Below are 67,256 nucleotides of genomic sequence, written 5' to 3'. Positions count from 1 at the left end.
TCATGCTGAGTACATATGAGATAATTACTCTTTCAGTACTATTTTTAACTTTCTATCTAGTATATAAAATATATAATCGTTTACGATATTAAATTTATTTGATATTTAACTTTTTGTACAATACATTTTGTTTTCTCTAAAATAAATTGTAAACTTTTTTTTACCGCATCGATTTATTTTATTTTTCGGAAGCGCAAGTTGTATACCACTGGTATGGTAGATCGCGGTGCTCGATGGCGACCGTCGAGGGACATTTCGAGTGGTTTATGGGGTATATAGATGCGCGGACCGCACGACGGGGCCAACATAGATTGCACTGCGGAGAATATAGATGGGAGAATAACTTCTCTCCCTGGGAAAAGCAATGGCAAGAGAGAGAGAAAGAGAGGGAGAGAGAAAGATCGAGACGATGATCGCGGCCGCGAGGAAGAGAGAACAGGGAACCGTGATTCGACACGGTCCATTCCTGGTCTACGGGTGCGTTTAGTTAAGTCATTCGCGGGGATTATGAATCCGCCACGGGTCGTGATCCCGACGTTCGTCCTTGCCAATGTAACGACGCGGCGTCTTTTTGCCGCGATGAAAACAAAGGGCATCGGTGCATCGTGATCGTCGCGCGATGAGACGCGCCGACATGGAAGATAATCGCTAGACTTGATGAGCGATTTAAATGGCATCTCATTACAAAACTCGTCTTTAGGGTACTTATTCTCCTCGTATAGTTTCGCGAATAATTAAAAATCTCGAAGCAATCTTATACTTAATGAAGATTGAAAGCGTCGATGCAACGCCTCGGAAATTTATCCGGTGTGATGCGATCAGCTGCGATTTTTTTCTCGGTTTTTTGCGGCCTTAAAACTTAAATGTCACAAATAAAAAAATATTTACATACACTGTTACCTTTGAAACTTGGAAAATTATTTCGACTAGTTTGATAAATTATTTTAGCCAAATACAAAGCGATATAAATTTGAAATGAAAATATATAATTGAGAAAAAGTTAATTATTAAAACTGATTATGATAATAAGTGACAATATTTTACAATAATTGTTCTGTACATCATTTGGCACGTCGCGTAATTTACGCATTTTATCACCACGTGTAAGAAATGCAGTGTAATTAACGTCGCAGGTGTGCTGTAGACAATAAACTTCTCCCTCGCGATATTTGCTTTTATGACCGCGTATTATTTTCGCGAATGTATTCCCGACTTTTTCAACGATGCCGCTTACTCGTCACGTAATTTAAGTCGAGCGCAAACGCAACGAATACATCTCCCGTTCTGACACCCTGCAAAATTAAAAATTAAAATTTCATCGTTTACAAGAGCTGCAAATACTCTCGTAGCTTTTTTTACAATATGTAACCAACGTGGTGTTGGTTACACGTCACGAGGAATTAAGGGGAAACAAAAATATTACATAAAGTGTTGCCCAAGAATATTACGAGCGAGGGAATTATATTACAAAGTATGCTAAATAAACACGCGGCTTCTCAGTTTCTCGGTTTTAAAAAATGCGTTTTAACATATACGTACATTTGTGTGCAGAGATGTAATATTTAACAACATTGTTGGACGTATGAATTGCAAATTTTCATCAACTATATTTAAATTACGCACGAGCATAAGGGCGTATCTTTAAGACAACATTATAGTTTACGCGCACAACTATATAAGTCTTTTTATAAATATGTATATATTATTCCTTTTAACACTTTTGAAAATGCAATTTTTTTTTAGCGAAATGCAATACAATTCTTTTACGTCTAGTATCCGCGGTCGCGCTATTCGGATAGCGACGGCTTGTAATTTTTGAAAAATGTTCAAATTGAAAAATTACAGAGTCGATAAAGCCATCTCCGAGATCAATAGTAACGGTTGTAGGTGTGATAGTCGAATGCGGCGATAGTTGAATCGCGTCGACGGACAACGATTTTGAAAACGAAATCGGTGCCGGGCGGACTCGTCCATGAATAAGCGACAAAGTGTAACTGAAAAATGAAATCCGTGTATAAAAGCGGCTCACCGACGTGCCATATTCGCGCGCGCGAATCCTTGATGGACGCTCCGGTTACACGTGGGACACTTAACGCGGCCGGGAATAGCGGGCGTTTCACTGACGAAACGCGACGGTATGCGGCAGCATGCGCGTTACATTGACTGATTGAGTGGCATTGAATTGAATCGAGGGTGGACGACGGTGCTGGCGAGAGGGGGAAGAAGGGACTGGCAAATGCCTGCCGGTTGCAGTATTGCATCGAGCTGCGCGGGACCGAATCGCGCGTCACTCATTCTACTGCGCGTCCCTTTTCCTTTTTTTTTTTTACGCGCGCGTGTAAACGCGCACGGGGGGCCCAGAACGCAATTACACCTGAGTAATAGCGCGTACAAGCGAGAGAGATAGAGAGTGTATGCGAGGAGAGCTCGTGCGGTTGCAACAGCCGGACCCTGCCCGCGCGCGCGGTCGCGATTCGCGCGTAACTCGCGTTATAGGTGCAGGGTCGCACTTTTAACACATCGGATTTACACGCGTTCGCGTTGCCGTAGGATGAGTTGTGTAAAAACATTACCAGATATTAAACGCGCGCGAGATATTGGATTCGAGTACGAGTTGCTGACACAAGCGCGATGCGACCTTTTTCACTCTTGTCGCAAATTTTCCAAAATTGTAAACTCAGATCGTCATACATAATTACGGGCTGCACTTCCAAGAGAAGGGGAAAAATCAGTTAAAATGTAGAGCCGGATTATATTAGTTTCGAGCTTTAAATATATATAAAAGAAGCAAAGAAAAATAATATTTTTCTAATACATTTAAAATATTTTATCAATCTTTAGAATGCATCTCATTAATATCCCACGTGTTATTGCGCCAAAATTATATATACGTCATTTATTATTATGATTAAATTATTATTACGATTTAATCTTTCTTTTTTTATTAACGAAATGCAAAATATATAAGATGATTAAAAATAATATAATTATATAATATAATTATATATCATATATTGCAATATTTATATATTACTAAGCAAGATAGATACTAAGACGTATCTATATGAGAGACATTAACGCACGATTTATATACAATAGTATATCACCTTTAAGAGTCCATCGCCCGCGCTATGCACATATCGACAACGATAATGAGAAACAGAGAAAGAGATAGATAGAGCTAGAAAGACAGAGAGAAGTGCGTCCCTGAGTATGCACATACCGTTGATGGGCGCGAGGGCGAGCCTCCGCACAGTGGGAGCCTTCCAATCCATCTGTAAACTGTCCACTTTGATGGCACGACAATCGCACCCCGTTGTAACGAAGCATCGCGGCCGGCATTGTCTCGTTTGCGAGGAAATTGTAGTACCTGACCGGTTGAATTTATTCCGGCTCGGGTCGGTCCGCTTTCGTCGGGGCGCTACCGAAAATAAAGATCACTCGGCGTTGATTGCACCATCGCGAAGTAATCGAGGCTCGCGCCGAACTGCGACCACCCCTTCTCTCTCATCGTCCCGAGTATCCCGCCCCGTCCATTTTTCTCCTAGTTTTCCATTTACTTTCCCGTCTCCCGGCAGGACGGTTTGGTTTCGTCGATCGACCGCGATAAGCCACGCGAAAATAAAATACCCGTCCTCTACCAGTCGATTCGCGCAAATAACACTCTCGTCCACGATTCGCGAATAAATCCCGGCGCATTGTTATCGATATTTCCGGCAATTAGGGCGATTTGAAAACACAGTCGAAACCTAGGCCGACCAATACCAATAGAATCGGCTCCGTTATTTCGTTGCGCGCGGATTGTCGGTACTCTCGCCGGGACTCATTTAATTAAAGAGAGAATTAATGCGAGTCAGCTTTTCAGATGAAAAGCGGAAATAAACGATTCGTCGTTGATTGTGCGAATATCGCCGGCCCGATAATTGCATTGAATTTTTAATGAACAGGAAAATATATCATTTACCGATTATTCTGTCGCCGAGTGTCTCTCTCAATTTTAATGAAATCCGGAATATAACTAATGTCGGGCCGGCCGTCAATTTTGTATCTCGGGACACAAAGAGATTATGCAGGTGCATCGCTATAATGTGACAGACAGCGGCGGAAACGTTGCGAAATCGGTAAATCAGGATGATCGATATGGGCGATCAGACTCGGATAGGATTACGCGAAGGGGGACGCGATTTGTTCGGCAAATTATAGCGGCAATCACCGACTCTGTCCCGTTTAATCGAGTCGTTATGCCTTCCTATATAACGTTGAAAACTAATAAAATCGGAGCCATTTGTCCCAGAGAGTTTTATATATATATAAAACTAAAAAAAATTTTTATAAATATATTTAAATATATTTATATATATATATAAAACTAAAAAAAATATTTTTATTTATCGCGTATATCTTCTGAAGCACTCTTTATCGCATTTTTTCTCCAATATATATAAAATCAAAGGAGAAAAAACGCGATAAAATGCTTTAGAAGATATACGCGATGAATAAAAATATTTTTTTAAATTGTTACGTTCTATCTTGATAGTAGAGATTTAAATGGGCGCAAGTAGAGGCCAGTGATAACGTGGACAGAAGGGGAAAAATCGTTGGAAATGTTTTCATGCATTTTTAGTAGCGAAACAGATATTAATAGAGATTGACATTTATTGCCTTTTTTATAGCATTAGGTATAAATATCACAATACTGTGATTATCCAGAACGTATTTAATGCGCCGTTAATAAAACGTGGGCCTCTCTTATTTAAGTTTTGAACGTATATATACTCATAAAAATAAATATCCTGATCTCGAATAAGATTGAAACTTTGAAATTACGAATTATTATTTTCCCTTGAGCAGAGTATGATGTGTTAAGAATTTACACAAAGCAAAACGATGAAGGGTAGCAATACAGTCTATAATATAATCTATAGGTGTTTTTTTTACGAGAGAAGAATATGATTTAATATGTTAGGGTGCAGTGTCGAGTCGTGATGATGAGAGAGAGAGAAAGAGCAAGTGAAGGAGACTTTTTTGTAACTGGAGCAACAAGTGTTCGTATTCTTCTTATTTTTGCGCGTGTATAAGAATGCTTACGTATAGCCCGGTTGCTGCGGAGGCTAGTTGAAATTTAGTGGGCAGTAAAACTTTCGACGTATATCTCGCAAAGTGGCGGCATCCATCTTGGAAATGGCCCGTACGGCGTTCTGTCGCGGCAGGGAAATGCAAATTGTCGAATATTTATATGCGACGGTCCACGAGAATGATTTGCATGGCGCGAGGTCCCCCTTTCTCGGCCGTTTCTACTTCTTTCGGCTCTTGAATGCAAAGTGGAAGCCAATCAGATCGGATATATCCTCTCGCTATATCTTTCTTTATTATACATGGCTATATCGTCTCGCTTGAGAAACTCGCGAGAGTGGAAACGCGCGATATTGTACCATGAGATCTTTATTCGTATCATCGAGAAGAGCCTCGGCAGCATCTGCACTTTTCTAGAGAATTCTCATTTTATTCTCACTCTATTCTTCCGGATTGATTCGCATATTAAATTTTCCTACAATTATCCTCTTCAATAATCTTAATTAAATTACTATATCTTTGCGTGAAAAATAATTAAATAATTCGAACGGATTGGAAACTGGGATATAATAAATAAATAAATGTATATTTAGATAACTGTGAATATGAATGATGACCAATTAATTCTATAAATTTATTTATTATATATATTATGAATTACATTGTGCATTTTTCTATTTATAGCACGATTTCAAAGAGAAAATCTTATGCTATCGTACATTTGGATATTTGAATCGCGTCTGGTATCTCGTAAAGTATTTCGTAAACAACGCGTAGATTCAAACGTTGCGCTTCACGGACGTAAAAGGCAACGATACCGCCCACAGATTTATTCTCACGAGCCCGGCGTCTTATCGAGTCGGTGCGATTCCGCGGTAGACAGTCTGGCGTCGATCTCGTAGCGTCGGTCGACGCCGTTTCCTGCGTCTGCTTGCAGTTTCGCGCGCGAACTATCGTGGGGATCGCGAAGAGAACGCTCTCCTGGCAATGCATAAAAAATATAATAATGTATCGCACGCGTCTGGCAGACGGACGAGATAGCGCTGCGCGAATATAACGCAACAGTTGCGAGATGTTCCACGCGAAATCCCCTCTCGATTTTCGCACCAACGCACGCACGCGATGACGCATTACGCAACACGCCGCCGCGGCTTTTCCATTTTCCGCGGCGCTTATTTCCGCCGCAATATCGCGTATGCACACGCGCCTCTCATGTATTATGCGCGCGCGACAGATGTAACAGTCACGATATCACGCGGCAGATGTAACAGTCTGTCGCTCCGCGGGTCGAGACTCGTGTTTTCAACGACGTTGCTGGCGGTCTCTCTTTTTCGCTCGATTTGCCCCGAAATCTAATCTCATTTAAGATACAATCGTACTAGAATAAAATGATATAAAAATCATTTTCTCGAGCTGAGAAGGTAAACAAGGTTTAGATTTCGATTATCGATGTCATCCTGCATTATTTTAATTGTGATATATTCGAAATTAATTAGGGAATCAGATTTTAATATGATACATACACATAATGTGAAATCTAATCTAATTTAAGATACAATCGTACTAGAATAAAATGATATAAAAATCATTTTCTCGATACGAGCTGAGAAGGTAAACAAGGTTTAGATTTCGATTATCGATGTCATCCTGCATTATTTTAATTGTGATATATTCGAAATTAATTAGGGAATCAGATTTTAATATGATACATACACATAATATAATGTCTCAAAGCTTAATTAAGCTTACGTTTCATGAGACGCGATGTATATGACTGTACTAAATCCAGCAAAGTAAACCAATTTAGAGCTAAGAAGATCGATAGACCACACTATCTCATAGAGTAGAGTCAAAGCTTAAAGTGAACTTCATAGATATTTGCATTGGCTCACGAGATGACGTGCATCGGCTGGCACAAACATGTTTGCATTTGCAATCGTACCGTATGTCGCGTTATGCAGCTAGGTATACATACACATAGGCACATACATACATAGACGTATGTATACGCGAAATACACACGTACGTACACGGCATGTATGCCGGACATTATAGAGATGGCACAATGTACATGTGTGGTATAGCTATATACAATATAACTATATGTCTGTAGATATATAGTTGTATATATATATATATATATATATGTATGTATAATATGTATGTCACTACATATATGTATATGTATATATGTATATAAGTAAATATATAAATACATATACATGTGTGCAGCTATGCGTGTATGTCGCACGTATGGAGCTTCTGTACGTGTTCGTACACTGTATATGCATAACGATTATATGCCTATTAGAGGAGTACAGAGGGGCGTATACATATATACAATACGAACACATAGGCGGAGGAAGGAAGAGGGGCAAGATCGTGGGGGACGGCACCATTACTGGTATTGATGAGCAACCGGCCAGAGGAATTGGTTCAGCACGTGTGATCGATCTGGCTAATCTCCCTTTGCGGACAGCCAGATGCTAATCTTCGATCGATATCAGAGATAGGATGCGAAATTGCGTTAGCGGTCGCAAAAGCTTGCGAGAAACTATTACTGCCGAAATGCATCCGGCGACAGGCGATTGAGCCTCGGATTCATAGTTGATGAGGTATCGATCCACGTAAGGTTGCTCGTCTCGCATCGCAAGGACTCGACGCACCGCTTTGGGAATCGCGCACGGTGCGTATTGTTCGGGAAGCAATTCAAGTTCCCAGGAGATGAATCCGACATTGCGGAGGCAGCTCCCGTTACATACCGATTGTTACATTACTCCGAGTCACTTACGAAAATGCCGAAACAAGGGAGTCTTCTCCGAGAGTATGATAGCGTGCAGCCGGTCGATTTAAGCTTATCAATGTGAGATAGGAATTTGATAAGAATTTTCCAAAATTATACGCGTTGTTTAATTAAGATATTATTTATATTTGCATAATACGTTTAGCAATATCTTACATTGGACTAACGAAGCGGGTATTTTCATGCGTGTAGCAGGCGTGATTGCAATTTGCAAGAACTTTACATACCTATCGCACGTTATCCCCACATAACGGCTAATTTGTGAAACCTTAATGACGCATCTGGCGCACGCAAGAAGGCATGTGCGATTACTTTAATAAAGTGTAGATATTCTCGGTAGCCGCGGCTATCGTTACGAGTTATGATCTAACGAGCAAACATCGCAGCTAACGTACCTCGCAATTCGGAAGCTTACCCTCGACGTATCGCAGGACACCCCAGACCACCCGGTGGCACAGGGCACAGAGTGAAGGTCACGAGTGCGTGTAATGCGCAATTATCGTATCGCGATAATGTCAGCTCGACCGACAGAAGGCGAACGGAACGCGAAACGGACTTCTTGTTAATATTCTCCCGATGCTCGCTCCTCACTTCCGCCGTCGAGACGCGCTCATTAGCCTTGCGATCGTCCACGTGCTGATCCCTGTCTGCGACTTCTCACCTGCTGACCACACGCGTATTTATCGGGGTCGCGACGGTTGCGTAAAGGATCGTGTTCACGTTGGGTGCACTGCACTCAGGAGCGACGAAAGTTTTTTTGCAAAAGGAGAAAATGAGAAAAAAATAAAATTTTTAAATCGGCCTCCGCTTAAAATCTAAACAAAACATATACAATAATTATATTATATAATTTTATTATATAATTAATATAATAATTATATAATAATTAAAACTGTATAATAATAGTAGCCCAAATATATATAATAATTAAAAAATATCAAGAATATTTATATTTCCGATCGTGGAAATATTGCTAAAATCAAAATTGACAAAATCAATGTAAACACATATTTATTCTAATCTAAGTTTTAGCCACAAACTTGATTACATATATCAGCATTGATAATTAAGTCTTTCTGTCATCGATAACCTGAATTTTATTTTCTCGTCAGAATTCACAGTTGGTTGTCCGATAAATAAAAATCCCCGGGTCTTCGTTAGCTTCAGGTCCCGGGGAACAACGATCCGCTCCTGACGACGTCCCCGGCATCTTCGCGCGCCGGAACGAACGAGGCACTTTGCTGAATTAAAGCGCGAACAGCACGCGATTCGCGACCCCGCGCGCGAATGCGTGTACGCACGCGACACGGCAGACCGTAGCCGCTAGGTAGGTAGATAGGTGGAAGATATGCCGCATGCACGGCGAGCTCGCCTGCCGAGAGATTCGCCGTGGCTATCTGCTCCGCTCGTCACGTTGAATTAACGCCAACATTCTTTATCTCCTAATCGGAGGCCGCGGCAGGGTCGTGGTTATTAAGCATTATGCAGTCGTTTATGAAAATGATGCAGCGAGGTGCATAATAGGGTGAATCTGTCGGTGTCGGCAAATTTGCGTTTTCCCTTTTCAAAGTAGCTTATTAGATCATAACGTTGTTATATCGAATATTCAAAAAATATTCGCAGACATTAAAATTTTGATTATGACAATACTGAATGAATGTGCAAATAATTGCGTTAAACATGTAACACTTTGTGTGCTCGGAGTCAATGGAATTTAAATTCAAGCTCTCGATGAGTGAAAATACGAGAGTTTGCTATCTAACTGATATTACGGGTATGTTATCTAACTCTTTTCAATACGATCGATTTATGTAAATCGCGCCACGAGGGTCAACATTATTACAACCCAAATGCATTGTTTGCTGCTTGATGCATGCGAATACATATTCGCGTACGAGTACTTGTGTATATTATATGAAGTATCTACGGGGCAATTTATCGATAACAAAGCACGCTCCGCTCATTAGAAATTCATATATACGGCATATATACGTATCTTTACTGTATCATCGATCGTCGCTTTTATTGTCGGCTAATGCGATGTGTAATTGAGAAGCCCCGCGCGTGTAAAGGGAAGGCCGCGCGGGACAAAGCCGTGAAATGCGAAATTTACTTTATTGCACGCAGGTGATGTAATTCACGAGCTACTGTTGCGAATTAATAGCGATCGTCGCACCGGTGTCCCGTCGATGAAAATAAATAATCGAACGTGCTTATATTTCCAAAGTATACTGATTATCATAATTTTCTCTTTAAGTACTAGTCGTAATATTCGATGAGCTACGATCTTTTTCTATCTCTCTCTCTCTCTCAAATTTTTTCCTCTTAATGCATATATTATCTCGTCGTGCGATATTATCTGTTGTATATGTTATTAAATATTTGAAGAAGCTAATATCGAGATTCGTATATTCTATCTTTTTTTAGAATCTTGAAAAATTCGCGAAGAGAGATTGATTTGATATCGTTAAAATTGACGATATTTTTTTAGGCGCAGAGTGCCGTTAAAATTTCGATAGTCGATAGAGATACACACTTTGTAACGATAGGGGATGCATGCAATCATGCTTATACGAAGAGTGAAATGCGATTTCGACCCCATTGCGGGGCGTTTTAGTCAAATTTCCAGCGAATCGGGCGACTCCGGCAATCTCGTCACATCGATTAAAATATTTTCATTGAAGCGCTCGCGCACGCAGTTGGTCGCCGGATAACGAGTGATTCGAATCAGAGCTGATTGTAAATTGAGCGCGAAACCGTCGTTGATTGATTTAAAATCAGATCATCGCGACTTCGTTCGTCGGTCACTCGGCTGCATCCATCGTCCGTGTGTGCATCGTCGAGGAGAAAAACGAGAGGAAGGGATACGAAACGGGAGGAAGGGGGAGGCGGAAAGTGCACCCTCGGAGAGTCGAACGATGCAACAGAGGGTCGGTTATACGTAGTACCAACATGAATGCTCGCGTGGCTCCCTAAAATGAATTACGCGGACGTGGATCTGTTGCCAGGCAACATTATACGCACTCTGTCTCTTTCTCTCTCTTTCTCTCTCACTTTTTCTCTCTCCATTGCACCCGAAATGCATTCGCTGCAGGCCACGGTTTTTGTTTGTATTAGGAAATCACCCTGTCAAACGCGCATCTCTTTTGGATGCGCGGTTGTCGGAGAACTCGCAAATTTCGAGATACGCGTGGGAGATGCATGATCGATGCGCAAATTTTGGGGCACGTTCTTGGGGAAAGCCGCATGTTTGAAGCGCAAATTTTGGAATGCGTTTGGAGCCATATGATCGATGTGCGGATCGAACGGTCGTGTACCAAAGGGACGCAAAGATTTCCCCGGAGATAATGATGTAATTAACGAGTCAATAGTAAACATCCATAAATCTATCAAATTTCGTAAAACAGCTGATGCATTGATAATGTCTGTACTCGTTCTGATACGTATGAAATATCTTCATCGATAGAGTAAAATTTTATTTTGAAACGTTCTATTTATTATACCGATCTTTCTCGTGTTGTCATTATACGTTATATCGATTGTATATTTTTGGAATTTGCATGAATACGAAACGAGTTTTCTTTTATTTATTTTCGGGTACGTTCCCACAATATGCACCGTCGTCACCGCCTCCCTACCAGTTTCACGGTTGTAACTACGATTTGCTATCTTTCTTTCTCTCTCTCGCGTGCGCGGCCTTTAAAGTTTCAACCCTAAAAGTGTTTTACGCTTGGCATCACCCATTGATCAAATTTAAAACTGATGCATGCCCGGGCACCCGTTCGCGTGACATCGCTTTGACACCCGGATGTACTGATTTTACAAGCAGGCACACGGCGGAAACGGATTCTGGGAATGAAATTTAGGGTTGAAAAAAGGACAGATCGGCAGGAAGAGGGTGAGAGAGAGCGAATGCGAGAGTAAAAGCCGCGCGAAGGGCGAAAGGGTACGTGAGAGTGCTCTCGTGTGCATTCAACGTAGTTATCCGCCCACGTAGCATCGTTTCTGACAAGCGTAGCGAATTATCTACTTTCGTGCGATAGGCTATGCACCGAATCTAGGATTCTCTAATGCAAGAAGCTTGTTGCTCTTACAGAAGGCAATGTATGTTTGTCATAGTGCACTATGTGTGCAGTTAGTTATTATTATATAAATATTGAACATGTCTTTATAATTTTTGAAAGAGACATTTAATTCATTATTTAATTTGTTTAGAAAATTAAGACACTCCATATAATATAAGCTGCTCTTTTAAAATTAGCTGTATGCATAATACAACATTTATCACATGTAAAGTATATAGCTAATTATGTAAATTATGTAAATTATTATTTTTGAAGAGAAAATCATTATTTTTTTATGTTGAGTATGATTCTAGCTTTGAAATTGCCTATCACAATTTTGAGCAATGTTTGGAAATAATTATTCTCTTTCTCATAATTTTCATTTTTTATTTTACAGTGTGTAATTGAAACTAGTAAAAGTCAAAACTATGCACACAATTGAAATTTCAAGAATTAAATTTTTGAAAAGTATTCAAAAAATTTGAAAAATGGTACGGACTAATCTATATTTTTTAATCGCTCCTAATTATTACTTTATCAATCAGTTATCGAATTCAAGAAATATGAAATTAAAAATATTTAAAGCGTGTTTTTAATTTTAATTTATAAAAATTAGAGTAGCCTTGGTAGACTACTTGAAAATCAACGTTAAATCAATAATGCTCCTGTGCGATTCGCACGCGTTTTTATGCGTGCGACAGTGTCAACGAATGATTATTCACGCCCGAACCATTCTACTTCGCTAGATTAGCCGGCGGCGTATTGACAAACGGATTAACGTCAAGTTGACTTAGCGTCGCCGATAAGGAACCGATAACCGATATGTAATTGCGACGAAATGGCCGGCGAGAAGGCGAAGGGCGATCTTTTATCTTCGGCCGTCGTGGGGTGCGGGTTCTCGCGGTTTATATCGACTCTCGACGCGTCTCGAATCGTAAAAAGTGAGAACGGCGTTTTGCATACGGCACGACGAATCGCGAAATTGGATGTGTCACGACTTTATGCGCGTCGTCCAGACGACGATCCTTATCCCTTGGTCCGCGGTCGTTACTGAATTTTACTCGCCGCCTTTGCTACGTACACGTTTCACATAGAACTTCGCATCTTTGTGACGATCAGCGATGCATTCGCGCCTTTCGACAGGCGTGACGATCAAACGCGAGATATAGGCTACTTTGAATATTGCAAGACGAGAAAAACGTTGAAGGTAAAAGATAAAATTGTACCAAGGGTTTCGAATTTGCTATTTTTATACATGTATTTTTATATATTATTTTTATATACGTATTTTATATGTGTATTTTTATATAACTGTTATATATTATTTTTATATACTATTATTATATACTATTTTAAATACGATATAGTGAAGTTTTAATACATTCAGAAAATTCTATGGTATTTTAGATTTAAAATATTATATGGATTAAAAAAGATAATATTTTATTATCTATTTATATATATTAAACTTATTATAATGGCAATAATAGATTATTGGCCATTTGCATATTCAGAAAATATTTTAAATAGGTTAAAAAAGAAGTAAAAATAAGTAGGATCTAAAATTTGTACAAAAAGAATATTAAATATATAAAATATGAGGAGAGTTTGAGAAATAATATTTTTATTTATAGAAATTAAAATTACTGTAATAGATTGTCAATTGCATCACAGCAATAACTTGTTTTATAGGCGTAAGATAAACGTTTCCTTATACGAGAATTCATATTTGCTAAGAAAATTTGATCGTTCTTGCTTTGATCAACTATAAAGCTACGAAATTCGAAGAATGCTCCAGGGTCTTATCCGACTTGACCGAAAGTCATCCGCGTTTTATCTCCCGAATGTAAAGAAGCGCTCGGTCGGAGAGACGCAGAGTGCGCCGGACCGTATTTACAGAGAACTTTTCTCGAATAGTCGCACAAAGGGTCTTCCCGGTAGGCCAATGCGGGTTACTTTCGTGTAAACAGCAATCTCTTCTCCGGGCTAAGTTAGCGGGAGGGAGGCGGGTGGAACGTTATCGCGGGATTATTTCTTTCATTCATCTCTCCGCGACTTAAGGATTTTAAGAATAAAATATGCAGGCTGTGTGTCTTTAGAGGGGGCACCCGTTCTTCAGGGCTCACGGCCGTTTTCTGGTAATTACGTCGGTTAATTGCACAGGACGGCCTCGTTCGCGCCGCTTGTTACTTGTCGAGTATCCTGGATTCCGCTGCTGCTGTTGAGAGGTATTAAAAGAATGTTTACGGGTACCGGGGGATATCCTCTCCCCGAGTGTTAAAGTATAATAAGACGTATGCCTGTAGGCGTCTCTCTCTCTTAGGCTTCGAGGATTAACATCGCTAATTGTTAGTCTCAAAGGATGCGAGAGCCTCTAGGAAGCCGACGGTCCATTTCGGGGGCACTCTCCTGGAAAATTAAGGATTAGCAGTTCGTTCCGGAGAGAAAGAGAGAGACTGGAGTTCGAAGGCGTTATTACTTCATACCCACGTGACGGGCTTAATGCGCTGTTGTAAAATATGCCTTCTTAGAAGTCCCGCGAGCACAAAGGGTTTAGCCTTTAAGAGGCATAGTGAAATATTGGCGATGTAAGGATCTCGAAAGAGTGATCCGGTGTTTTGAAATTCAAAGGAAGAATTTCGTTCGCGCTTCATTTTCAACATTAGCTTTTGACATGTTACGCGATCAGGTTATAATAATAGACTTATTTATTTAAAAAATTATTCATGGTAGATGTAAAATGAGAGCTCGCGTTATCTATTTGCTGCGATAAATGCTGGGAATGTCGTTACGTTATGTCTATGAGATTTTTTTTTTTTTTTTAGAACAGTCTGATTATCGACGGGAACATTAAAGTCTGGATTCATTGTATTTTTAAGATTACGCGCCCGGAATATTGTTTTAAAACATCGCGCTATCATTCTCATGTTACTGTTTGCCTTTGGATTTACGGAGAGGGAGAGAGATTCTCGGATTTATACGATAAGAATACTCGTTCTTATTCATCTGCCTCCAAAATATCACGTTACTACGGTGTCAAGTTACGGTTTATCAAGTTTTCAAACGCACAAAAATATTTAAAAGCTAGTATCAAATTGCAAGTTACTAAGTTATCGTAAAATATTGACCTGTACGCTGCAAATAGGGAAAGAAAATTAAACCTTGACATATAGGATCGTAACATACTCAATAAGAGATGTGCGTAATGTGATACTTATATGAAAACAGCAATGAACGTTCTTGTCGTTTGCATATATTTGCAATTATTTCTGTTTTTTTTTTTTTTTGACTAAAAATTTAACAACATATTATAATGTTCTGTCTTTAATGTCTGATATACTTATGTACAGATATTTTTGTGACATGTGTAATAATTTTTAAGAAAGTAATTTGTAAAAAGTATATATAAGAATTTATCATAGATATTTATAAATTACTATCTTTATGTATACCTCAAAAGGATACTTTTATTTAAAAATTTTATATTTTCATATGCATACGAATAATGATATGACAATTGTCGAGTATATAATGTAACATAATGTAAATTACGACGTGTATAAAGCTTGCTCAGGGCGTAGTTTCGAGTTACCAACTGGTTTCACAACATGACTAAAGTAATTAAGAATATATCAGCACATAATGAATCGTAATATGCCGCATGAATCGATAGCCGACAAGAGTAAAATAATTTTGTCGCCCTCACTCTATTAAGTATATTCATACTGTCTCATATATCAAACGATGTGTCATACGTTGCAACGTATTCGAATAGTGCCTTAAGTATATACACGATTCTCCATCAGTTAGGTTATTGAACTTTCAAACTGCAATAATATTTCCATCACCAGAATTTATGCATTTTATTACACACATATGTCACGATGCTCCCAAAAAATTTAAGGCATTTTTACAGAGGGTCTAAAATAAATTTTAAAGTATTTTTACAGGAGATTTAAAAGATAAACTAATTTAATTATCTCCATAATAGAAAGATAAAAAAGGTAATGCAAGTGTTGGTGCTAATTTGAGGATTAATCAGAATCAAACATAAATTAAATGCTACTGAATGAATTAAAATGAGACAAAAATGTGAAGGATATTGCATGCATAAATTAATTATGATTTATTTTATTAATTGTGGATTATCATCTTATATTATTTATTTTGCCAAAATTCCTTAAAATCATTTTCATAGACATAATATTCTTTGTATAATATGTTTAATACATAATTGATACATTCTGCTTCTCTTGCAATTAAATAATCATATTTACATAATCGAGAAGTATTTTCTTTTTATAGATTATTTCCTGCATTTAAATGATACGTCAGATATGTCATTATTCAATATCGCGTCTTGTTGATTCGCGAGGTTTATGAATACGAATTAAACGGGACAGGCAATGTCTCGTGCGCGAGACATTTTATCGCGAGTCGGGAATCGTCGAATGAAACGGAAGAGACGAGAATGCGAGACAGAGTGCGAGTAGACAACACGCGCTAAGGAAAAAGTGCGCGTCGCGCATGAACGATAGATCTTCATTAGAATGCGACGATGCATAAGTCACGCGACGGGGGGTACGACTTTTAGCCACCCTCGTAATTCTCGAGCACGTATGCATTCCCCCCTACGAGTACAGGATAATGACTGCGCGATCGGTACGGATAACTTCTTCGCCATCACGTGCCACACGATCTGATCGTTTGTTATGTAATATAAAATATTCTTAAATTACTATCATTTGTGATATTAATTGATCGATTAAATATTTCTTCTTAATTGAAAATATGTATTATAATAAAATAAGGATAAGTGCAAAGATATAATAAATATGTTGATTTAGAGACAGATATTTAGTAATTAGATATTTTGTAATTTAGTAATAAAACACTTTACTAAATAGCGTTTTTTAAAAATATGATTATGCAAAGATTTATATAAAATAGAAGTTTAATTCGTATGAGGCTTATCTTTATTAAATACGGTGATGTACATAAGTCGGGGATGTAGCTCAGTGGTAGAGCGTTCGCTTTGCATGTGAAAGGTCCCGGGTTCGATCCCCGGCATCTCCAATCTTTTGCTTGCTTTCCTTTTTTTATATTTTTTATGTAATTAATAAATAGTAAATTTAATTTTTATGCTTATACTTATTTTATACTACATCCCCGATTTTTTGTTTATTATGTTTTTCATTTATATTTTAATATGAGTTGAGGACAGATAGTAATATAAATTATATTCATATATAACATTTATATTTTCTTTCTTTCCATATTTTTATATCGAATATATATAATATAAGAGTAACATATGGTATCACACACACACGGTATCTGTTATTTTTATTTAAAATATGTAAATTGAGGTATACAATATATTATGAGTAATATAAACCTTGTAAAAAGATAGAGAATCCGAGACACTTCTCTTCGATATTCTCGCTGGTTAATCGAACAAGCTTTTTTTTAAGAAACCTTACAACTGAAGTCCGTCATACCTACCTATCGTATCCTATGGTCCGGCTGTTTTACGTTTCGCGAAGCCGGAAAATCGTCAAGTTTGCGGAGTATTTGTTAAGGTTTCGACCGTTTAATTTCCCCACAATGTCAGTCGTCCACGACTGATTGTGAGATTTTTTTTACCACGTATGCGGAGCGCGCGCCTTGAGTAAATTGAAAGCGCGTTTCTATGTTTTCTACTTAAAAAAAGAGAAAAGAAAAACATATGGCAAATAGGAAACATTAAAAATATCGCGATATATATATTACAGCGGGATTAATATACCGTAAGACGGACGCAAATGAATAAAGCGCGAGATTTCGAGCAGGAAAAAGGGCGGCATTTATTTTCTCGAATATCTACGCGAGAAGCTAAATGCCGCGAGCGGAGGATTTAATAACCCGAGCCGGGCTCGGTACCGCGATGAAAAGCCTTTTGTCTCGCGAGAGTACCTTCGAAAACGAGGCAAACTAGCGAGCGCGCGGAAGAGGAGGAAGAGAGTGGCCGAAATATCGAGGCCGTGGATCACAAAACGGGTAACTAAAAAAAAAAAGAAGAGAAGGAGCATAAAGAGAGGGTGAGTTCGGTCGTTGATCGAGCGTGCGTAACTCGCCCCGAAGGGCTCGTGGCAGGCCTTCCTCGCCGCGTCCGAGGTGAGGGAGATGTATTACGGAAAAAAAAAGAGGGAAGAATGATCGTGCAGTCGCGTTGACTGCAGCGGAATAACGCGGTTTCGAGATCGCGGTCGCGTTCATAATCCACTCATGCCGGAAACTGCATTCGGGATTTTGCATGCAGTCATCGCCCGTAGCACTCGTTGCAAGCGCAAGCTATGCACTTCTGGCTGTGCGACGTGTTTAACGCTGATGCATTTATTGCAGATGCACCGTGGGTGGGAACACCGTTGGCGTCGTCGGCATTCGTTGTAGTCGTGAGGTGGTGACTGGGAAGCAAGGGGTTGACCGGTCGAGAAGGGACACGAGGGGAGATGGCATCCATTCCTACGGCATTACGTCATACATCGATTTTGTCGGGGATTCCCACAGAGTCAACTCGCCATGGGAAGCTCGTTGCATCATTATCGTTGTTACAGGTATGTATACCTTGCAGCTGTATATTACATAGTTGTCGTATGCGTAAAATGTGTAGAAAGACGTTTGTTTGTGATCTAGTTTTTATATTTCATCATGATTTTTACACAGAATATAATTAGTAAGACTTATAACTCATGAATATTATATCTTTTTAATTTGAAAACCGCAAAAATATAGATCGCGTTTGCTCGCAATGTCACAATTTTTTGCCTTAGGTTTTATCTACTTTGTTACTTGTCCATTATTCATTATTGAATCGTGCTATCTGATAATTGATTACTCGTCAAATCGAAAAAATCGTATATACTAAAAACTTTGTTTTCTATTTACAACGATGTGTGTAAAGCAAGGATAAAAAGATAATTAAAAACTAACAATGTTACATGCGCGCGACGCTTTTTCATGCTGCTAACGCTTGTTGTTTTACACACATTTCACATAATATCGGCCTGATGGAAGTACCGTAAATGAGAATGATTTGATTGGATTTAACTTCCGGGGCGGACAATCAAAAAAGCAATTTCAACGCGCGTCATTGACGGGGTCGAAATTCGCGCGACGACAGGCGAATTAAAAAAAAAAAAGAAGCAATCGGAACGTGTGGCGCGCCCCGATTCGACGGGGGTAATTGCCGTCGCGTGCCTAAAAATGAGACTGCCACGATTGATTAATCATTGCAATCTCGCGCGAGAGAACAGTGAAAGGACGCCGCCATTAACGGCAAATGACGAAAACTCCGTCACCGGGAGTATTCCGGCTGTGTTCGGGAAAAAACGTTATTTTCTCTTTCTTTCTCTTCTTTTCCTTCTTTCTCTTCGTCTCTCCTTCCGTCTCTCCAACGCGTGTAGAAGGAGAAGTGATACCGTGCACGGAAGGGATGAGTAATTTAATTGAAATTCCCCTCTGTGAAATTGTGGAAAAATCGAGTCATGCGATCGCCGGGACCTGCGCGAAAATGGAATTACAGGAGAAAACGAGATTTGTCCGATGATGCAGGTGAACACCAGTTTCATGGGAGACGAACGGAGATCGGGAGGTGGCGCAGAGAGGAAGTATCCGTAGATGGGTGGGCACACATGGGGTTAGCTTGTAGCCCCCTCCCCCCATGTCGACGGTTGTGCGCGGACAAATTTTTCGGTTTTGAATTTCCGCGCAAATTGGCCTCGCAAAAATTACCCTCAATTACCGCGTCGCAAGAGCTACCTCGAAAGCTCTCTACAGCTATGGCCCCGAGCTCGCGACTCTACTGGAAAATATCCTATTTCGCGAGAGTACTCGGGGAAAAGGGGGAGGGGACGCGCGTGTATCGTACACAAATTACTCGCAAAAATCGATCGATAATCCGGTCCGGTTATCGAATATACGGTTTCCTGTTCGACGCCGCATCGCGTATCGCGCGGAAATCAGGTGAGAATGAATCTCGAAATACGAGAGAGCTTTAGATTCCGCGAATAGTTTAATTCCCAAATGAAATTGCTTTTAATTAAACTATATGTTTTTTTAACCTACGTGCGACGCCGAGTTGATTTGTCAGAATAACTCTGGAAATTGAAAATTTCATTGACATTTTCATATTTAAAACTAGCCATACTGTGGCAATCAGAAATCTAATGTGCACGTTACATTTAAATATGTATGTAATACATCCATTTTGTGCAATAAATTCGTCGGTGTGTGAAACGTGTTTACTCTCGGCAAATAATTTTGCAGACAAAATTCGTTTTATTCTTTCCGAATGATACGTTGAACACTTTTATTAATCTTTCGCTACGAAACGCGGCGTTGATTATCATGATATATCTACATCCGTGATATAGCGCGCGCAAATATTTCTTGGCAAATGAAACTCGTTGTTAGGTATACAGAAAGCTTTCGCGAAACGCGTGCATAGTCATAGCCACGTTTTTAATTAAACTTCCGTCCACGGTGAAACGCTGCAATGCGGCGGCGGGTTGCAACGTTCGTTAACCGTAGTGCATAAACTTCGACGGTTGCGCCGAAAACTTGGGGTACATTTCCGCGCATGCCGCGAGGAATTATTCATCGCGGTGATATTTCGCGCGATTCCCCATTAAAAATGTATCGCCGAGCGAGAGGAGGCGCATATTTTAGTATGCGCACTTTAATTATCGGGGCTTCGCCAAAAGCAGCGAACGGTGTAAACAGAAGCGATGTAATTCGATTCGCCCGGCACAAATATTTGTGGCCGTGTAACGCGCCGTTACGCGACCCGAGGCGGCGGGTTGCGTTACCGGAACTGCGTAACACTGTGTATATATGCGTACGCGGAGGTTAACTTGGGACGCATCCCGGAAGCGACGCGGGTCAGTTACGTGAAAATGTTGGACGCGCCACGCCATACATCGTGTTTCGGCCGTATAGGGCTTTGCCGTAAGTACGGCATTGTGCAGTTACGCAAGAAGGATTATGCCATAGGCAGGAACGGATTAATCTATCATACGCGAACGAAAACAATGGCGCCGCGATTATCGATTATTTTATGTATCGCGCCGACAATCCCGCGGAATATGGTGGAAAATGTGCATACACGTAACGAAATTGCGAAATTAACATTTACATAATGCGTTTTCAGATTGAAATCTCTCTTTATAATGTTGCATTTGAAGATAATGAAGTGTACGAGATAATTATGATAAATGCTGCAATTATACGTAATTAATACATATGATTGTAGAGGCAATATAGAGTAATCGCGAATAACAAAGTGTATTATTAATTGATGGAAATTTCAACGATAATTTGCGAACATTTCCCCAGATGCAATAATAAAGATAGATTATACGCGGATGTATGTTACCGCGAGTGTGTATTTAACTGTATTTAATTTAATTTTGAGAGCAAACATGAGAGTAAACATTAAATTCTCTCGTTTGAAATAATGTTTTTTAAATCGTACTCATACATACGATAGTCCTTAAGTACAAAGTTTCGAAAATTAGAAAAGTCACTCCTTAGATAATTTTACGAAATTAAATTAAAATTATATAAAATTAAAATTTATGTTTTAGATAATTTTAGGAAATTAAATTTAAATTTTATATACACTTTTTTTTTAATTTTCGGAATTTCGTACTTAAGGATCATCCTTATAATAACGTCAGGGATTTCGATTCAAGTGTTATTACGACATATCGGACGCAAATTTTATTCACACTTCGATTCATACATCGATAGTAGCGGCCCTGCGTCTCGTGCGTGCGGATCGGATGCACGCAATTGCGGTGCAACTTGACGGTCGGCAGGGGGTCTATGTATGCACTCGAGTGCATCCCGAATCGCGTAGGTCAGTTACGAGAAAATATTGACTGATCGCGCGTAATGGCGCACATCCGATATTAACGATAGAACTATCTCTTGGATCTATCCGCTATCTGTGGCTCGTTATATGTGAGGCATACACGCGTATATTAATACGCGTACGGTTATAACATAGGGACAAACATAGGCGCGGATATTAAAGCGAGCGCATTTCCTGGCTCTCCGCATCAATTGTCATTAAACGACATGATTATTGCACACGTTGACGATTATTGCTGCGATAGACCATTACCGAAATATCCGAGCGAGAAGAGCCGCGGCCTCATAATGATCGATAACCGATATATATATTCATCGGTTATTTCGTTAATGGCGCATTGTGCCAGCTATAGTGGTACACAGTCGCTCGCGAAAATTGCGACGTTTTGTTAACGAGGCGCTTGGAGAACCGCTGTTAGCCAAAGTGTTGTTGTCTCCTTGTTTTGCGCGAAACATCGCGTACGATAGATAGGATTGGTAAATGAAGAGATATATGACGCAAAAATAATGGAGATTTTAACGCGATGATTTATAACTTGCGTTTTTAGGTTTCCATTCGGCCGAAATAAAAATGAAAATTTATTGCTGCCATTTTTCAAAAGCTAAAAGATTGCAGTTGTATTTATAAAGCAATACTGCATTTTTCATAGTAACACGAATTATATATATATATATTTTTTTTTCATTAATTTTTGCACGTATTTTCGTACAAAATTGTGTGTGTAAAATTTTGCCCAATCATAATTTGATAAAGTGCGTCGGTTCTTGTGATTTTTTTTACAATAAGCACGTTACGATATTGTAGCTTTTACGCTGGCCCTTTTGCGGAAAAGGGAAAGGAAAGTAGAAAATCGAAACAGCTACCTGTTGATCGTGTAATTGTAGCCATTTAACCAATTAACGGCGGATATCGACGATACATTGATATGCGTGCGCTTTACAAAGAGCCAAGACTTTATGTTAAATGATGAAAGGTTGTCAACTCTCTCGTTTATAACGTCGCTGGCATATATTACGGTTGTTACGTCAGCGACTTGATGGCGCGGAGAAGAGTACCTGTTTAGCATCGCGTTTAGCAGAATCACGCCACCACTTTGGCCCGATACTCGTAGCTGTCGTCACGAATGATCGATCATATCGTCCGTCCATGCGTGATCGAAACGAGGATGATCTCGATGACTTGCATCCACTGAATTACGTCTCGTATGTTGCATATCATATAGAGAAAATCCCTCATGAGCATATCATATATGCGAGAGGGAGAGAGAGAGAGAGAGAGAGAGAGAGATATGGAAGGGGGCGTACGCGCTATCGATCCTTACGAAATAAACTGCTGGAAGCCAATTGAGAGAGAGGATGATAAATCTATTTTATTTTTGGCGAATCATGCAACTTGTAGGGAGAGTAATGGAGATTATTAGGAAATGCAGGTGCAGCTTATGGATATTATAAGCTCCGTTGAATGCCTCTCGTAAAAACAATAATGAACACCATTTAAGTGAATGATAAATTTACTTCATTTTATTTTCGGAAAAATATATTACGATTATATTTATTTTCTTTTATCATCAACAAAAATGTCAATGTAAACAATTCGTATCAATTAAGAAATTAATCAAAATTTTTTTGTTATTTAATTTAATTTAATTTAATTTAATTATTTTTTATTATTTAATTTAAGTAAATTTTTCTTTCTGAATAATTTTTGAAAATTCGAATAACGGATTCTTTAAGTTATTTTTAAATCAACTCGTTATAATATCTTTGTTTGAAGTTAAAAAATTCTTTAGAACACGAGGTTCAGCGTGATATAATTAATCGCTATTGAAATAGGAAAGAAAGAGATTTCGCGTGCCGGTTATAAAGCATCAGAGTTCGGAATATCAACGAGAGACGAATTTATCTTCTTCCATTTTCCGGGGCTGTCATATCTCTCGCGACGGTAACGAGGGGAAAGAGAGACTCGGCACTTTCAGGACCGATTTCGGTTTATCACGACGGCTTATCTGCTATACGAATATTCACGCAAATTTATCGATCTGTCTACAGTCGTTTCGACATAACTGGCGCTTCGCATCGGCTCTCGAGCTTTCAGCTTTATGTCGCGTTCCCTCGGGGACGCGATAAGGAACAAAAAAAATAAGAAGCCACTGGCAGCGTCGCGTTATGAGCATGAATTTTTATATTGAGATCTTATCACTCGCAGTACTAGGGACAAGGGAAAATAAAGGAGGAGATTCGCGGCTATAATGATGTTCTCGCTGCAACGGGCGGCTGCGCAGAATTTATTCTTTTCGTCCCTTTCGATATTTTTTCTTTTTTATTTTATAGCTCTGATTTTTAATCTGATTTTAGTGGATTTAATCTAAAAAAATTTACAACTCAATTTTAGAAATTTTTGATTAGAAGATGTGTATATGTTTTTAATTTTTAGTGTGATAAAGCTTTAGATTTTCTGTATTATGAAATTTAAAGTTCTTCTTAAATCATTTGCCATGCTATATTAATTACAAAAATATTTGATTAATTTCTATTTAATTCATTCTTATCATGTATAAAGCTATAACTGAACGGTATCTTAATTATGTTTTCTTTTTTTAAAGATCATTTGTAATAATATACTAATTACAAAAATATTTGATTAATTTCTATTTGACTCATTGTTATCATGCGTAAAGATATATGTATAACTGAACGGTATCTTAATTATGTACGTAATTATATAGAATGTCGATTACAAGAATAGATATTGTTAGCAGCACGCGCGACGTGAGTTGTGTATGTGTGACGTAATCAAGGCCAAAGCGATAACATGTGCTGAGAGAATATAAAACGATGTATATGTATATTAAAAATAAATGGCCTTTACACTTCAAGAATATTTGTATTAAATATATTGATGACTTCACTTAATATTATTACATAGTTTAATAAATTGCAATATAATTAAAAAGTTTTCTCACATGAAAAAAAATTAGTACAAATTATAAAATAAGTTTCTTGATTGGTATTTAAAAAAATAATTATTTTGATTATAAAAATAACGCGAGAGAGTCTGCCTATTTAATAATAACTTGTAACTGTCTATTAATACATGTGTGCATTTAATGTATGATTAATAAGGAACTCGTTAGACTCATCATGTATGTATAATCAAATACATAAACATGTTATTTTATATATATTCAACATATCTTTATATTCAAATTTATTTTTAACAATTTTTTAAATTTATTTACAATTATACTTCGATCAATGTCATATTAATAGTATCTATCGTGGGACAAACAGGATTTGTGCGCAGTTTTGCGAGCATTCTCTCGAAGGCAGCGTGGCCGAGCGGTCTAAGGCGCTGGTTTTAGGCACCAGTCCGTAAGGGCGTGGGTTCGAATCCCACCGCTGTCAGGTTTTTTTTGCTATCCTCATTGATATCATTTAGAAATGATTCAGATTTATAGATATAACGAACTCGAATTAATCCTAATTTATCACAATTATTTTTTTAAATTCATAGCAATTGACGCTATCGCAAAGTGAATCATATCATAAATATATGTCAAAACAGATACAATTGCAAAATATTTATCTGTTATGACATAAATTACTCATGTGTGAACAATATTGATTTTTTATATCTTGATAAGTAATGGCGCGACAGTAGCAAAGCTAACATTGCAATAATTTAAAATTTGAAGCTAACTTTTATAGTAATATATAAATAATCTCATTATTTATAATATTTAATACACAAACTTATATTAATTATATAAAGACATGTATGCAGTTTAAAAAGAATATAAAGCATTTATACAATTTTTAATTACGTGAGACTAAAATCCTCAAAATATTCACTATCAAACATTATAGTTCTGTTAACAATATACGTAAAATCAAAAAACATAAAATACCAAAAGGTTAAGGTCCCACCGAGATTTGAACTCGGATCGCTGGATTCAGAGTCCAGAGTGCTAACCATTACACCATGGGACCTTCAAAAATCTACCTTGATAAGAAGGTTAAAATGTCACTTTGACCTAGGTCATTCACAATATATAATTATATTGGATTCATTCAAATATCTCATGAGGTAATGATAGCATTTCATCTTTCGCATTTCAAAACATTGATCTTTGTTGTTCATCAGTTCACTTTACGATATTTATATCCATTTATTGCTAACATTTAATATTTGATTGTAATTATGCTAGGGTAATTTTTATTATATCAATCAATAAGAGGAATTATGTGGAATGTAACACGGATTGCTACTCTCGTGTTAGTCAGACGGTATTAAAAAACGGGGATGTAGCTCAGTGGTAGAGCGTTCGCTTTGCATGTGAAAGGCCCCGGGTTCGATCCCCGGCATCTCCAATTGTTTTGCTGTTTGATTCGATAAACAATATATTAATACATATATATGTTATTTGCTCGGATCTTGATGTAAATTTTTTGTACGATGTAGATTTTTGGACGATAACGAATATAACTTTTAAAGAAAATAAAAAAATTCAGAGAGAATAAATAAATAACTTTCAAACAAAATAAATAACTTTTTCCCTTTCTTATAGAAATGTTGTACATATATATTTTTTTCGGCGCAAATAATTGGAAATCGAACCCGAATCTTTCGCTTTTTGGGCAACTGCTCTGAACCACTGAAATATCCAAACCTCTATACATATATATGATTTACGTTTATACATCATAGTTTCTAACTTTAATTTTTTATATACATTTGCACATGTCTGAAAATTATGAAAGATTATTTCTCTTATTATGAGAATTTTTCCAAAAAAGAAATTCTAATTTATATATATCATTTCCCATAATATATTGAAATCTTATATAGTTATATTGAAATCTTCGTTCGTAATCTCGTCACAATGTTTGTCTCGATTGTCATGCTCTTTATCGACTCGGTTTGCACGAACAGCCATGCATGGTCGTCCGTCATATGATAAAAAAATCGCGTGTATTTAGAATGTCAACCGACGACCGTGGCCGTATGTAAAGCGCGACGGGGGAGACGATGGCATGCAAATGAAACCGAGCAAAGAGATTGAATGGTAATAGTCTTCGATTCGTCATATGCAAAAGTTGTGCTGCGCGTATATCCATAGGCCCCTTGTCGACGCGGGAGAAAGATGCTATCATTTGAATTGCCGTCATCATCATACGGGTAGAGATACGTTATGCCTATCTCCATCGAATATACCCGGGAATAATCGTGCGAAATATACTGTGACAGGATTTCTTTCTTTTTTTTTCTTCCCGTAGAGGGATGAATGCAACGACGATGAATCGCACGTGGGAATTAATCATCGCTGGAAAAACGACGCAATAAGGCAGAGTGCGGTTCTCTAACGTAATCGCGCGCCGATGAGTCGTATGAGAGGCAAGAAACGCTCGTAGATAACGTCCTTGATTGATCGTAAGCGTACATGACAGTACGATGATAGGATAGAAATAGTTTTGCTTAGGTAAGCATGCGATGTATTTTCCTTTGTTTGTCTCGTTTGAAACATACTTATAATGGAAAAATGGATCACATGTGAGATAAAGTTATAATTTATTAAATTTATTATTACTCTCGTTCACAATCATATAAAGTATCTAAAGTATTTGAAAAATACGTGATTCTTCAATAAATGTACGTTAATTTGACAATCTTTGTGTAATACTTTCACTCGTGATTTTTCAAATACCTGAAACTGATGCTGTGTGTAATTCTTTGAAAATGAAATCTCTCGCAGAGGGAACGTATAAATTGGATATGTATGCGCGCGATATCGGAGAGATTCGGCGAGATCTAATAGAGTCGCCTTAAACCTGCGGTATTCGAAGTATTCCCCCCGAGGGGGAAAATAAAAAAGGGAGAGAGAAAGAAAGAGAGAAAGTTCGACCAGGATCCCCTGTCACTGAACCGTTATAATATCCTGTCCGGCAATCTCGGGTATCTATTTTGTCCCCGAGGAAGAGCGTAACTATGTGAAAACAGCATAAAAAAAAATCTCGTCGCGCATAGATATCGAGTTTTGACCCCCCTCCTCGGTTAGGGTCAGCACTGGAGCGTATGACCATTTTGTCACCCTCGCCGAAAATTTTATTTACGAATATCCTTTCGCGCATAAGAGCGTTCGCGCTGTCCGAATGTGCGCGACGCGACATAAAAGTGCCGGCATCCCCCGTCGGGGTACCATCGCGGATTCTTTCCGCGTTACAGGCGACGAAACTTCCGGCTGAATGTAAATGTCCAATTGTCAGCGGCGCCGCGCCTCGCTCTCCTCGACGAACGTTTTACGGGCAATCGACGACGAAGAAATAAGTTGCCCGCGACTTTTTCCGTCCAGTTATATATGGAATGCGTCATAGATGAATTTTGATTCTGCGTAAAATCTTTGCGCGGACGGATGCATATTGCATGGACGAACACGATTTTACATAAATATTAAATAAATCTATTCCTCATGAGGCGTACTTTTTTCAAAGATTTAATTCATGTTTGTAGGAGGAAATTTTTGACGTTTACTATGTTTCTTAATCATATCGAAAAATTTATGATATCGTTTAACATTATATAATAGAGAAAAATCCAAAAAATGCCCGTACTTTATGAAAATGAATTCTTATTTGAGAATTAGTTAAATGTCAATCTATTCAATCGAATTTCGCAGTCGACTTAAATAATTTTGTAATTGCCAAGTCTAAAATAAGCCTATTACAAGAGGCTAAATTTCCGGGGAATATTGAACAAAAAATGCGACGGGTATTCAAAGACACGAATTGCAATGGAATGGTGACGAGGCGCAATGAATAAAGATATTCGCGGAGCGAAAATCCATCAGATAAAAATCACGCCTGTTTCCATGTCGGAGACAATAATACTGCTGCGGCCTGACGGTTTTTGTATTCTCGGCTTTCTTCATTTTTCCTTCGTCGGTCGCGCTTCCTAGAGACGACACGGTCGACAGCGGGGTGTTTTAAATATTTAGGCGGCTAATTTTCGCGAGGATTTTTAAGCCGACGAAGGAAAGTGAGAATTGAAAAGGAACGCAGGGATGCGAGGCGGGGCGGGGAGATGCGACCGAGCGAAATGTCCTCCAGACTGAAATAATAATGAGAGGCGCCAGCGCCTTTAATCACGATATTAAACATTTACGATCGCTACGACGGTGTCCTGCTACGCTAAGACTTGCTCCGCTCCTTTCCTCGCGCGGCTCCGATCCGATCTTACCCCTGGTACAAAGCGACTTTTGCTGTAACCCTCCCGCGCCCCTTGTTTACGTCTACGCACCGTAGTCGCTGATACCTTATACGATGATCTACCTCGCCTCGGGATATTCTGAGCACAGAATTTAATCTTGAATGCGTTTTACCTTGTCATGAACGAGATGTAAACATACGGAAGGCAAGGTTTATTTAAGCATCTATATTTGCATATCATCATATAATCAATATAAATTATTCTTGCGCAATCTCTTTAATAAGCTTAGCAGTTTTCACCTCGTAATTAATATAGAACATAGATTACATTACGCTTAGGTATTATTTTTTGATGTTTTATCTATAAAAAAAATAGTTAAACGAGTAAGGGAGGAAACAAATCTATTGCGATACCAATGGATAGATTCGAGTTCGAGATTATTGTAAGGGACGAATGGGAGTGGAATATAACTTGCAGTAGAATGGGCAATTCGAACGAAAGGACTGTGGACACTGGCGAAAAAGTTCATTTTTCTTGGCCGACGTTGCTATCGCCAGATTATGTCCCACGCAGCTATATTGATGACAACGGCAAAGCCGCCGAACCAGCCAGCTCAATCTAGTCCATAGTTTGTTTTGCTTTCACACAATTTGTCATCCATTGTCTGGGCGTACGTATACTCGACTGCCCTGACTGCCTCCAATCGTTATTTATGGTTTCAGAGACGCCTGATTAATTTTTGTCTCGTTCTCTTAATGTCTGAAAATTGTTGGCTCAGTTTCCAAACTCTTCGGTAACAAAGCGCTTCGTTGTAATTAATGCGAAACAATTTTCCGTAGGGATACACGAGAGTGGGATTAAATATAAATATCCAGTGAGCTTACGATAAAATTACATTTTTAAGCCGCGATTTAAAGTGACAGTAATACGAGATGATAGTCCGGCCGAAAAAAGAATAATTTAATATTCCTTATATTCCGCGCGTGGTAATACGATTTCATGGAGCGTCGACTACGCGACGCCTGAGCATTAGAAATACGATTTTCCTTTCACAATCGCAAGGGACGGATTGAGCCGTCGGGAAGTATTTTTCTCGATCCTAATTCTGAATTTTTTATTTTCATGCTTCGTTCTCCATAAATCGAATCATGAAAGAGAAAAAGTGCAGTACGAAATCAAAAGTGAAGAGACAGGAAGAATAGAATATCTGATTTTATATTTATGTCATTTATTACATATGAGAATATTTATATTATATTATTTACATTATACATAAAATATTTCTTAATACTTTATAACATTTTTTTATATAAAATATATTTAATACGCACCAAAATTTTCTAAAAATTATATGCAATTATACGATCAGATTACACAAGCTTTTATTTATATAATATATATATACAATTTTATTTATATAATATATATACAAAAAGAACATTCAATAAAATAGATGAAATATTATAGATTTTCAGTTAGATGGAATATTATTTCAAAAATATAGAAAGAGAATATTTCTGATATATTATATTTTATTTTGTAAAGAGAAACTTTCCTCTTTTTCTTCTTTACAATACTTCAACTTTGAAATCCGATCGGCAGGAGTAACAATCTTAAACAGCAGGGAAGCTCCGTTGTACCCTGTGCGTAAGGGTTGCCTGAAATACGTTCTCCCGTCTCTTCTATTTTTTTTTTGACAGTACGAGACGCCTCTCGTACCCTCGAACGAAGTCGAGAAGTTCGCGGGGTAACGTGAGAATGACAGCAGATGCGGCGGAATGAAATTACAAGTTGTAATGTCCCGACATTATGTCGACGTGTTGTGCTTTTTCAGCGAAATTGTTGTGACAGGCACCTCAATGCGCGATTTTCACTCTTCCTTTATCTCTCTCTTTCTCTCTCTTTGAAAGATTCCCCTTTGGTATAGGGTGGACATTTTTACGGTGTCACATCTCGGTCCTTTTGGGAAAAGGGTCCACGGTGCTTCTCGTTTGATTAATCCCATTTAATCGATCGCTTTTCCTTTCGATGATTAGACTAAAAAACGTTCAAATTCGAGAGCGATCGATAAAAACTGGATTTCACGTAAAGTGAGATGTTTCCTTGAAGCATCTACTTTTGCATGTGTGAGATTTTATCCAACTTTATCTTGCGCATATTAATTTTTTTACAAGATTTAAATAGATTCTATGTATATAAAATATATTTCATGTATAAAATATATGTACTATCTGTGATTAATACATGTTAACTTTTATAAGCGTACACAGCTTGACTAATGAAAGTCAACTTCTCTGAAATTGCTATTAGTTTCATTGTGAGGTTAGCAAGTAGAATTGAGACCGCACGAGAATTGCTGGTTTATCTCTCGTTCTCTAATTATCTATGACTATTCATCAAGTCATTTAAACTCGACGCAATTATCACTACCATTAATCTCGAGACCGAGAATCATCTCGAATCTACGCGCGCGTTGAAAGCTCTCATTATTTGTCTCCTTGTGAAAATGTTGAAAATGAAATAGCTTGAAAATATATCTCTTCGAGGCATAATTAATAAACATAAATTTTAAATGATAAATTTAAATATGTGTAATAAACAAATTTTTTAACATTTTAAAGAAAATGAAGCTAGATCTATATATTTCTTTATTGCATTTCAGTTTAAACAAATTATCGATGTAGATAATTATATTATTAGAATGTTATTAAATTATATTATTAAAAATATTGAAGTAATTATTTTATAAAGCAATAACAAAAATTCTTTTTATTTATTCGTAATTATTTTACATCTGTAATTATAAAATACAGATATATTAAAATATTTACGAATAAATCAAAAAATTTTTGCTAAGTGTGGGGTTCGAACCCACGCTCCCAGAATGGGAACCAGATCTTAAGTCTGGCGCCTTAGACCGCTCGGCCAACCTAGCTTAGGTGATAGGCGAATGAAAATATTGATAGATAACCTATTAATAAATTAATGTTTATAGCATAGTGACAACAAATTTTATTTTACAATTTATAAAATATAATTATCTAATTAATTTCGTTATTTTGACTACATTAATCAACGGAAAATTATCTCATTTGTTGATTTCATTTTTTTCCCAATATTGGATAATATTGAATATTTTGGGAACATAACATTTTAATAAAAGCATTTTAATTAATTATTGATAAACGATAGGATATCTAATACTTTGGCATGAAAAATTTGCCTCGTATTTTTAATTCAGTTACGATTCTCCATTTTGCGTGGTCATCCTTTGTAAATTATGTAATATCCCGATGAGTTCGAGGGAATAGAAAACATAGCATGGCTAAATGCACACGAACTCTGTGCGAGCACACGCGAGCACACACGGTAATTTGCTCGTGACCGCTAATGCGCCGCTCTGTCTTTGTGCTTCTGAAAAAAATCACGGAAGTTGTAAAGCACGACGCGCTATTTGAATAATATCGTCATTATTCACTTCGCTTGTTCCACGAGGTGACTAACGATGAGTCGAGGGAGACTGGCTCGGTGCTTGTGAATTTTGATCATAATCGGCTAATCTGTGATGACCGTGGAACTCCGAGGAGGAAAACTCCTGGCGTGTGTCAGATGATTTTTTTTTAAGTAACTTTGTTATATTACTTTAGTTTTTTGTATCAATATTATATTATTCAAAGTAAATTTTAATCTTTTACTGTGCCAAGTGTGCACGCGTATATGTTTTGAAATTTGTTAGAGGAATAGTTCGGTCTATGAATATCTCAAATTTACATGTCATCGTGATGTACGTGCTCATCGTCATCCGAACATACACGCCCCATGCACATACGAGAGTCCAATGACCCGTTTCCATTAGTCGGTTTAACACTTAACGCCGTGCACCGTGGATTTGCACGCATATCATCCACGCTCCTCATCGTTTCTCCGCGATGCCAGCTTTCCTCTGTTCCCTCCCTCCTCCGTCTTATGCGGCGCACCTGTGCGGGCGTGGTGGGGAAGATAAGTCAACGCAAGAGCGGCACGACGTTCAGGTTCAGGTTCAGGTAGGTAGATGGGCATTCGCAATAAAAGCGAATCGTCCGGACGATGTTCCGCGACGTAATAAAAAAGGAAAAGCCCCGATAATGGTAGCCGGGGTATCGCGAGAGCGCGGGTTGCCGGTACTCGGCCTCACGAGGCATAGTTGATGTTGTTGATGTTGGGATTGCGTGCCGCGCGAATGTCGTACCAGTCTGCACCTATCCCGTTGTTAAAGCGTCCCTCCCCGATCACCTTGCCCCCTTCCCCTCCCGCAGTCGTGTCATTAGCGTAATCATTCTCCGTCACTTGGACGATTCCTCGAGAGCGCGCCGGGACTCGCGAGCCACTTCATATTTAAATCGTTCCAAGTTTACTTCCACTTCCGACGCACGCTTTGGGGCTTCCTGATTGTACACCGCGGGGAATCGTTAATGCTCGCCGATAATGACTCGTCTAGGGAGCTGCACTTGAGGTTCGCGAGATGAAAGTACTTTTTCTTGTAAAGAATTGTAATAGAAATATGTTATCTTGTTACGAATGCAGCGAATAAACGTGACACAAATAATTTTAATCGAAACATATTACATACTTCTCACCCATTTGTCTTTATCGACACTTACCGTGCATATGGAGAATAACGGTTGCAACGTTTCAATATATTCATTTGTCATTGTGAGGGTTTACTTGCCAAAAGCACGTCTGTGTCGTTCAGACCGCAGCAGAAAAATAATTAGACGAAACAGACGTTACTCGGCGAGCACGTGTGTCTTGGAATGCAAGCTACAGCTGTTAACCGCGCTTCGATTTTCTCTATTTAGGCTGCCACACATGCCAACTTTATCTTTCTTTTGAGGGCTTGGAGCCGAGAATGACGAGAGTAATTTATCTCCAAATTAGTTGACTATAAATAACTAAATCTATAATTAGTTATGAATAACTGAAATTTCAATTATTTCTCTCTCTAGCCAACTTTACGTAATATATATTATTTATTTCGCGTTAAATAAATAAAACAATTGTTACTGATATGTAAAGTATTGCACGTTAAAGTATTCATCTCAATAATTGCGTGAAAAACTAGAGTATATTTTCTTGATTATTAAATTATGCATATATTTTCGTAGAAATATATTATTGAATATCTAATCGTACAGCTGTAGAAATGCATTCCACGATTACGATTGCATCGTGTCGATAACTGGTAGATAATATTGGCGAGAAATAATCACAAGAACCCGCGAATGTAGAGCTTGGAGAGTGAACGAAGGGCTTTGTATAGCGTGATTGGTCAAATAATTTGTTTGTAGAAGCTGATTGTGTCTATCGACGATCATGATTTGTGTAATCATCTTTGACCCGGCGGGTTATCGCACTCACGGAACAGTCTCCCGTTGTGTGATTTTTATTCATTTCGCTCGGAGAGTTTTCACCTTATCATTATACTGTAAACATTATATGACCATTGCATGACTTATGAACGCAACGTTCTTACGCCATCTCCTCCTTGACACGCTTTAAATTAGTCCTAAGTATCTCACTCTAAGAGATAGAGAGTAGCGTTGAAATTTCAATTTTATCGCGGCTGTCATGATTAACATCTTGTGTGATCGGATCTAAGCAAATGTATGTAGTACAAGTGAACGTTATTGTTTATGGACTATTTATGGAAATTTAAGAATGCAAAGTATTCTTACAGTTAGTGTCATATGCATAAAATATGTTCGCAAAATAAATGGAAAATTAAAATTTAATACAAATATTTCTACAACTAAAAATGGGATATTTTCTTATACATTTTTGTCATTTGTTTTAATATTTTTGTTCACGTTTTTTCCTTTTCGTTCATATGTATGTATTATGGAATTACGACATATAATAGAAAGGACAGTGACATTTTTGCTTGTTAAAAGCTGGATATGAATATATCGCTGAAGCGGAAAGAGGTGTAACAATGTCCTTTGACTTTGGGAGATAGAAAGAGAAAGAGAAAAAGTACGTGCAGCGGCAAAAATTAGCTTTTGAAAATAATTCACGTGTGTTATCGGCTACTAAGGGTCGTTTCATGTCGCAGCTTGTCTTTTGCGTTATGTCGCATGGGAGTGCTTTCATGTCAATACTTCAAAGTGACATATGAGTACCTACATGAAAGTACTGTACGCTACAAAAGTTGAATATACGATTTGATATTCTTGAATTGCACTTCTCATGCATAATGTACTAAGATTTAGCGATATAATTATAATATTATTATATTCTATCTTTATGATAGAAAATTTTCTATCACTAGTAAAAAATTTAAATATAAACTTCAATCATAATTATTTCTAAAGTTCTACATTATTTTATAAAATTCTGAATTAAAGAGAAATATTAATTTATACCTTTTAGAAAATAATAATGTTATTCATCAATTAATCACAATAATTACTTGAAGGGAAGAACTCGTTATAACTGTATTATAACTTTTTGGATAAAATGTAAATGTGAAGAAGTAAGAAAAAGTTATATCATTAGAGGATCGATACGTCGAGTATAAGCGAGAGTGCGTGAATTTTTCATGATAATGTACCATACAAAAAATCATGAAATGCGGCTTGATAATACCAAGCATCGTTTCGCGTCGCCTCGTGTCGTGGCGAGAAGGAGCATTTGTCGATTGCATTCGCGTTGGCTGAAGTACTAATCAGAGAAGCCGCTGTCTTTTAAGATTATTAAAATCGTCAAAGCTTCAGACTCCTCAAAGGGTTAATTATCCTACAGGCTGTTTATGGCTGGGCGCTGCGCTTCCCTCGCTCGCCAGGGAACCAACGTGAATAAAGAACGAGCGCATCATCAACCGGGAACGGGAGGTACGCCGCGGAAAAGAGGCTTTCTGTTTGCGAGGCATTGTGAGAGGTAAGTCTTGGATCGCTCGCTTGATTGGCAAATGATGCATCTAAAATCAACAGTCAAATTAGCGTTGTCGCTATATTTTTGTCATCATTATTATGATCATTTGTTATCATGATACAAATTTTATAATATTTTTGTAATGTGTAGAATTATCTTATTAATATTATCTTATCTAATTAATATTATCTTAATTATCTTATTAATATTAATATTTTACATTGTGCTTCTTAAATCATTTTTACTTAGTTCCGGATGATATTACAATGCATTTTTTTAAGCAATATGGCGCATCGTTAATGCTGGAATTTTAGGTACATCAAAGCCGCGAAAATATCTTGCGGAGACCACCCGCAAGCACTGCGGGGATCTCCGGGAAAAAATCCGTCTTATCCGACATTATATCCGTCTTTCCTCGCTCTAGAACGCTGGGAAAAGAAACGGTGATAGAGGGGGACATGTGACATACGCATATACGTTCGTACGAAACTGGTAAATAGACTCTTTTGTCGCAAAAGGGTCAACAAGCGATCGAGAAGAGGAGAGCGTAACGATATCTGTGCACTTACGCGTCTTATGCGAGTTTACTTAGACAAAGTACTCGCAATCGCTTTAAAAGCGAGAGCATGCCAACTATGAAAGGTGCTAAGAGACGCTGCGCGATCGCTTCTAGCCGCGATAAAGTTCTCGTATCAAACCGTCGTACGTCGTCGCCGACTCGGGTTAACGGTAAAGGAAGGTGAAAAGAAAAGAAAACATCTCTGGGACATCGTTTCTCGGTATGATTGCGCTTTTAAAAAAGTAGCGAGCACGCGGTTATTATGGACACGAGATATGATCCACGTGACATGCATTAAGCGTTTACGTGCGTATCCGCGAAACGCGCGAAAAATCGCGGATGCTAAATGCATGCGATTTATGCTACTAGCGAACGATCTTAGCCGATCGTTCTTTCTCGCCCTGTCCCTCTCTCTCTCTCTTTTTCTGTCTCCCTTCAGATGCGATGACGGCGGTCAGCTTCTGAGAAGTCGCGTTCTTTCTCTGGCGTTCTGACAGCTCCGCTGTCGTTTTGTCCCCTCGGGATTACTTCGATAGAATGCTCGTGCTCGGGAATGCAGTCGATAAGATTGATTGTGAGAGTGCACGCCGGGAATATCCATAAGTACTTAAATGTTTCAGAGGCACTCGGCTACACGCGCTCGCTTTTAATGATGAAACACTTCTTCGCAAGCGAACTTGAGATATTTTCTTTTTTTCTTTTTTTTTTTTTTATTATGTCAGCACACACATGTTCGCAGTTGCGGTAATCTGCTCCGATGGATGCAACGTCCTATCGTGTGCATCATTTATCTCCATATCCTTTGCTTCGTCATCCACTGTCTCGATATAAATGAAGAATTGCGGCACGGACAAAAACTCGATTATTACTGATGTGAACAACCTGTAATTTATTTTCAGCAATAGCCTTATGTCATTGTGCGCAGCTGTATTGCGCGTAATTGCACGTAATGTACTAAATTCAATCATACCTTTAGTATTGTGCATAAGTGAGATAATTGCAAAATACATATTAAAATTTTTTTTGTTGCGAATAATAGTAGCAATAGCTCAAGTGAATAAAATTAAGGAGAACGGAGTGAATTACATCGAAAAATTTAATTAACGCGAAGGATAAAAAATAAATAAATTATAAATTTAAATATATTAATTTATTTATATTTTAATTTAATTTTAATTTAATTTAATTTAATTTATATTTTTACTTTATTTTAATTTAATTTAATTTATATTTTTATTTTATGTTAATTTAATTTAATTTTAATTTAATTTTTTTGTATTTACATTTCAATTAAGGATAATGCCGTTTCTTGTTGTTATAGTATGTCGAGGTATTTTGTCATGGTATGTAGAATTCTCCTTTTATTTTATAAAAGAGAACCGACTCTCTTCGAATCGATTTTCCGTTTGCGTCGTGATAGAAATGGGCACATTATACGAGCGCGGTGAACGACGTTAACGAGTCGTCGAATCGTTGTCTGGTCTCTGGATGTATCTTAGTGGATTTAACGCGATGTTAATGGCTGAGAGGAATTACGAAATTACAGCATTAACATTGTTTTGTAACATCCTTTATTCAAGAACATTACACGTTCCGTATTCTGCGAATCGTTAACATATAATGAGATTTACAAAACTCCATTTGTCCAAATATCTATTTATTTTTAATTAAAATGTTTAAGCTAAAATTTTAGATAGTTCTTAATTATATTTTTTCATATTTATAATAGACATTATTTTAATTGTTTTCTTCATTTATTTGATTCAAACATTTGCGATTTTATGATAAAGGAATTAATACCGAGAAAATTCTGAAATTTTCGCGAATAATTTGTCTTTTGCGAGGTCCTGTAAGAGCATCGCAGAGAAAGGTAGAGAGAAGCCGCTTGAAATAGCATCTCCATCGCCCTGTTCGCCGTGTATTAAACGTTCCTAAATGAATCGTTAATCGTTAACGGCACGGCATTACGCGGTCCTTACGACGCGCTTATAAACCGGAAATTCGCCGGTCCCCGAACGTCCGACTGTCCAAATCGTTTGGCGTGGAAGTCTTCCGGACAATAAAGTCCGGACCCGCTTTATTGCCAAAAGAGACCCACCTCGATAGACCGACCCATAACGGGGCCCGTTTGTTTCTAACCTGTCATTAAATGCGTACGTTAAACGCGCCTTTTTTTCCATTTCGTTTCTGCCGATTTTATCTCTCCTCCTCTCTCTCTCTCGCTCTCTCTCTCTCTTCTTTTCTCTTTGTCTTCGCGCAGGATCGCGGAGAGGCTGTAAACGGTCGCCCATTTCCCCGATACGGAATGCCGGATACGAACGAAATAGTCCGGATTCCTGGCTTTATTAAGCCCTCGGTTTACGCGAGACATTTCGAGCGTCCGAGAGGCCGCGTGCAGTATCGGAAACAAAGCCTCGAGAGGATCGGGGACGAGAGTTTGACTTCGTTTTGATGAGCCGCATAAAAGAGCGAAGGCGATCGGTCGCTGCTGTAAAAAGCGTTACGGCTATGGAACGGAGCTGTCATTTAATCATAGCGTGTCGTTTAACGAGACACTATTCTAACTGTTTCTCATCAACTTGTTCTATCTTTGTCACAGATATGATTAGCATGAAACACCTTTTTCCAGGAAGAGTAAAATAAAATGATATGTATGTAATGAGGTAAATTAATAATAATTAAATTAAAAATATCGTGATTCTTTATCGTAGATATAATAAAATTGCAGAATGATGAAAACGTCACATATTACATTAGACTTTGTGTTAGTTCAACATTTTCATTTTATTGAACAAAATGAAAATGGCTCCTTCTTCGTCAATAAATGTGATATTTCATTTTGCAACTACGATTGTCGTGCAATGGATCTATTTGGTATATTCTTTAGATATGTACTTGGCTGAAGAAATTTATGAGATTCATAAGAAAGTTTAGATGAACAAACGGTCGCCAGTATAGAATCCGAAACGTTTTTGATCCACTTTTATAGTTTTATTAAGCTCTCTCTCTTTGAGTTTGTCCCGGCTAATTCTAATATATTTTTTTGCACGTCTAAACCTTTCGCGTTGCTCGTCCGTGTTTGTGGTGCGTACTTACGTTCGTGCGTATGTGCACAAATGAGTACGCGTTCCGGCTGCTCGCGCCCCAAGTAATCGTAAAATTTGATAATTAAATTTAATCGCGCCCCTTTAACGGCCTCGCGCCGCTGCCCATTGTGCATCATTCTGGTCCTACTTTAATGGCACGATTACTCGAAGCTTTAAAACATATGCTTTATATATCTCGACTCGGAATGATGATGCGCCATTATGATCCTGACACGTCATTAATTTTGTTAGCGACTTACTACCGTGCGACGCATCTAGGGCTCTTGTACCTAGATCCTTTAAATCAAAACGGTACGATCCACTCACGGTAAAATGTTTTCTGACTGGTAATTTCTGTCGTTGAGTCCCTTCCTCAGGCGATAGTTCGTTGCAACGGTTAAATTCGATTTGAAGAACTCGTATTAATCTTATTTCAAGAATTGAATAGATCGGTGCAAGAACTAAATGTATAATTTTTCAAATTTATTTTAAATATGAAAATACATATATACCCATAAATCTAACAAAATAAACCTCGAAAAATATGGATTCATCTTCTTGCACTAAAATTTTTCCAATTTTAAAAGCGAATCACTTAGCTCTGCAAATATGTGTGCAAATATGCTTTCAGTATCGGCGAAAAGGAAGGAATGAAAATTTTAATGAGCTATTTTAAATGGAACGGTAGGATAACGTTTGTACATAATGTATAGTTCCAGCCTTTATCTATACATTTGCTGGTAAGAGCGCGAGTCACCGAACAGTAAATAAGTGGTTTTACCGAGTCGCTCGAGACGTTACAGAGAGTAGTACAGCAGCGGTACACTTCCTGTCGCGATACACGGAGTCATCAGAATATTTTCCTTTCTTCGTCACCCTTCGCAGTTACTTATCTGTGCGCGCAAAATATACATATATTACGCCTGTAAATTGTACGTTATCAGGACAGCCATTAATTGACTCGCGGATCGATTTCGAAAATGCGCGTCTTAATTAATCGCGATTAATAGCCTCTACATCGTTAAAATCATAATCTACAATTGTAGAGAAGGATACCATCTGCGACGTTATTTTACAATAATATACTCGTGTTTAGGAAATGTCTATTTGAAGAACGGTATTTTCACTTCAAGTGCTATCGATACTCTGTTAAACGTTGAGTAAATCGTTACGCTTTTATCGTAGCTTAAAAGCATCGACCTTAAAGCCTCGGTTATCCCGGCTTCTCTCTAGCAGCAATCACGTTTCGCTGAATGCGCGAGTGGCGCGGAATTTTGCGGAAGATATCGAAGTGCAACGGCGCGCGATGGAAAATGCGCGCGATACTCGGTTCCTTTTTTTTTCTGCGCAAAAGAGCGTTGCATTAGTGAATCGCCAATTAAAACATATTCGCGACCGGCGAGTGGCGCATGGAACGTTGAATACGCAGAGCATTCCGCGCTTCATTGACATCATAGGTTTTTGATGCTGACTGCGTAGCATACATATATACATCAATTTCTACGGGGTGTTGGTCAAAAGTTTTTGAAATTGAACGCATTCTTGCAAAAAAAAAACATTACGCAATTGTCAATAATATCTAAAATCAAAAGAAAGTCGAGAAATTGATTGATTAATTAACATAGAATAAAATTAGGACAAAATGAAAAGACGACAATGTTCGTTGAGATTTCTCTCGAAACGGAAACCTTTGTACTTAATAAATTGTCGAGTCCTAATAAAATGGAAAAAGTGAAACTTTTATTTCTTGTATGCTCAATATATGTGTTAAATAGAAGACAAATATATAAATTATTATTACGAGAGACAAAACAAATTTCTTTATAAAGAAATTAATCTATAGATGTATGTTAATAAAAGTTCTTGTAATTTCTTTGAGCGATTTGTCTCTTAGATTTTTCAACTCTTTTTCTTAACACCCTGTATAGATAATATGTCGCGGATGATTGTAAGAGCCGGGGGATAATGGGGGTGGGGAAACAAGAGCCAGCGCGCACATCAAAGTCCCGGAAGTTATGGAGTGGGACTGCTGGTGCATCCGGCGCAGACTGATAATCATCTGTACGAAATACTTTGTAATCGTTAATTACGGCACAGCCACGGGCTTTCGAGGACGGGATCAGGCGCCATCCCGGGGGAGAGACAGGAAAACGAGAGAGGGCTTTTGCGTTCGGATGTCACAAAGTAAAGTAGAAATACGCGCGCGTCTACAGTCCTTGGTTCGTTCCGGCCCATTACAGCCGAGCAAACCCTTATCTACCACTTTAGTTTTTCATCACGACGGTTATCGCAGTGTATTTCTCATAATCCGAGTATACTTGCTCAAATGTGTATGTGTGTGCGTCGTAGAGAAATTGCTAACGTTTGCTCGAATCCTTTCCACTGCTTCAATTAAGCGAAGCGGAAATCTCGATGTTATTTATTACAAACAATTTTTATCGTGTAACATTAATGTACAACGATGCTTGCTAATCGATAAGGATTGAAAATAATTTATAGTTTTTTTTTATGCGTCCATTATTTAGAAAATTTATTATCGTTTTATCCTCTTGTTACTGAACGTAAAATAAGAATGAAAAAAATGAGACGAAAAATTTGAGAAACTCGATGCGTAGCTGCTCGATAATCCGTGACAATTGAGCGGAAGCAATGATCTCTCGGAAGGAGAACCGAGATGATTCTGCAGGCAACGACCGAATTCGTCGGTAATATTCAAATCGTCGGATCTGTCAGATCCTGACAGACTTGATAGGTCGTATTTCGTAGTCAGCCTTAAATGAGGCGGCGAAAGATTTCGCGAGAAATTCTCTCGAACCCTCATCGTGAAATATTCCTTCTTCCTTCCTCTCGAAGGGGCGGAACATTTGGGTAAATGAAGCGCGTTGAAAACGAATCATCTGGTGGGAAAAAAAATTCGTTGCTAAATATTCGAATGCTCCAACAAATCCTAAGTGCTCGATCCCGCTGTGAGCAGTTTTTTTTTATTATAGCTTTCGTAGTTTTCTTGAAATAATTTTCTTGAAAAGGGGACGCGCCATCCAATTGTGCGTCAACGCATGACGTATAATTTTGCGATTTCCTCTCGTGCATATTACGCAAAATCAGACGCGGAATTGAAAGCACAGAGACGACTCATGTGATAACGAAAAATCAACATCTCTAATTGCTCTCTACACGCATTACTCCAGATATTTTTTGCTCCGAATTTTCTGCCTAGTTACTATTCTCTTTCTCTCTCTCTCTTTTACTCGTTGATAATTATTGCAAACGGATCTCTCGTTCTCTTTTTCTTTCTTTATCTCTGCTTGTCGAGCTGACGTATTATTATGAAAACGATTCCGAGCAGCTTCCGAGTTTCGCGCGCGATAATCGCGATCACTTCTCGTTGTCAGAAGATTTCGCTTCATGATCAAGGCGTGTCGGCCGTCTTCTTCTCGTTTCTTCGTCTCTTTGTTTCTCGTCGTCCATTAACCGCGCGCGCGGAACAGACCAAGGCTCGTGCCGTGCAAGCCGCACCAGGAAATCAAGGCGAGTTATCATTACCATCTCGACAGATTACCGGCGAGGAGTGCGTACAACCCCGCTAATAAGAGCACTATAAAAGGAAAGACGGTCGACTGGCGGTGAGGGATACAGAGGGAGGAGAGGGATCCTCTGGAGGAGACGAGTCGGGAGAAACGTTATAAAATCTATGCGACCGCAAAAACCGCAATGTTGCGGCGCTCTAGGTTCAAGTAGCAAGTTCACTGGCCCTGATAGGTGTAGCACAATCATCGGCCGGCTCCGATCAGTGCCGCGGAAGTTGCACAGTCACAAGCACCGAAAAAAGTTGCATGGATCCAGGCGAATTACTTCTTGAAACGTTATACACGTATTTTACACGAATCGTTCTGAGTACTTTTAAACAGAAAGAAAATGTAGATTGCAGTAATTTATGTTATTTATAATTATAATTATGGTCAACTTTTTCGTCTTATGCATCTCGAAACAGATGTTAGGCGGCTTTTATCGCGTTATCGATAAATATAACATCACCTCGCAGGATTAGTTAGCCTTATTAAAAGATATATCGCATAATTAATGCCATAAAACATAAACGTACAGAAATATAATTGTAAATACCGGATTTGTATGCGAAATGGACATATTTATTTACGCGCAAGTATGTTTATAATAAGTAAATAAAAAAATGAAAAATAAATGAAAAATTAAAAAAAAAATAAAATATATGCTATCGTTAAACAATATTGAATGTTCGCGTATAAAGATTTTTACATACTTTTTGCGTTGAATCGATCGGCAGGGAAATCGATAGATTTGATTGTGATTGCGCGAGGCATCACACACGGTCGCGCACGAGTGCCGCTGATTGCATTTTAAAGCGTGTATCTGTAGCAGGAGAAAAACAACAATCCGATTCACTATGATATGATTGCCGTCTCTCTTTCCCTCTGTTTCTTCTTCTCTTGTAACGGAGAATACTCCCCGCGGTAATAGGTCATCGGCAGATTTATTACTACGTATTTATGAATTTTGCTCCGAAAAACGGAGCAAATGAATTTTCCATAATTTCTCTTCATACGTAATAATTATTTGCTATTTTTTATGACAATAAGAATATTAAGATAAGATGTAGCTACAAAAATCTAATAATACAGTGACAAAAACAAGACACTTTTATTATTCTACAAAATACATGTTATAAATAATTGTAAATAAAAATAAATCAACTAAAAGTTTTATAAAAATTTAAGTAAGATAAAATGTATTTACATATATGTATTTATATATATATAATAATTCTTTTCGAGCGTTTGTCGAAGAAACAATTTTATTTTCGCTATTATTCATCAGCGTTGATTGAATTTCCGTCTCGGTTTCTTATTCTTGATCAAGAAATAGCGCACGTTCAAACATGAATCTAGGCAGACTTGTAGGCGAGTTAACCGAACATCACGTGGATTAGAATGAACCATCAAACGGGCGCATCCTCTGCCTGCATCTACGATCCGCATGCACGTCATATGTGTATGCATGCCATGCCTGGACCTTCAATACCACCGGGTTACGCGCCCGTGAATTAGGGGTAGCTTGCTTCGGGTTATTACGTCATAACAGTACGGCCACCTGGAGGCAATTGCCCTCTCTTCCCCATCCTATCCAGCGTACTGTTACGACGACGGAAACCTGTCGTCCTATTTATTGGCCGTCCGCGATCGTACACCTCTCGCCAGACGGAATTAGAGCGGATATCCGCGTAATCCAGCGATCGCAGTCCGTCTCTCGGATGGCGTAACGCGCGTGTTTCGGACGGTTCATAGGCACGCCGGAATACTAAACAACGTCGCGTCGCGTCCTATTTGATTCCGTTTCCATTTGATCGCCCGACGTGGATGCATCGCGGCCGGAGCTACCGTCCGATATTGCCGGGACGTAATGGCGCGTTACGTAACGTCGAAGGATTTCAATCTCGCGCAATAGTTTTCTCTTTTCGTGGATATTTACGGGGAACTGTCCACGCACCCGTCTAGTTTATTGAAAAAAATGAAAACAACATGTGTAGAAAAAGAGAAAGATAAATAAAAATTAAATCGCAAATATAATAATATTGAAAATAATAAATAATATTAATATATTATATTTATTTATTTAAATTTTTTTGTAAAATTAAATAGGATAATTATTAGCGTAATGTTGTTTAAATCTTGAAAATGTATATTTCTCTAAAAGGATTTTTCTGAAAGGATATTTAGAAAAAACCATTGTCCGGAAATTGTTTTGAATATTATGTTCTTACATGTTCCACACACGCAACAATGTGGCTAAATGAGTTTGTCAACAAGTTCGCGTGTTTACGTAACATTTTTTTTATTTTCTGTACGAGCGTACGATTGCATTTAATCCGTGTAGCTTTTATCGCGTTAACGAAGCTTTTAGTGCGTTGACAGAATAATAAGCATTTAAAAAGGTTATTCTGTTCCACGCAATGAATATGTAAAATACAAATGATATAAAATGGAAACGCAGATCGCAATTTTGTACATTATAATTGTATTCGATAGTTTGTTACATTTGCAAATAAATAAAATAAAGACATATCTCTTTAAATATAACGAATAAATAGATTTCATTTGTAAAAGGCATATTTCATATTTTGCAGTATGACACATTTTTTCTCCCTTTCTCTCACGCAATTACTATATTTACTCAAACAAAGTTGTAACATATGCGGACGCTTAAGCAGATAGAGACAGCTGTGTCTTTGTAATCGTAAAATATTAAACTTCGTGATTATCGATCGGGAAACCACGTGAAAGAGATAAATGGTGATGATAGCGGCGCCTTTCACGTTTCTTTTACACTTGCGCTATCATTCAACGATGTTAGCAAACTTTACCGCGGTAATATCTCACTTCGAGATACGAGAAGGTTCGCAAACGTTTGCATCGAGCGCAATCTCGAAAGCCTCGGCGTGGTCAATTTTCGTACTCTTGAATCGAGCGGAACTCGTTTTACGAGAGCTACAAAATATATATTTATCGCTTATAGGTCAGAGTGCGTCGACCTGTCGAGCGGGATGAATCTTCCGTACTCTCGGCTTTTGCGGATGATTCATCCGCTTCTGTGTCAAAAGGCATTCAATTTACCTCCCGTCACTCTTTTTCTCTTTCTCTCTCTCTCTTTTTGCCCCCACCGCGAGATTAATGCAAGACACAAGGTGCAATGGAATGCGCGGCCGTAAAGACGGCGAGCTTTCTTTCTTCTCGGATGGAACCATAAAATATGGAATGTATTAGTTTGATAAGACCGAAAGAGAGTGCCGACCAGAATGTTGGAGGGCGAGCAAGAGACAGTGGCGGATTTAGCGAATACGGAATTTCATCTATAGATCACCATAGATAAAGAGAATTTCAATTATCGAATAAACTAGTAAACGATAATTGAATAATTATTAATATTGATTTTTTTTTAATTTTTATGCAACGAATAACGAATATAAAAATATATTTATATAAAATGAACGATAATTAAAAATATACAGCAGAATCTTAAACAAAAAAAAATGACAAAGACAATATTTATATTAAGGTGCTATTATTCTTCCACGCGCCATGTTTTTTTAGATGAATAAATATAAATATTTTTTTTAGGGATTCCTGTTCGTTTTATGTATCGAGCATAAAGGGCACGTTTTTGCGCCTATTGAGAAATCCGTTACTGCCGAGAGGAAAGGAACAGGGAAAGGGGAAAGGAGGGAGAGGCAGAGAGCATAAACGTATTTACTCGGGCTCAGCATAATATCGCGAGCTTTTATAACCAATAAAAGTTACAGCTGACACTTCTCTTCTCTCTGCGGCGACTGCGATACGCAGCCGAATGCGCGGACACGCTTCTTCTTTCTCGGCATCGTCTTCGTCTTCGTCGTCGTCGTGTGCGTTCCGAGGGCTCGGCGGGTGCACGCGCGGAACGAGGCGATTTATGAGTGACGAGCGACATGGTAACGAGCCTCGCACGATTCGAACAATCGGCCGCTTTGTACGCCCGGAGAGCTCTTTGTGTCTTCCGCGCGCGGTTTCGAACGATCCTCGACCGCGCTTCTTCTCGCCGTCGTAATTTAATTAAGCCTAGAGCGGGATATGTTTGCGCCAAAACGTTTCGCACGCACTCACCGCGAACGTCGCACGATTGAAAAACATGTAGAAACAATACCTCGACATGGAAGGTTGTTCGAAGGAGCGAATGCGATTCGTTTAGATAATTTTTAATCTCAAAATTTTAAATAAACTTTGCGTTTATAAAATATTTATTAAATATTTAATTTATTATTAATAAAATATTTAATTTATTATTTATAAAATATTTAAATTTTGAATTAGCTGTCGAATTTTATTGAATAATAGGAACAATCTTGCTGTGCTCAAGACTCAGGATTATTTTTTAAACATTTACTTTGTGCATCTTGCACAATATGATTTGATATAAAAATAAATTTTCACATCATGAAGTAAAGTTTTCACTTGGTGACTAGAAGACATAATCTTAACGTACATATGCGGAATATACATATTTCGCCGCGTAATCACTTTCAAAATAGCGTTTATACCACTTACTGCACGCGTCATGCACAATGTTAAAGGCATCCCATCCCATTACAGGCACAGCCTCCTCGTGTAATAAACCTTTCAAGGATTAATAAAGAAACAAGATACGATAAGACACATACGCATTAAGCTCGTTCCGCCGTAATTAACAATATCCTCGCTTCGAGGAGGAAAACGAAGACGTAATACTAATGATCTCTTCAGTAGATACACAGATACACGCTCTTCCCCGTAGAACCCCGCATGAAACCCCGTGTGTTACGATCGCGCGAGCGATCCTCCATTGGCAACTGAACTCTAAATATCAAGACGATAAAGATTTTTATGAAAGGCAAGCTGCGCGCAGGAGGGCGGTCTGGCAATTAGAAATATTCGCTGCGGGGACGGTTAATATCTTCATCCGGGCTGGGAAAAAATTTTATCACCGCGGATGGAAAAGGAGAGCGCGCCGAGCGAAGGCCGGGAGGCCAAATAGGGAAGGAACGTCGATAGCGCGGTCGAGTCGCTATCGGAATGCGAGTCACGCTGCCTCGTTAAAATTACGACCTTATCCTCGGAAAGGAAAAAACGAATGCGAGCTATGCGATTCCGCGCTGTCACAATGTGTACGTCGAAAATCGCGTCACGAGCCGGAAAGTGCTCTCGTTTCCTCGGAACGGATAGAATCGCGGCAACCGCGTCGCGAAACTGCAGTCGGATGCTCCCGCGAGATGCTGCGCTCGTTCCGGTTCGCCGATCGGGACGTCGCGCTTTTACGATAGTTTTACTGCGCGGAATTAATCAAACGGAATAAAATAACAAGAATGACTCATATAGCTCGAGAGAATGGGATTTATCGCCGCGCGCCAAGTACCTTCTGTTTACAATTACTCCGGCGCGGGCTTTATTACTAATAGCGACGCGAAATTGCGGAAGCTCGCTCGTCGTCCGTCATCTCGCATACGGTGCAGATGCGAAATGGTGGATTATCGGAGCGATGATTTATTGTCGACGATTATCGCGTGAAATTACCGTATTTAAATAATTGTTATCCAAGAGAGCAAATAACATGTATAAATATGTTTTATTCTTCTTTCAAATTTATAATAAGCGACGCTGTACTTTTCCTGGAGCAGATATGTGTTTCTCTATATCGAGATACACACAATACATGTATCTGCAGAAGAACGTCATGTCAGCGAGACTCGACGACACACGGTCGATATCTCCGACTCTCGGCGCTCTGTTGCGTTTTATTGGCGCTCGTTCGAAGTACATGTAATAATTCATGCGGGTGTCTTGCGTAAAGATGGCAACGATATGGGTAATAAAATGTGCGGTGGCAAGAAACGTGATTTTATGATAAATATTAATGTTGTGTGCCCGACGACAGTTCACCAACGCGAGTAGTAGTCGTGGCGATGGCGGAATCGGTGCGAGATGATGTTGAACGATCGAGGACCGTGTCGATGTTACTTTCATTACCCGTGATTAATGATAAAGTGTTTCTGTTGGTTTTTGCGCGCGACCGCAGAAAATTGCGCGGATACTTGCGTACATCTGCGTTGTGCAATATTGGACGACGAACATCGCGGTGTCGCGAGGCTCGCTGTAGGAAATGTAGAGGTCGATTTACAGTTACGAGGACGCCGATACAAGACGATACAATAAGGAAACAGGAAAATACTAACGAGCCAGAACGCGATTTTATTCGATAGCACAGTTAGAATCGCAGATGAAAATATATTACGGCAAAATAATAGTAAAGAAAGTTTTGAATTCTTTATCTTGCAAGATTTTTTAAATCGAGGGAATCGCGCACAAAATTAATTGCTGTTAATTTTCATTATAATTAATAATTAGTAATGTGTAATTTTGGAAACATTTTCAGCGAGATAAGTAATTACGAATGAAAGTCTCTTTCCGTTTCGTTTATTATATATACGAATGCCATTTTCGCTCGAAAGTAATTAAACCGTGAAATGGTTTTGGCGCGGAATAAAGTTGGGAAGGCAACGATAGGAAACACGCCCGTTGAAGGGTTGATAAAGGCCGCGGTGCTAGTTAACGGGAAACGCTTTATATATTCCATTCCCTGGAGAATTTCCGAAGAAGATAGCGCTTGATATACGATCGCACAGCCGTATAAATTAACTCCTGGTGACATTTAGATTAATTGTTCCGCGTACATGTCGCCCAGGGTATGCTTTTTAGGGTAAGGAATCGCGATCATTATTCCAACTGATCCCCCATGTCTATCTTGTGGTTACATATTTGAATAAGAAAACTTTCGCAGTAAATTATCATTCTTCGATCTTGAACAGAGCTTGCAATTTATAAAATAATAAAATTAAAAGAGAGAATATATATTAGTATTATTAAGAAGAAAAACATTACAAAATTTCAAGCTTTTTATTCTAATTTTATTTCATATTGATTACATAAACAGAGAAAAATTGTATATAAAATTTCCTGATCTTTGTTAGTTATTCAAAAATATATCTGACATTTCTTGACGTGCTCGGATAGAATTTCATAATGTCTGATGATATCAGGGATCTTCGATTTGATTGCAAGCAACGCGTCGGGGGAGCCGGATCCCCGCGGGTGCTACGGGTACATACAAGTACACGAGGAGACGGTCATTAGGACAAAACGTTTTCTTTGATCCCGTCACGATCGTCGCGTCCCTCAGGAACATCCTCAAAACGACGTGTCCGTAGATTCGTTGGTCTTACACGAAATGCTCATCCTCGCTCCTTATGGCCTCTCTTTCTCTCTATCGTTATTGATATTCGACGGACTTAGGCACGAATAGGGCTGCGGTAAGGCGCCCGCATTGTGTCAACAACCCTCGAGAGAAAATCAGAGGCTGCGAATTATGATAGGGGCCCGGAGCATCTCGGTGTTGTCATTAGTGGCGAGCGCGACAATACAATGATTTTCACCGAGTACGTTTTCAAACTTATGCAATGCTTCAGCGAAATCCTTTGAAATAGCTATCTCTAATAGAGTCGCTATCAAGATATATTATTTCTCAAACTATAGTTTTGTAATTCTAATATTTTACACACAAACACTAAATTCGGATAGATAATTATTTTTATGTATCATTATTGTCTAAAATATACAAATAATTTTATATTTTCTGTTCGTTTTATATATTCATAATTTTTTTATTTGAAATTCTCTTTCTCTTTCTACACAATTAAACCCTTTTTTTCTACACAATTAAACGTTTATTATTTTTTTTAATGAATATTTTCCGAGTGGATCGGAATAAAATAACGATAACACGTATGGGACCCTTCGAAAAATATCAGAAAAATTATATTTAATTTTAATGAATATCGAAATAAAGTTTTCCGCAGTTTCGCAATCACGTAAACGATGCCAATTACACGTCGAGGCAACCGTCGACGCCGTAATTACCTTTCGGTCCATTTAAAGTTAACTGGAACCCTCTGCCGGATTGCGTTGCTGCAAAATTTTCATCCCTGTCGCGACGTGTTTTTTTTTTTCGCAACGAACGCCACCGTCAACCAACCGATAGCGAGGAACAGCAATTTCCTGAGGAATATCCGGATTTACGGGACTCCTCGAGGATATCGAACAAATTTAGCGCGAAACACGTAACGAACGAGTTCCATGGCACCGGGACTGAAGGGAGGAGGAAAGCCTCGTACATATATACGATAGTAGAAAACTTTAACTACCTCACAGCTCATAACCCTGTTATGACCCGACGTATTTCCCGTGCGCTTTCTCTCTCTTTCATTCCCTCCGTCGCTCTTATCGTTTATTATTTTCGTGCTCAAGTCCAGACAAATATTGTCTAGACATTAGCGGACTTGCGGGCCATTCGCGTTATCTCAAATAAGACGCTTTCCGGATTCGAGACGGCAACTAGAAGCGACGACTTAAGCCGTGCGATCGGCGAGAGAGAGAACGATTTTCCGCCTCGCCATCGGTTACCAAACGACGACGGCCACTTTTGTGTCGATCCCACGTGTCGCCGATGGATCTCCGATTCTCCTCGTAAACCTCAAAGGCGGAGATTGCTCGATCCCCCCCAGGGTCTGCTTGTTATGTCAGCACGAGGGGGGTTGCCATGTTTCTATCCTCTGCCCTACGTCGCCGTCGCGTTCAATGGATTTTTTTTTCTCCCGATCTCTTTGCGGGCGTCGACCAGATTCGTCGAGTGTGAGAGTAACAAGCTCCCGGCATCCGAGAATATCTTCCGCAAATTTATTTATGGGTGACGCGCGAGGCGGAATGGTGCGCATTGTGTACCGAAGACGGTCTTATACAACACTATGTATAGCTATGTGGCACGTACCGGCAAACGACGAACTTATTCATGAGCGGATTTGAGGATCCCGCCGTTGTTGTTTGCTTGTTTACTCATGTACCTAGCTTGATGCATTATTAGACACTTACCGAGTATCACTGTCGACAGTGATGCTATCTTTGCACGAGATGCAAATGTAAGTACGGGGACGAACATGTATTCTCGCGTTACTCAGTTCATGCGAAGAATAACAGAGGATAGTCTACGATACACCTAAGAAATATGTATTATATTGAAGATTCACATTATGTATATAATGTAAAGTTTCTAGATGTATTCTCGTGATATCATATTAGATTTTCAAGCGTGTCGTGATAATATAAGCACGAGTTCCATTAATCTATCTTCTGTAACTTGTATTAGTGCGGAGGCTGCGAATTCTACGACGCGCTTATTAATCTGAAAGCTTCTGTCCGTGAATCACAATTAAGAGTATTCCGCGCGATGGCACTCGTCGTTTCAACATCGTCTGAACGGAACGGAGCGTTTAAAGCAATGATTCAGCTCGAGATTGCGAAAGAGAGACAGACACCCTTCTGTCATTTGGAGAAGCGTCAAAAGCGCCGCGGCCATCCCTTGACAGCCACTTTAAAATTACACCGATAATGAAATCGAGGCACACCACCACTCCTAATTCCTAAGTCAAACCCCGCGTCAAGCAGACGAAAGAACAGATGCGGGGACAATGGCGAGTCGATCGTCGATGCGAAATGAATTTAAAGTCGGGATTTAAAGGCTCCGACGACACAAAACATTCCCCCTTTTTTCTCGGGTAACGTCACGCGCGCAGTCACAATTATTACAAGCCGATCGGTCGTAACAGATATTGTTAGTCTCCGGTGAAAAGGGTTTCTGTGCAGCGCGAAAGGGACGAGGAGTGTTAATGGTGTTGCTGCGTATCGACTTTGCTATCTAATCGAACGTTAACTTTGCCAATAGCCAATTACCAAACGAGCTGCGACTATTTTTATTATCGAGTGACAATGATGTTAAAACTTTATGCTCTAAAAAGAAACTTATTATTTCTCTAAATATGAATTTAATATAAAAATTGAGAAGTTTAAATTTGCGAAATTAATAAAAAATCTAATAATTTGAATTTTGATATGTTATATCGATTTTGCAATTTTGATATCGGGTTAATATTCATAAACTTGAATATTCTTAAGTTTAAATAGACATATTTTTATATAAAAATGTTTGATAAACTCTCAATGTTTGATTAACAACTTTCTCATAATAGATTCCATATTTAATTACATATTTTTTGTTAATCATAATCGATACAACAAATTACTTTCAATCTGATTGCAATAAAATTTTACAACATATATATTATAACACAATAAAATATATTAAAATGTCCTTTTTTATTATTTTAATGGCAAATTTTAATCGCAAATTTATCAAAACGTAATATATGGATTAATTTGGAATTCAAAATCATATTCAATAAATTAAAAAATTGCGAGAAATAATCGCTCTTTTTGTATTTTTTTTTGCTCAACTATATTAATTTTGTTACGTTGTTTACTAATCTCGTGAAATAAATTTGCGACAAGTACACGAAAAGTATCGCGCGGAGACTATCAACGCGAATTATAGCTATCGCCGTTGGCGTCTTATATGTTTTTCGCGTACTCTCGGTAAGGGTAGGGTACATTAAAGCACGTCGCGATGTACTTTCACGTGAACGGCTCAGAGCGCCGCGATTTTCCCAGTAAGTTTCCGCGTAAGTTTGTCCTGTTCCATTTAGCGCGGAAGATTTAACGCTTCCACCGCGTGGTTTACGATATACAGATACATGTATAGTACCTGCCTGCGCCCCCGATTACGAGTGGGAGGAGACGACGCGAGCTGGTTGCACGAAGCGTATATACATCCGACGGAGTCAGCGGGCGTTATGCATGGGGTGCCATTCCGGCGCGCTTTAACACCCGTATATAAGGGTGAAATTACACCTCCGGCCATTCCTGCATTTTCGGAACTTGATTAACGTCGCCGTCCTACGGACGATTATGGCACTACGTGACGGGATTAGACTCCCGAAATACGCTCGTTGTCTGACAACGTCTATTTGCTTCATAGAATTATTTTTAAATTAATTTTATTTTTAATTAATTTTATTTTTAAATTAATTTTATATGATTCATAGTAGTATTCATTTTACCAATGACGATTGCAACATTATATATTGATTGCGAGAAATGTCGCAGATGCAAATTCGCCAGACATGGATTTATGAGGATTCTAATGTAATCGGGATTACGAAAATAAGTACGATGGTAGCGATAACCGAATGATAATAAAAATAATAAAAACGCTGTCTTAGCATCCATAAAGCGCGTGCTATAAATAACGTATAGTTCAATCTGCTGTTATGCAAGCATCGATGAATCGGGAAGGAGCTTCACCGTCGTCGCGACGGACATACGAAACACTCTCGTCTCGTTGACGCCGTCGATCTTTCGCACGGATATAAAATCTCTTTCATTTCCATTTCGAAATTCATGCCTAAACGGGCGTGTGCATGCGAGACATGCCGCTGGTGGATTCCGTTACCGGGGGGAGAGAGAGAGAAGGAGAGTTTTTAGTGTCGTAAGGGATGTACGAGGCGATAAAAATCGCGAAACATTATACAGATTTGTCGGTCGGGCTGCTTTTACGATTTTTCTTCGCGCCGCCGTCCGTCGAAAAACGCCAGTCAGCCTAAGCCCGCCCGATTCTTTCGCGCATCCTGTGTCTCCCTCTTTCCACTTTTTATTCCCATAATTTAATTATCTTGGCTTTACGGTCGGGGACTAGCTCTAGTGGGTTAGATCCGACGACCATAACGTCTCACATAAATCCAGGCGAGAGATATCCCGTTTACTTCGCCCGGGTCTCTCCTCTCGGATATTCCCCATAAACGGTAGTTCGACCGAAGAATAGAACATGGCATAGACGTCTAACTTCGATCCCGCCGACCAATTTGCCGGATGCCTCGTTTAATCGAAACTCGTGACTCGACTATGAATTTATGAGTTTACGGTTTGCTATAAATCACATGGCCCGTTTTTATGCCAAATTAAATTATGAAATTTACAATGAATACACTTTGAATAATGTCATCAATTATTACATTAAGTTGTTCATTTCTCCTCGCGTAATTAATGTTTTACATATGAGGACGACTCAGCGCGTTTTATATACATATGTTGTATTCATAAATATTTATTTACCTATATTTGTATGCAGATTGTTTTGGGTATAACGCGCGAATGAATTGCCACGTGTTATAGAAGATACCCTAGTTCACGTGCGATGTTATCGGGCCAAAGTAATTAAATAAGCGCGACGCGCGCGTTCCGCGCGTCACACGGACGAGCGCGTGTCAAGCAGACGCGGTGCGGAAGTTTCGCACGCGGCGGTCGAGGACGCGCGAAGGGTGGCGCGAGTATGCCCTCGTGTAACGGCACGGTCCGGTGAGCATCGGTTGCCAGGTGGTGATCGTGCCGCCGGAAGCGGAACTCGGGTATCTCGAGGAGCGTCCCCGAGCGAGCGCTATGGAAATGAGGTCAAACCACCGAGCGTTGGGCCCTTGTCGCGTCGAGGGAGATCAGGGAGGTTAAGGGAGAAGAAGGGAGAAGTGGGACGCACCAGGGAATATGCCGGAAAAAAAAAACGCGCGGCAGACGAGATTATGGGGAATCATATAGAATATATATTGTGTGGTATCTACAATATTGTTACGCGCGGGGCGAGAACTTCGATATATATCGAAGACGCGAACTAAGAATCGGCCGCTCGCGCAACGCGGGAAATAAAGAAGCACTTTTTAAGAAAACTAGGGAACTTTGATGCAACACAGAAACACAAGCGATAACACACAACGGTAATAATAATACAACGGATTGGCTCGTATGTAAAACGCGTTCGCTCAGCTTGACAGGCTCCAGATTCAGCTGATTATCGTTGTTAATAAACATTCTTCTTGTCAACGAAATCCGGACAACGGCAGAGCCGTAATGACTCGGGCGCGCGTAATACTACTCCTCCTCTTCAAGATTGTCGTCCCGACAATCAGCAAGAGGCTCGATGACTAATCTTTGCGGACTTCCAAGGGCCCCGAACGATATCCTGCTCTCCCTGAGCTGTTGCTCCCGGTTACCGAACATCGTTCCGACCAGGCCCCAATCCACTGGGCAGGCTCCCAATCGATTCCTTCCAGAGAGCTGGCCAGGCTCTCAAGAATCGACACCAGGGCAGCCTCCCATTCCAGCCATCTTCTTCCTTGTTCCTGGCACAAGTCTTTTTCCAGTCCTTATCCTCCCGTGACTTTCTTCGAACAAGAGAGGGGTATCTACCGTACTCATCGTCCTAAAAGGACTCCCCAAGTCCCTGTCTCGGCATTCGCCCTCCGGCCCACCGGAAAACCACGACTCAAAAACCGTGGGCGAGACAGTCTTCTCTTTGGAATTAATTCAATTTCCGTTGCTCTTAGGCTCGTGTCAGCTCTTCGATTCTAGAAAAACTTTCTTGTAGAAAGAAATAAAAAAAAAACGCGCAGTAACGTAAGTAATTAACTCAATCTCAGTTGTTATCTCTATCTATTACGGGCTTCAAGCTATTTCCTATCCAAACTTTCTTTTCGGCCCTCGGATGTAAAACCCTAAACAAAATGAATTTGGGAGTCCCTCCCAAAATGCCCAATCAACAATATTAATGAATACTGAAACATCATTTGTATTGCTAAAATTATTTTTAATTCTTATGACAGCTTTATTTTTTGAGTTTACGTCCATTTTTATTCACACTTTAGCCTTTATTATTTATAAGATAAATTCTGAATTCTTTTAAACAGTTTGTATATATATATATTTCTTCTTCGATTTAAAAAAAATAAATATAATATAGCGCAAAACATTAGACTTTTTATAGAATAAATTATATTCTAATATATATTAAATGTACATAAAACTTTTACATAGCAAATCTTCGCGATACTTGCTTATTAGAAAAAGAAATGTAGGAATTTTCTTTATTTTCAAACATAAAAATAAATAAGAGAGACAAGAACGAAAATTTTTAATGGATTAGTAACACCGTAAATTCGGCTACGCTTGCTTGAAAATTGCAAGCGGGGGAATTGGTTTAAGGGCCATCAGTAACACAGTGGGATGAGCGATGGTTGGAATCCACCATCGTTTGACCGAGGGTGCGCGAATGCACGTACAACGTGTGTATGTGGTGTCGGATAAAAGAACGCTAACAACGTAACGCGACACAATGCTCGCTCCGATGGTTCGCGATTTCTTGGGGCTCGACAACAGCGGGGTGGCTTTCTTCCTCCGGACATACTGGGGTAATTAGAAAACGGAGGCACGCTCTCTCTCGGGAAGAATAGTATTCTCTGGACCTGACCATCGACGATTCTGCTCGAGCACAAAGAGATTGGAAAACGATGAATCAATATTGTGTGCGTACAAACTATGGACAAGCTCTTTTATTTTTTTGCCACATTAGGGTGATTATGGAGCGCTGTATAATGTTTCGTGAATTTTTTTATATGCATTTTTTTGCGATGGAAAAAAATAGCGGTGTACCCTAGATCGCTGCAGCTTCCTGTCTGTCGCTATAGATAGTCGGAGTAATTTGTTAATTCGAAGCGGATGAGCGCTCCCATTCGCATAGGGGGAAAACCGACGGCATTCGGGGCGAAATTGCGTATTTATGCCGCGCATAATCCGTCCATTCTGCAAATGGTGGCGAATCTATCAATGCCGACGTATTACCGGTTTCATTTTCCTACGTGGATGGAGACACACAAAGGCTTAAAAAATTGTTTCTGTCCGCTCTTCCTGCGGGTCACCCAGCGCGGATGGGGGAGGGAGCGGGCGAGGAGATGATCGTTCAATCTTTTTCATCCGGTTCGCGTCCGATCGCGCAGGAAGGTCCAGCGAAAGTTTATTCATGATTTTTTCCCTCAATTCCGGCCTTCTCGAAGGAAAGAAATGCGAAAATAGAGCGATACGAATGAAATCAAACGGCATTCGATATAGAAGGTAAAGTTACAGTGATTGATCAGATGAAAAAATGAACGATAGAGAGACATTTCTTTCCTCAAAAGAATACATTTCAGATGATACATTAATACAGCTTGCTTTATATTACAAGGGAATACTTGAATTATCTTTTAATATAATCAAGATTATTTTTATTTAAAAATTGAAAATTATTTTTATTTTATTGCATATTAACAGAGTACAGCTTATCTATCATTTTAAAATATATATTAAAAGAATATTTTATAATTTATGGTTGTAAAAAGTTTGATCTAAAAAAGTAAACATTTAGAAAGAAATTTATTTTAATTTATTTCTGACTTAATTATATCAGATAATCAAATCATTAATTGCCATCCTACCTCGTGATCGACAACATTTGCGAACAATCGCCAGGGAAATCGCGCCTAAGTTAAACGGCCGAGGATACAATTTCCTTTCAATCAGCAGCCGAATCCTTACGAGGCAAAGTTTACGTCGCGCAATAAACCGCCTCGATTCCCCGACGAGGAAGCGACAAGAACGGAAGGAGGACAGAGAAGCGACGAGCCTAGGCCTGCGATACGAGGACGATTGCGAGAAATAAAAGTCGCAGGGTGTGACTGATCGTTTATCCTCCTCGGGAGAGATGGGCATGTGTACGTACGCGAGAGAGGGTGAACGGTGGTGGGAATAGAGGAAGGAGAAGAAATGAAATCGTTACGCGTCGGAGGATATTAGGGTGCTACAAAGCTCCCTCTGCTCCCTCCTCGTCCTTTCGGCCACTGCCGTGAATGAGAGAGAAAGACAGATAAATTGAGAGAGAGGAAGAAAAAAAGCGTAGAATTTGTACCGTTGCTGCGATACTCGTTTCGCGATAACACTCCGAAGTACCCGTCGCCGCATTCCCGTCGTTTCATTTCGGCTTTCGCGTAACGGCGTCTCTGGTATATCGATGCCTGGATCCGAGAACGAAGCGTCGCGTTATTGGGAGGAATTTAATCTTCGCCCGGCTATTCGCGTGTGACTCTTGGCCGGGGATATGTCGGTGAAAACAATTTTGCTCTTTAAAGTGCTTCTTTGCGTTCTCGAGGGAAAGAATCCTGTGCAGAGATATCCGATATCCGTTACATTGATGAAAGTATATTAACTAATTATAGATCCGCATTGTCTTTTTTTAATCATTTTATTATGTATTTAAATACAGATTTTTCTTTTCATCTAAGAAGCTTTTATTACCTATATACGATAATTATACAATTCTCTCTAAAACTTTATTATATTCACAGTACATTAGTAAAGTGTAAAGTGAAATAGGATTGAGAGAAAAGCATGAATTGGATTAGAATTAAATTCGCATCTCGCAGGAGATACGGCGATTGGAATAATCACATCTCTGTCAATCGGAATCACTATCCGCGTATCCGCGACTCGCGAAACGTTGACTCCTGTAATCGCTATGCATAACATTGCAAGTGCATTTCGCAATCCGGTGGAAAGAGATCTCTGTCGGTGCGATGCAATTATCTAATGAGTTAATTGGATTAGCATTTGCAGTCGTCGTCGCGGCTTTCTCAGCGCGAAGCACGCGAAACAAGCGCTTCTCGGTCTTATCGGATGTAGTCGTGTGCCGCGCGTAATTGCGCCATCACAAGAGATAATATGCTAACGAGGTAAGCGTGTTTAATGATATGTGTGAATCCCGGTATACACGCGTTCTCGCGATGTGCGACTAACAGAGGCAGACAAAGAGAGAGGAGATTATCGCCGCGTGATTATCGGCCTCGTCATTTCCCCAAAAATTATCGGAATCATCTGCTTGCATTCTAATTGATATATTTAAACATGATCATTTATGATAGAATGACGATTGACTTATTTTTCTTGTCAATATTATATTGTTATAAATATTATTAATTTATTATATTGTTTATTATGTCAACAGATAATAATTGATTTTAATTATTAAAATCAATTATATACTATAATATACATAGGACTTTTTTATTTATATATGTTGTATAATATTTTAATATTATTTAATAATATTATAATAAAAAACTACATCCGATTTTTTCTCACCGGATAATCGGAAGTGATTTTTCATCAGTGAATATAACATTACTGGAATTATGTAGTTTCCAATCATTGGATGCGATTTTTAATTAAACCGAATATAACGACTATAAGAAAAATTCCATGACGTCCGGTAATTAGCATTCGCAATACTTGTTCCTTTATACTTCTCTCACTTATATAAAATTATATACAATCTTCTTTTTTATCTTATTACCATAAAATCTTGGAAAATATTCTGAATCCGGAGGAAATCCGTGCCAGACTCACAGAATCGTAGCGCTCTATAAGTGAAAAAGAGCCAATAAAAGTGTCCTCGTGATAATTAGCTTTGGTCGGTGAGAACGGTGGTCCTTTTAATTGTTATCGTTAAAAAAAAATGAGAAAGCGCGTAGTCGGCGAAGAGAAAAAAGCGAGGGTTCGAAATAATAGCTGGAGATAAAAGAAGCTCTGTTCTTGCTTAAGATACGTCCGCTTATGATTAAAGCTCGCGCTTTAGTGGCCGTTTAAAAACTCTGTTTTATTATATCCCAGGCGTCCCGTTTGCATGGCAGTTTTTTTTATATCATTATCTCTTGCGCAGTCGGAAACCTAGATTTTTTAATTATGTATCTTCACGATCGAGGGTGAAGCACGCTTCAAAAATTACGCGAAGATTTATTTCGTACATGTCCAGTTTTGTCTACTTATCATCAGTGTTCCTTGATTGTTGAGCAGTGTATTAATTATTTAAGCCTTGATAATATCTACTGCAATAACTTTTTTCGCAGAACAAAAATTTAAATAATAGTAGAAATTATATGAAGCAAATTTAATAAAAAAATAAGACTCTCGCAAAAATGATAAAATTTCAAGATATCGATTCTCCTCGATAGTTTCGAAATTTCGCGCATGTTAAAGTGCGAAAATGAACGCGGGACAAGTCGTTCGACTTGAGGTCGCCCGACATATAATAAGGAAACGACCTCGCGAGACGCGTGACCCCCATGGCCGATCCTATGGCACACGACGCGCACTTCGTCAACGATCGTCACGCTGGCTTTACATACGTTTGAACCCGACAATGCCCGGGTTAAACGATATTACATACGCATTCACGCTCGCGGGCCAAGAGCTATGCGAACCCAACGGGGTTAAAGCGGAGATAAATCAGCGTAACGTTATTACGCCTCATAGAAATCGTAGCCACTTCTGAATCCATTAAGGCCGCTGTTATTTCGTAGCGGAATCCTCCGGGGCCAGGTGTAAAGACCTCTCTCCTTCTCTCTCGCCCTCGGATGCCGAACGATGGTACTCGTGAAGGAGAGGCGGGAAGAGAAGTTGTGGGAGAGATCGAGAGGGAGGGTGACTGATCGTGGACGATTCGTCAAAAGGTTCCCATGGGCATGCATATGCACGCGTACGCGGCTTTCAGGCACCTTCTTTCCTTATGCGACCAAAGATGTTTCTACGGTTACGTACGCGCAGGGCCTTTGTCGTGAAGGTGAGTCAACCTGTACGGAATCGGGTCATCCCCTGACAATAGATTGATTTAGTACACTTGTGTTTGAGTTGGTTCCGGAATGCCTCGGACAGCTCTTAGATGTCCCTCGTGCATCACGCATCGCCGCATCGCGATGCAGGAATGCAGAGAGGCAAATTAATTTCAGATTGAACTTTATCTTATACTTTATATTTATTGTATTTTATTTTCGATTTTATTAGTATCTCGCAGTTTTTTTTTTGCATGCATATATAATTACGATCCTGATGTGATGAATTTCGTTTTTTATTTACATTCTTTGTCGATCATGCATGAAGTTATAAAACAAGTATACTCCTCTAATAGATATTACGTTTCGCGAAAGATGTATAATTCACATTTTGAGGAGAATATTTAAATGTTTCCGTGCATAATCCTTCTCTTATACAGAAAAATTACGAAGTCCTACGCATCGTGACCATCGTGTCTAGCGGATAAAACGGGGCGAAGCGCGTATGCGTGTGCTCACGAATGGTCCCGCGATGTCGGACGTCGTTTCTTCTTGGTCCTTTGTGGTGACGGCGCGACGATGTCGAGGCTCGACGTGCCTTCCACCCACGGCCTCTTTTTCGATCGCGTTCGGAGAAGCTCCGGGGGATTATCGCGCGATCGGATGCGGGGTCACGCGCGCGCGTGTATGACGCGCTTCTCGCGTGACTCCACCTGCAAATCCGGGCCACGCACGGATTTGAAACGAGACGCGCCTGTACGTATCGTCGGTGGCTGAATAGCCGGGGATCGATTAGAGCGACCGGCCAGCGCGTAGGATTTTACACGGGACAAACGCGAAGCCGTGGCCATCGATTACGTTCACGTTCTATTTCGTCGGATTTCATAACGAGCGCAATGATACATCTTGGAGAACGCGCGATGCCAGGTGTTTTATCGAAGTATGTATGTGATAGAGAGAGACTTTCTCGTGACGTTAACGGAGATGAAACGAGACGCGAAGTCGGGAGAAATGTTTGCCGCGTTGATGAATATTCTTCTGGGGGAGACTAATGAGCGATAATAAATATCGATTTTAATTTTTCACTTTAGACACTTTGATTTATAAAGCGAGGATGTGGATAATACATTTGCCGTTTGGTTATATACATTCAACGTGTCCTATCGCGCGCATATCGGAGGAATGGATGCTTTAATTATTGAGAGAAAAATGGACGCTAGGAGCTGACCATTTTTTTCCCCAAAAGCGCGAGCGCGCGACGCTATGAGAAATAGATTGTGATTTTTCAGGATCATACCGTGGAACCGGCCTCGACGATCCTCGTTATTCTTTTTGCCTCTGTCCGAGGCTTTATGTTGGATGCATCTGCCCATTTTTTTCAGACTCTGCCATTTTCCCCGTCGCTTTTTTCCACCTCGGGAAGAGTGGCTATTTTTTTTTTTCGGTTGAATCGACACCTGAAAATTCCCGCCGACACCTCGTCGCGGAATTATTAATTACCGCGTCGCTGCACGCGCGATGTGTCCGATTCTGCGTCTCTCTCTCTCTCTCTTTCTCCTCTCTTTCTCTCTTCCTGTTGTTTTTTCTGTTTCCTGACCTCGAATTTTGGGCGTTGCACGTATGTATGTACGGCAATCGTCGCATTCCGCGCGCTCGATTGCTCGGCACGAACGAAACGCCATCGTTTGCATGGTGCCGCCTGGCGAACGGCGTCGTGTCGCGTCGCGTCGCATTGCATCGCATTGCATCGCATCGCATCGCATCGCATCGCATCGGTGGATCAGGGGAGGGTTACAGGATTACATCGACGTGGAAACGCCGCTGCAAGACCATCCTGCGCGACAGTATAAAATTACTTTTGTCAGATAGACTCTCTCGGCTATCCGAGAGAGACGAAGAGCGGCGGCGGGGAAGAGGGAGGATCGGATTGAGTTTACTCGGAAAGGGATAAATCGAAATGATGTTTCTGGCGTGAATTCAGTTGGGAAACTAAAAAAAAAAGAAAAACTCCGAAAGAGTCCTTTGTCTCCCAAGCAGTCAACGCTTGAACTCGACATGATAAATTAAAGTTCGATGATTTTGGATTTATTCGACGCGATAACGATTTAGCATCGCGCTTAGTTCTGTATCCTTCAATGTATTTTTAAGGTTTGAAATTAGATTAAAGCGATGATCGGTAGATTACGTTTCTTAGGGAGACTATAACTTTTCCCGCTCCAACAACGATATAATTTGTTGACAAAATTACAAACTCCAAGATAGTTATGAAAATCGTAATCTCTGCTATCGTTCGAAGCACAATTGTCTAATTCGTGAAGAAGATTATATATATGAGGAGACCAGGATTTTTTTTAATCCGGCCGAGAGCGGAACACGCTCGTTTAACCGAACCGAAGATTTGAAGGGGTCGATGCGGATTAAGGGGTCGATGAAGTGGTGCGATCTACGATCAAATTTCACGAATGAGTTCATCGTGATTCTAGCTGACAGCTGGCGAAAAATCTGTGCATGCTTTGCCAGGAGCGAGCAGGTTGGTTTCGCAGCAGCTAATTCGCATTTTGCTTCTAAGCTTCGGATTAAGGTCGATGCTACTTATATCGGATGTGTATTGGATCACAATGTCCAAAAATTTATAATAGCGAAGCCTTCTTGCTACATCTTTCTTGCAAATAAATTTATCTGCCATAAATCTGTCGCAGATAGATCCATCTGTGAAATACGACACAATTGCATAAAATCGAACATTTTCAATGATTTTAATTTCATTGATTCTACTAATATTTTTTTTATATTATTACCTTCTTTTAAATTATTCTCTCAATGCTATATATATTATCTTAAAATATGGTTTTTTGAGATAATATTAATGCCCTCGTGTGTTTTTGCTGAACAATAGTGCATTGTATTCCCTAAATTTTCTTGGATCTTCTTTCGCGATTGAATAAGAGAGGTAGTCGACCTCGTTAAGGGCAGGACAAACAATTGTTTTCGACGCTCGTCCAGCGAGCGATACGACTGGACGCTGGATCGTACATCACCCGATGACAAAAGTCGCGTGTTTTTGCGAGAGCCGAATCCGTGAGGGATGATCTCGATGCTTCAGAATGAGATATTGAAAAATGAATGGTTCATCGGTGCACTCAACCGATCGGCTCAAAATACGATCCGTACCGTTGCTTTGTCAACCCCTGGCGCCCCTCATTTTTTCCATGGCACAGACAGCGAAATGTATTCCCGTTAAAAGTGAGAAACAAAAGGGGAAAAAAACGGAAAAACACGTGCATCGGAATACGAGCGAGCCGAATACGAGACTATGGCGGAATAATTTCGATAATGAATCTGGTATTAAGTAACGTGTGTCGTAACAGGGGAAAATCTGACAATTCGCCGGCGCGCGACGTAAAATCTCCATCCGCGATGAATGACGTAGAGAGATTCAAAGCATCAGCAGGGTGACTAGCGTGATTAGCGAGGGAAGAGAGAAATAGGGTAAAGGAGGATAAAAATGCACTACCCGCCCCGTATTACGCGAACGAATACATCCACGACGCGTACTCGGGATGAGCCGCGCACTCGGTGCGAAACATAAAGCGAGACATAAACCGGGCGGAGCGAGCGTAAAACGGGAAATGCAACGCAATGCTCGGTGACAGATGCCGTTTATTAACACTGTACATACGTGCATCGTGAGCGAACACGCGTGGACGCAGATATGGACTCGTCGTCGCGATACTTTGCCCGACGCGGCCTGCGCGAATGTTCGTTCCTTCTCGATCGTCGACGTGCCTCACCGCCGACTTTTTCCGCCTTCGCTATGGCGTGTGTGGCACCGGCCGTTTTATTATTCATCCTGTACGCGCCGTGTCGACATCGCCAACAGCGTAGAACCGTTCAAGTACCCATCGGCTTTAAACATCACACGTGCGGGATTCGTTTAATTTATTTTAGTGTTCTACCACACACGTACGCACAGTAGTTGTGCGTTACATGTGCTTCGAATTTTTTTCTTCCTCTGCAATTTATTTTTTATTTCAATTAGTATCTTTTACATTTATTATTATGCATTCGTTTATTTATCATTTTTTTCATTATTATAATGTGACACAAAATTTATTAAAAATTTATTACACATGTGTATGTATATGCGAATAAATAAATATTATGTTGTAATAATTAAAAAAATGATAAATGAATAATAATACATGTAGACAGTACTAATTAAAATGAAAAAAATATATTTCGAAATAAATTAGGAACAAAGAAAATTCTTTAAAAATTAAATAATTTATTTTGTTATATAACATTTCCGTTAAATCTTTGCCTATTATTATTTATTTTTCGCGTCTCCTTCAGAAACTATTGCAGCGCGAATTTTCATCTTCTATTCATCTCCCAGTGGAACTTCTTGCTACCGCGAAACAAGGATTGACTTTCCAAGGGATAAAATATGTACGGGCATACAGTTAGCGTAGGAAGCTCGATAGAATTAATTATGACCGGTCTAATAAAGTCACGTCCTTTGCCTGTCTATTAATAACTTTCTCCGTTATTCTCATTCTTGTTCTTTCAGGATCTTCTTATTCTTCGGGAAATGAGATAATTGCTGTTTATTCAAAGTTTTAGGATAGACGTTTGTTCTCAAAGTTTTTCTTTCGCATCTGAAATATGCAATAACAATACCAATTGACACTAATTTTAGCGTATTACGTAGAAAAAATTTGCAATACAGTTTTAAAAAATTTCTACAATTAAGTATTAATATCGCACGTTATCTAAATCCATTTTATCTATTCGGACGCACAATTTGCGACAATCACTCTAACGAGATGACCGTGTAACCGTTCAACGAGGTTTGCCATATCCGAGATATCCGAGTTGACATTTGATTCTAGGAGTGCGAAATCATCGGCAGTTAGAATCGCCGTCGGAGGGAGGTTTTTCGTAACGTCAAATCGGCGGGGCCACCCTCGTCTCCGCGACACGGGAATTAAATGCATTTTACACTCTGTTTCTCCGCCACGAGCGGGGCGCATTGGCTCGACCCTCTAATGTCCGGTGACTCGGCAAAGTGCTAAGATGACCGAGGCATCAATCTTCACGCTTTCTCACTTTTTGTCAAAAGCCAGAGTGGGGTAAAGTCCTCCGTCTTCGATCATTCTCGTCTCCGGAGAGACGTTTTACCAACAGAGAAAGAGAGGAGAGACGGAAAAAGATGGTAGTTGATGCCTAACGAGAAATCTCGTCGTTCCGCGGTTTCGAGCATCCTCCATGAGTTTCCGTTCCGGGACGTTGAAAAATCACGCCCTTCTCACCCTTCGTATCTGCTCCTCCGAGCATGACGCGTCCAAAACGAGCGCGCACGCATGTGTATCTTGTAACGCGTTGACGCGCGATAAATAACACCTCGTCTACGCAACATTTGCCAACATTTACGTAAGCTCGATTTGCAACCTCGAGATTTCCCGCGAAATTTTCCGTATCATTATTCCTACTTTCATGGTTAATTATTCGAGTCGACAGTCCTTTTCCTGATATCTCTGCTCCTTGTCTACTTCACGAGACATTGTACGAATTGATACTTCGTATGTGGTTGAGCGGGGCTTTAAAACTTCATGGCAGAAATTCCGGCGACGCTATCGC

The 67,256-nt window shown here is 39.3% G+C and overlaps 5 non-coding genes across 5 annotated transcripts; 3 read left to right on the top strand and 2 right to left on the bottom strand.

The window, feature by feature from the left end:
• Positions 1-16,944: 16,944 nt before the first annotated feature.
• On the top strand, positions 16,945-17,016 carry Trnaa-ugc. Its single transcript has one exon. It is a non-coding gene; the product is annotated as a tRNA-Ala (tRNA).
• An 8,164-nt stretch (positions 17,017-25,180) lies between these two features.
• Trnal-uag lies at positions 25,181-25,260 on the top strand. The gene has a single exon. It is a non-coding gene; the product is annotated as a tRNA-Leu (tRNA).
• A 513-nt stretch (positions 25,261-25,773) lies between these two features.
• Positions 25,774-25,845, bottom strand: Trnaq-cug. Its single transcript has one exon. It is a non-coding gene; the product is annotated as a tRNA-Gln (tRNA).
• Positions 25,846-26,154: 309 nt separating this feature from the next.
• On the top strand, positions 26,155-26,226 carry Trnaa-ugc. The gene has a single exon. It is a non-coding gene; the product is annotated as a tRNA-Ala (tRNA).
• Positions 26,227-31,909: 5,683 nt separating this feature from the next.
• Trnal-uaa lies at positions 31,910-31,994 on the bottom strand. The gene has a single exon. It is a non-coding gene; the product is annotated as a tRNA-Leu (tRNA).
• Between the last annotated feature and the right edge of the window lie 35,262 nt (positions 31,995-67,256).

Source organism: Camponotus floridanus, unplaced genomic scaffold (assembly GCF_003227725.1).
Source record: "Camponotus floridanus strain SB8 unplaced genomic scaffold, Cflo_v7.5 scaffold9, whole genome shotgun sequence".
Classification (NCBI taxonomy): domain Eukaryota; kingdom Metazoa; phylum Arthropoda; class Insecta; order Hymenoptera; family Formicidae; genus Camponotus; species Camponotus floridanus.
Note: the sequence above shows the minus strand (reverse complement) of the source record. Positions and strands in the feature narration are given on the sequence as shown.